The sequence below is a fragment of the Falco punctatus genome (genome assembly GCF_963210335.1).
Source record: "Falco punctatus genome assembly, chromosome: Z".
Lineage (NCBI taxonomy): Eukaryota > Metazoa > Chordata > Aves > Falconiformes > Falconidae > Falco > Falco punctatus.
In genome coordinates this window covers 50,512,044-50,583,859 of record NC_137586.1, presented here as the reverse complement: position 1 = coordinate 50,583,859, position 71,816 = coordinate 50,512,044, and the positions used below count along the sequence as shown (strand labels likewise).

Sequence of the window (71,816 nt, the reverse complement as noted above, 5' to 3'; positions counted from 1 at the left end):
TCAGAGGAACAGAAATCAAAACACTGGCAAAATTCTTTGCTGTACTCACATTCAACTTGTTTACAAGTTTAACTGTCCAGCCATTTAATATTTTCCTAGCTATATTTATTTGCAAAAAGGTATTTAGAATTCCCTGTTAGAGAGACACTGTAAGTAAACCATCTCTTAGAGAACTTAACCTTTTCACCGTGTTTTCTCTTGATGATCTTTTGATATACTGTCATGTAGGACTATAAATAAAAACTCACTGATTTATTTAATAAAGTGAGTCAGGAGAATAAATCCTACCCTACATATCAATCCTACGTACATTTGCAGCTCCAATTCCAGGAAAAAAATGTTCCCATGAATGAAAATACAGAAGCCCTTAACAGAATAACACAAGACTCAATTTGTCAGTAGCTAGTATTTGGAAGGGATGTATTAATATATGAATCAAGACTACCCAGAAAATTCTCTTCATTGTGAGATAGGTGATAAAGGCATAATGATAAGACAAAAGAAAGTAAGTGTAAAATTGTGTTTCAAAATAATAATCTGTTGAAATCCACTGTAATATGATCTGAACATGAATATATGTATTCTAAAAGATTGAAGGAAGAAAAAGTCTTACTAGTATTTATTGCAAACTTTATTTTCAGAGCCTGCATGCTAAGATGAGGGGAAGCGCTAATGTTTTCCCATGGAACTAAGAAGTAACAAAATGCTATCCTGCATGAGAAAGGCTGTGAGCTTTCAAAGTTTTCCATTTAAAATGGAAAGCAATATTTCTGTAATGAAAATAGTCAGGTCTGGCAAAAATTACTGCCTCTTGCTTTCATATCCCAAATGAAAAAGAAGAAAGTCAAAGCTCTTTCAAAATAGGCTAGACTTGAGGTTTTCTTCCTATGAAAGAAGATGCTACATTAGGGCAGGAAGGACTGTTTTCAGTCCTTCCTCTCACAGAACTGGACAACTTAGCAGAATCTGGAGACAGGGGGGCTGGCTTGGGTATGTGGTGGCTGGTGTTACCAGAGTGTAACCAGATCAGCCTGAGGCTGAGAAGAGACCATTTAGAAAGAAAATGTTCTTGAACCTGCTGTATTCCTGTAAAAAGAGTTGCTTTATATGAATCAATACTTTTTACCAAAAAGTTTCTAAAAATCCCAGTCAGTTTTAACCTCTATTCAGCTTAAATAGTCACGTTTGTGAACTGCAGTGTCCTGCAATAAGTAGCCATCAAGAGTGCAGTACTGAAGGAGAATGTAAAGCAGGGCTGCTAAAGAAACAATGGAGAGAACCCCCCAGAGGCTCTCTCAACACTTTTTAGAGACTGTTCATTTGCACAGTAGGGGTCAGTTTTCATGGGTTCTCTATCTGGTCATTATTTTCACAATATGTCTGTCACTCAGCTGATGGGATACTTCCATAATGAATGTTTGTTTTGGCTTGCCTGTTGTGGATGATTCTGCAACAGAAGTGTACCATATTACTAGAACAACATGGGGACTGAAACCTCAGCTTTAAATAATCTGCTTTATAACAAATGGATAGTAAGAAGCTGAAACTGAAATGTTGTGACTAATGGACATATCTTCAGGGTCTGCCCTGCTTTGATCAGGGAGCTGGACTGGATAAATGACCTAAAGCCTAAAGTATTTTATGATTCTGTGATAAAGTTCCAACTATGAAAAATTACATTGTCCTGTTAGCATATAACTGCAGGTTTTCAGGTGTGCAGTAGAAGCCTTAAAAACTAGTTTTCCTCAGTAGGATGCCTAAGCATTTGCTAAAGAGCCAGTAAAATCAAAAGAGAAATATTTGCTGAGAATGATGATAAGGGGATTTTTTACATGGCATAAAGCAGAAGCCTAGGGCTTGGGCCCAAAGCTACCACATTCCTTTTGTTAAAACTGAACCCTGGGTACGAACATCCACTGAATCCCACACAGAAGTCTTAAATCTGAGCACAGAAAGCTCATCTCAATCCCAAACAAGGCATGCAATAGTCCAAACTAGGTCAGGTTTACACAATTTAAACCAACCTAGATTTAAACTGCTGCTGATAGAGGTGGATGTATTTGTCTCCTTCTGCCTTCCCCACACCAATATTTGCACAGATGATCCTGCTGATCTGCTAGGACCAGGTAATAATTTCTTTTTTAGCTTTTCAATGTTTTTCTTTTTATAAAATGAGGTTAATTTTCTGCCTGATGACTTATCTGACCTAACTCAGCACATGATATCACAAACATCTACCTCCAGGAAAAATGGAAGCAGCAAAAATGAGTTCCCAAGCCAAAGAGGAAACAAGACTCTTACTGAGAGTTCAGATTTATGCACTGCCCATGTAGTCACAGCTCCAGACTGTCTTCCATGCACCCTCCCTCTACCGTTTTGTGCTAGTCTTTCAGGAACATCTGCAACACAACAGTAACTCCTCTACCTCACCCTATTCACCTTCTCCTTCACAGGCTGCCAAAAATCTGTTTAGGAACAAAATAATGATAAAAGGCCACAACACCCCAGAGTTTTAGTTTCTGTGTTAGCAAGTAACTGAAAATTAGCAATAACAGGGCTTCTAAGTGAGAGTGAAAATTGGTGAGGGCTAACAAAACCTGGATTAAATTTATTCCCTTTCCTCTCTCCTCCAGACAAGGCTGGCTTCATAACCTGCCAGTCCTGTCAACCTTGTGCCCAATCTGCTGAGGTAGCAACTAGCTAAAGAGCAGGTGGATGGAAGAGTGACAAATACACTGCCAGTAAATAGTTTGGCTAGCACACCTACAATCTCCATGCAAAGCCTTTCTTTTGTCCTGATGTAATGAAAATCACAGGCAGAGGTAGAAAATATTGCTTCTTCATAAAAATCAGTTTCCAAAACTGCCTAGCCTGTTTTGACTTCTACACCCCTCACCTCACCCTTCCTTCTCTTCCAAAAGACTGGCAAGTGGGACTCCCTCACCTGCACAGGAGCAGCCAGCAGCCCTCAAAAGGAAAAGGAGAGAAATAGGACAACAGCCTAGGTGCAGTGTTTAGCAATGCCTGGGAAGTGCTCGTTGGGAGACATGGAGGCTGCTGCATGGGCAGCATCCACCTCTGCAGCTACCACAGCCTCAGAGGTGTCAAGAGTTGCAGCATTTCCTCTGCAGGCTGGATATGAATAGCAGTGTCAGGTCAGGCAGAGCAGGGGGATAGGGGCCTGTTTAGTCTTCTACATTTTTAAACCATCACTCTCTACTCCCTTTCTTTATTTCCCCTCAACTTTGGTGGTGAGATAGGGGCAGGTGAGTAGCTTCTTTCCCCTTCTCTGCTCAAGAACTAGGCATTTCTTTCATCCCAGGTTGCAGTAACTGCTCACAAGTCCCTACAAAGGCCACTGCACTATGGGGTGGCCTTACTTTTGCCTCAAACCGTCATCTTCGTCAAAAAAATAAACTCACCAAAGACTGTTCTCCAGAAGCCATGTGCAGAAGATCTCCCAGTATCTACAACAGCCTAAAACATTGATCACACATTTTCATAATCTGCCCTAACAAGGTTGTACTGCATCAGACTACATACCCACAAGTGCTGTTACTGAATTTACAGTAGTGGTGATTAAACGGTCTGCTGGGTAAACCCAGGCTGTTGTACATGTCTTACCAAGCACATGAAAAAGTGGCGCAGAAAGAGCATACATTTACTGACTATCACACAATTTCTGAGAAGGCTATAGAAAACACTTAAAAAATAAAACTGCACATTTCAATAGCCCATGCACAACTTTACTTTCATAATGAAAATACTAGTAGATCGCTAATGATCATAGTTACAGTCTCATTCATAAAAGCCTGATGAGAGACCATGGAAGTCAAAGGGCATTTGACCTTGAAGTCCTTCATACAAAACCCTGCCTCTTTGCCTGATGATTTTATTCTGAGCGCTTGTTTGCTGCTGAACCAGAAGACGCAGCCACATGATTAAACCATATGATAACACTTATCTTCCTCTACTACTGCAGAAGTGGATTGAAGTATTTGTTCGTTTTCTTCCATCAGACAAAAAAAAAAGAGTCACTGCACTGAGACTGCAGACCACAGCCTTAAAAACAATCATCCTTTTGTTTGGTCATTAGGACCTGACTGAGGCTCAGTATTATTTTTGAATGGTATTAAGAGGATTTACTAGCACTATAAGCTTAAGGCATAGCATTAGAGTAGATGAGAAACATCCAAGCCCTTTTTAAAATGAAAACATGATTTTTTGTTGGGAACAAGAAGTCATTTTATAACCAATGACCCTGCTGTTTACCCTATGTAGTTCATCAGTACAACTTAATGCTAATTTTTTCTCTTACTAGTAAGAGGGCTGTTTGAACACAAAATAAGTCAATTATTTATGATAAGTCCTCTGTTTCAATAGTGTTGAAGGAATATGAAGTTATATTTCTCAGATTTGCACAAAAAGCTGGAAACTAGGAATATGCTTTTGAAATAATTAATTGCAGCCATTTGACTTTAAAGCATTAGACCTCTGTAAGAGACTGCGTCAGTGATAACCATCAGCGGACACTGCCACCACAGCAACAAAGTTTGTCACAACATTGCTGGCACCACCAACACAGCTGATGTTCGTCTCAACATTGCTATGGCAGGAAAATCACCAACAGACATCACAGAACAACAGGAGGAGCTAATTCTGAGAAACTTAATCAAACATCTGTGCATGTGCACAGAACTGAGGTTGGAGAGATTGAGGTGCCTGGAGACCCCTGAGGGCCACATAGAACTCCTGGAGACCCCCGAGGGATGGTATTGGGCACGTGTACCGCCACTGGGTGGACTGCGTGGTTATGCAGAACAGCCCGTGACAACGCTATAAAAGAAAAGAACCAATCAACATTGGACAGAATGTTCTCCCACCAGACCTGGAAACAAATCGAACTGTTGGGATGGTACAGCTCCAGGGTGGTAACTATTGCTGTAAACTCCATCATTCTTTCCTCTCTTTCCTTCCTTTCTCTCTTTATCTCTCACTTAGTCCTGTGCATTTCCAAAATCTATTATTGGGCAAATAAAGTTCCTTGGCAATTGACTCCATTTTGAGTCTTAATTCCGTTCCCAAGGATACAAGCAAAACCTTGCTCCAGTCTTTGACAGAGTGTGACAACCTCTATGATCAAATAAACCAGATTTAGGAGAAACAACAATCTTAACTGAGCACAAAATATTTCCCCTCTCCCCCAAAAGCTTACACCTCTTTATCATCCTGATAGTGACAATAAAGGTAGCAGGGACAAAAAACATTTCTTTTTTTCCCTATACATACTACACATAAAATATTGTTAGTGCTCTGAAGACTGATTTGGAGTATTCTCCCTTTAAGTATCACTAGATGGTACTGTTTTGCAGACTTCTTCACACTGAATGAAAATGTGACACTAAACAGTGATTTAAAGACATGATATTTATTATAATATTTCTGTTCAGTTGTGTTTATGATGGCTGCATTTATACCTGTGTTTAAAAGGTGTGTCACTTTAAAAAACTATGTGAGACAGTAAGAACTTTTTGAGATTGAAATAAAGAAGGAGAAAAGCTGGATGACTAAGAGAGTGGGTCTATGCCTTTGTTTTGACTTGAGGAAGCCATGCTTTGTGGTTTAGGTAGAACAGGGAAATATAAATATGTACCAATAATATGAGATCTGGAAACCATCTAGGTGGAAGAAAACCAAACCAGCTGTAGCATCTCTAAGCAAACACAAAAGTATACAACCTGGGAAAGCACATGAAAGCAGACTTCAATGACATTTTTCATCATAGTCATACACAACGTTACAAATAATTTTATTATTCATTGTGGAGGCAACCCCAAAACTGTATTCAACCTGAACAAAGATGAAAATGTTTTAGCCTTCCTGATAGAAATGCAAAATTCTGTTCAGAAGTTGTTTGTTGCTGATTACTGACCCAACACACACTCTGTGTGCCAGAAGACATCTGCAGTCTGTGGTAAACACAGAACAGTATGAATCCCTCTTGCAGGATTCCAGTTGAAGCCTCGTTAAGTAGAAGAGTTCAAAGCTGGCTTTTCTAAAGCTGAGGTACCTGTCAAACCAGTGACTGAGTGACAGTTCAAAGATGGGATACTCTCAGTTTCTGTTTTATTACTGTTTCATTTTGCACACTATGAATAGGGAGCCCAGAACTCTGCAGTCTCAGCTACTAGCCATCAGACCTTGGTCACTCCTCTGGGAGAATGCAAATCAGGTACCTGAACACCCTCAATGCAAAAGAGATCCAGATTTGGTGATTCCCTGATCCTGTTTGCAAACACTGACTCCAGCTTACAAATGGGGGTGGTGCTGGTTTTAGAAGATTCTTTCTAGTGAGTCAAACAGAGATTCCCTGACTATTAATGAGACTGTAAACTATGCTAATTGTTAGAAAAGCTGTAAGACTAAAGATAGTTTATCCCATCTTTCTCAATATTTTATTTACAAAGTTTGACCAATGCTTAACCCCTGCCCCCACACCTGAAGACCAGAAATACATCAGCCCTCAGACCTTACCAGAGAACTGTGTCAATTCTACCAGTGTCTTCTCTTTCTGTGTATCACAGACTCTGTGTGTGCTTGGGGCAGGACTATGTTCTTCAGTATTTTCAGTACCTGTAACTATATCAGCAGGAGACAGAATACTCAATACAAAGTTTTCCTTCCCTCAGTCTTGTTAATCAGTATTTTAATGACAAAATAGAAAATCCTTGTAGAGAAAAATGCTTCCAAGTGATTTGCTAAGTGCCAGAAAGCTTTCCTGGATACCCTCTCATTCAAAGATTCTTATTATCCTCTTAATATTTGTGATACTGCTTCTCTAGCTGCCTACTTCTCTCCTGGCAGGATCTATTTTACTACTTTTGGGATACTCAGAGGAGTGCGCCTCTGGGAGGTAGTGTCCCAGTGCCCAGGTTTATAGGTTTTCTGTGATGCTGAGTCAACACCTTGCTAACCAGTTTACTGTGAAATCATTCTTAAAACAAACCAAGGTAATCTAAAAATTTAAATAAAATTATTCACAACATCCAGAATATCAAACATTGTTACAGAGACTTAAGTGAAGAAATGAAGGAAAAAACACTTTTAATCCCATTGCAGTTTAATTAAATCAGAATGGCCACCCCCTCCTGCCAGCAAACTAGCCAGTATTTTTTCCTGACACCTGGTTTGTCAGGAAATCTCTGACTCATTAGGAAGACTTTTCTCCTTATGGAGTATTTTGGCTTTTATAGCCAGTCTTGCCTTTTGAACACTTTTAGAGGCTGAGGCAAGTTGAGACAAAGTCCTTCTTCCCAAATCTACCTCTATGCCATTTTCCCCAGACATGATGATAGAACTGTGTTCCATCTAGGTGCATACCCTACCTCAGGGAAAAGCCCACTCTCTCTTGAGATGGGGAGAGCAGGGCAGGTAGCAGGAAGGTGTGAATAGAAGCTCTGTTTCTCCAGCATGATCCTTATGATGAGAAGTGACAAACACTACAAATCTGCTCTGTAGTTTTTACAGGGAAAATCTGTTTTGTCCCCAGCCTCTTCAATTTTCATCACCTGAGACAGATGATACGTATGAATGGCTTGTTCTCATAGAGGGCTTTGTCACTCTCTGAAGAAAGAGCCCTCTGCAAAGACAACACATCATCTTCCCTTCTCTTTGGTAGCAACAGAGCCTGTTCAGGGCAAGCACCACTCTTCAAAATGTGTCAATCAAATGAGAGAGAAAGCTGCAGCTTTGCAGCTCTGGAAACCTGCGGGTCATGTCCCACTGTCAAAAGGAACCAGGGAGGTATTATCCAGGACACAGAGATGAAGAAAAAATGAACTCTCTTGGACCAGAGTGAGCTGATCAAGGTTCACTACAGCTCCATGATCTGACTCCAAACGTACAAGCAAGTGACTTTCCTAAAGACATGGTGGGCATGGAAAAGCAAGCTGGAAAGAGCTTTCATTTCTGTTCTGACTTAATCACTGGAGGTTTTTTTACTGACAAAGTGAACTGTAAGTCACACTTTGTCTGCATTTAAAGGGCATTTGGTCTTTTGGGCAAGCTCACTATGGGAGAAGATTTAAACATATTCACCTCAAAGCTGTAGACAACCTGAGCCCCCCCCCCTATTTTTTTTATAGCTGAATCCGTTTCCTCCAGGTACCCAGAGCAGAGAAGCAACTGACAGCAAGTTACTTACAACTTCATTAGGTCTGCTCTTGGCTTCATTAGGGAAATGATGATGCAAACATTGGGTTTTTGGGCTTTTCTAAAACTTGGTTTCCTTATCTAAATGAAAACAATGCTATTTACTACTTACACAGAATACAAAACACTCTAGAATGAAGGAAAAATGAGATTTCCTGTTTCCTCTATAATTATGTTGCCAGGCGTGGCTAAAGAGATTTAAAAACTATTATCTTCAAATGCAAATTTCAGTTACTACCCTGCTAGCTGAACTTATACTCATAGATTTTCAAGTCTTTTTTGTCTTATAGCCTTAAACTCCAGCTCACAGCCACAAGCTCGAGCTACAGTGAATTCAGCAGTGCCAAACAAAGAGAATCAGCTGGGAATCACAGAGCTACATAGAATCAACTGCCAATGGGAAAAGAGAGGAAAGAGGAGGGGAGAGGGGATGGAAGGGGAGGGGAGCAGAGGAGAGTAGAGGAAAAAGAGAAACTGTGTTCTATAGAAAGGTTTTAATGCCATTAGGCCTTTCTAGAATTCCTGGGTTTTACTAAATTTCAAGCATTTCTGAACTGCTTCTATCACTGAATGGAAGAACATTAATTGTCCTCCAAATCACACATTTACAACTTCAGTTTTAAGAGGTTTATTTACTGAGTTCTGAACTTTAAGCATTCTCAACAGGATCTACTAAACATTTGATCTAAAATAAAAGTATATTATATACTTGAAGTATGGACATTGTTCTGTTAAAATTACAGTTTGCTTCAATGCATTGTGAATGAGATTTTTTTCCTTGTTCTGCTATTTGTTGGTCTTTCATGGCTATATCTCATTAAAATTTAAAACATTTATAAATACTGCTTGCATTCTATTTCTTGAACCTTTATTTCAAATACATTTCACATGAGTTTACATCTAGCCTGGAAAAGAAAGGAATGTATGAGCTTCAGAGTTATTGGCTAGTGTTTTCCATACTGTAAAATTTTCTATTATCACTTATTTATTAACTACTTTTTAAAACAAGAATTTGGTGCTTCTCCACTGTTTATTTTCTCAGTTGCAATAATTACAAAAATATGGTTTATTGGGCTTTGGAAGAGCATCTTTCTATTTTATGAGCTCTGTGCTAAACCATTCCTTTAGTCCAGAAGAAAAGCACAGATTATATTAATACCAAGCTGACAATGTGCAGATACTTCTCTGCTCTACTTAATCCAACAACCAGCATCTGAGTGCCACTAAAAGCCACATAGGAACCAGCTAAGTCAAAACTTCTTGAAGGTCAAAATATTCCAAATAGCCTAAATCAAAGCTGAGGTTTTCAGTACAAGCTAGCATGGACTGATTCCTAGCAGCCTAATATATGTAGACATCCCTCCCAGCTGCTGGGGCAGCCAGAGAACGAGTGGCATGCATCTGCTCCTCAGGGAAGAGCCTTCTGCTCATAAAGTCACAGGGATGTTCAACCAGCATGACTTCATTTTAAGCTGCTTTGTGTGTAGTGGCAGCTCCTGCTCCAGTTCTAAAAGCCACCCCCAGGTGCAGTATGTGGCACAGATCCCTCTCTTCACAGTAGTTGTTGAGCTTATACCAGGACATCTGAAGTGGGCGGACAGTTTTGGAAAATGCTGAGGGCCTTTATCACACTCGTATCCCAAGATTCCTCTACCAAACTCAGTGGGGGAAGTGTTGATGGATGGAAGAAACTGAAGCTGAAGGAACTGAAGATTTTGATAGTTCAACACACCAAGTGCATTCTTATCACTGGTGGTACTGTTTATATATATATATATAATATTTTACTATAAGGTCCAAAACCTCCGCCCGTTTCCAAGAAACTTCACGCGGATGCCCGGAGGCCGGGATGCTATGCCAGGCTAGGTGTGGTGTGCTGCTGCGCAGGCTCCCTGGAGCCCGGGTGGTCACAGGGCCACTGTTGCGGGGGTCACGTCAGACGAGACCCTCCGCGAGGTCCACGACCTAGTACCCTGCACATGCACAGCTAGCTGTTGACAGGCACCGAAACCACAGCGGGTATTGCCGCTGGAAAAACACCGTCTCAGTCCTTCCTCTGCAGGGCCAGGAACGGGTGTCTTGTTCTTTCTTGTGCTTGGAACACCTGCTACGTGCCCGAGTCAGCAAAGCTGGCGGCTCATGCACCAAGAAATGTTTAAGGGAAATGTCCACTCACCTGTCCGTCACACATAGACACCACGCAGAGCACGCTGCTTGCCCTTCACCTTTTGGCTAGCATACACGGGCAAAGTTTTCCCTCTGTGAACAGCCAAAAAGTGTGATTATACTTCTTGCTCTCTACAATAGTAGAGATAGGAGAGAACAGTTCCACTTGGCACGCACTTGCAACCATCCTTTTAGTCCAACTGCCTGATCGCTCCAGGCCTGACCAAAAGTTACAGCCCATTATGAGGGGCATTGTGCAAATGACTCTGCTTAAGGCTCTGAGAGGCACGGCACATCGAGCACCTCTCTTGGGCGCCTGTCACAGCGTCTGACCACCCTCGCAGTAAAGGAAGGTTTCCTCTGCCACGGCTTTGGACTGTTCCACACTTCCTGTTGCTGGAGTTCCAGCGAGATCAGCACCGCCCTCTCCACTTCCCCTGCTCAGGAAGCTGTGGAGAGCAGTGTCGTCGCCCCTCAGCCCCCTTTTTGCCAGACTAGATGAACCCAGTGTCCTCAGCCGCTTGGCATCCTTCTGCTGAGCGTCTGCCAAAGAGGGGTCCTTTGCGAGCAGAGGAGAAGCAGCTCCAGCACCAAGGCTTGATCTGGCCGAGCGGCAAGAAATCCTGTGCTGGAGGGCAGCAGCATGGTCACCTCTCCAGGGCTGCGCTCCAGTGGGGCAGCTCGCCACATGTGCCAGTGCCTGGCGTTGTCCCTCCCCAGGTGCAGGACTTGGTGCTTCCCCTTGCTGAGGTTCTTGGGAGCCCGGGCTGACCAGAAGGCAGCACCAAGTGGTGACTCCGTGCAGGAGGAGGGATCTGGGCACCGCCGTGGCCAGGCTGCAGCCAGCAGTGCAGGCTGGTAGGGGAGCAGAGCCGCGGGACGTGGGGGCAGAGTCTGCGGTGAGGAGGAGGATGGGCCTGGGGTGATGAGCGATGATGGGGCACAGGGTGGCCCTGGAGAGCCCCCGGCTGGAAACATCTGCCCCGGCACCAGCTGCAGAGATGCCTCTCGGTTGACTTGTGGGCCAGCACGTGCCCCAGCTGCTGGCCCGGCCCGGCTTTTGGCAGCTCCTGGGACCGGGCTCTAGCGCTGCCGCTGGTGTGGCCTCTTGCGGGGCTGGGAAGAGTCCTGGCAGCTGCCGGCCCTCCTCTTTGGGGCTCGCCGTGGCCCCCCAGAGGAGCGGACTCTGTCCCGGCTGGGAGCAGAGGGTCCTGCCACAGCCTGCCCCGGCTCCTCGTGCGGCTCTTCCAGCTCCCCATGGGTGGTAACGGGGGCATTGCGGGGGCTGCCGGGACCCCCGCGAAGAGCCGCACCTGAGGTGCTGGGGCGCTCCTCTTGGTCAGAACCCAGAGGGCTGCTGGAGGGGGCTGGGCCAGGGGCAGGAGACCCCCCTCCAGAGGCAGCAGGCTCAGCAGCATGGCTGTCCTCAAGGTTCAGCAGCCGGTGGGCCTCTTCGCTGCACCTTTGAACAGCGATGTCAAGAAGCTGCTGTATGAACACCTCCGTGTGGTTTTGGAGGCTGCCCCGCAGCATTTGGGCCAGGAGATCTTCAAACAGCCCAAAGAGGCCCAGGGCAAACACAACAAAGTGCTCCACTACGGGTACCCATGAAGGCTGGTTCCTAAATATCGCTCTCAACTCCTGCCGAATCCAGGGCAGTAGAGGCTGGAGGAGAGCTGGGTGTTCCCTGAAAAGGAAAGCCCATGTGAATGGCTGGAGGCCACCGGGAGGGGCCCTAGGAAGCTCCTGCTCCACCGGCTGTTGCTCCATTGCTGCAGGTCTGTGGGCAGCTGGATGGCCAGGAGCTCCTCCTGCCTGGCGGCTGACAACTGATGGCACCATAGGTGGTGTGATGGCACGCTCCTCAAAGTTGTCGTCCGCCCGCACCGAGTGCACGATGGAATGGACCCTCCTCTTGCAGAGGGGGCACTCGGGCTTGCTCTCAGCCCACCGCAGGATGCACGGGTAGCAGAAGCGGTGGAGGCATGTCATCACGAAGCTGGGTTCCTTGCAGCTGTCCAGGCAGATGGGACAGCGCTCCTCCAGCTCCGCGGCCATGCTCTCCACGTGCTGCGGTGGGCTGGGGGGAGCTGGGGATGGTGAGCAGCTCCCTCTCACTGGCGCTGCAGCAGCGGGTGTCACGCTAGAAAGAGAAGAGAGGCCACGGTCACTGGCTGGCCCGGGGAGGGGTGGAAGACATGCCCAGGCCCCCCCAGAAGGAAAGCCTCCCCGCTCCCCAGGGCGAGGTGTCCCCCGCCAGCTCACCTCTGCTGCTGCGAGCGCCCCTCCTGGGTGCCCCGGCTGCCTGAACCTGGCAGGGCCGGGGGAAACCCTCCGACGGCTCTGGGTCGGGCACCGAGAGCTGCACGGAACAGCTCCCTGAGCACGACACCAGCACCAAAGCCTCGCTCAGCACTCCACACCTCGCCAACTCGCTCAGCTGGAGTCTGGGCACGCACTGGCTGGGTGAGGCTCAGCACCTTCTTACAGGCTGCCAGGGACGCGTGGTCACAATGCATCGCTAGGTGACATTGCAGCCCGTCCCTGGTGATGATGGAACCCATGTCTCCGGGGTGTCACCTCCATTGCTTGAGGATGTCACAATGGCCCATCCTCACCTGCAGCGCTCACCCCATCAGCACTGCAGTCCCAGCACACGCTCGGGGGTTACCACAGCGCTAGGGGCCACCCTGTGACCCATCGCTGCTCTTGTGCTCAGCATCGGTGTTTCACACCAGTGCCCAGGCGTGTCTGCCCCGGGCCCCTGCCATGGGTAGGGACACCTTCCACTAGACGGGGCTGCTCAAAGCCCCATCCAACCTGCCCTTGAACACTTCTAGGGAGGGGGAAGCCACAGCTGCTCTGGGCCACCTGTTCCGGTGTCTCACTACTCTCACGGTAAAGAACTTCTTCCCATCTTATCTAAATCGACCCTTTTTTAGGTGAAAACCATTACGCCTCATCTTATTGCTACAAGCCATAGTGAAAGGTTTGTCCCTGTCTTTCTCATGACAGCATGCAATTTCACGAGTGAAATGAATCTTTTTTTGAAATGAAAATCTCCCTCCCCTCCTTGCTTTGAATTTTGCAATGTCATTGAGTTTTGTGGATACAGTCTGCAAGTGACGTTTCTGGCTGGAATGCCCAGTATTCCCCAGGGGACCCTCAAAAACTCGGCCTAGAGACCAGTGGTGCAACGTGATCTAAAGAACTAAAGGGTTAAGATTACTTATCATATTGCACGGCCCTTCTCCCTGTCCATGTAGGATTTGGGGGGGCGGGGGGGCAGGTTGTTACACAGAGTGCTAGCCAGGGATTGAAGTCATTCTGTTTATAAAGGGGACAGTGTGCGGGAGGGAGTCTGAAAGACGAGCATGAGCTCTCGTTGTTTGTATGTCCCCGATTTTCACCAGACATTTCAAGGTAACTCGCCTCGTGCCATCTATAGGCATACAGAAGGAAGACTCGAATGCATTGCATTATCCCAAGCCGTCCTCCGATTTCATCGTCCATTTGCAACTTGTAGGGCAACACGGCCACAGAGCAACCAACCAAGTTGACAAGTGACCGAGCAAGCAAGCAAAGGAGAGGGCAACGAAGTACCACATAATTTCAGTGACCGCTCTTACTTCACCCCCCTGTACCCAGTAGTCTAAGGAGAAAATGCCCAAGATTTAATGCGTTCTTGCCAAAATCAAAGGAATGCCTTAGACTGCATGAAAGAGTAAGAGCAGCTCAGGAAAGGTGATACACAGAAGGGAAGATGTGAGGTCACGGTGGCTTTGGTGGCCCAGTGAGCTGAGAGGAAGAGGTACTCGAGCCTCCTTTCCTTTTTTCTCCTTCATTCCCCTAAACTCCCCTGAAGTAGTGGGGCAATGGGCTTACAGTTTGTTTCTAGAGGAGCTGGGAACTCCTTTCCCATTCCTTCTGAACCCTTCAGTTGCTTAGAGGCACAGGTTTCCCTGCAAGGTGTGGGCTTCCACCTTAAATCATGGCTGCTTGGGCATGCCTCGTGGCAGCTCCCCTGAAACCAGACGGGAACAGCATTAAAAAACAATACCTGGTCTCCTGGCATTTGATCGGACGCCACGCAGACCACGGGTTGGCAAAAAACCCTTCAGCACCCTCCTCCCAAGTGCCTTTCAGTCGGCTAGTAGGTGCTCACGCTGTAAAGTCTATGCCACCTTCCACCAGGGGTAAGGAAAGCCCTTTTCTGTCACGGTTGAAGATTTTGGGGGTGGGAGGAAGGAGAGAGGGAGCTCAGCCCTCTGCTGAGGCAGAGCTCTGTTGGCCTCTGTCAGAAACAGGTTTCTGGAAAAGGCCTCTCGTGGGTCTGATCCGGCGGGACAGCTTTCCCCATACAAGCTCGCAGCGCAGCCATCTCCCAGACACTCTGGAGGCAGATTCCACCAGTGGACACCGTGGCGTTACGTATTTCCTCACAGGTGGAAAGGCCTTTGCCTGTGTTCTCCCTATTTTCCATCTTCACATTTACGAGCTCTTCTTCACATACTTTGACACAGTCCTATTTCAAGTGATGCCGCAGCTTCTGTGGAATTTCACAAGACAGCTGGGCTGGCTGGACCAAGAAAGCTTGAGCATGGCTGCCTCATGTTCGTGGAATTGTTCCCTGCATCAATCCTGTAGATTGTTATTTTTTCCTACAAAGCGCAGCTTAGTTTTAGAATTATGCTTCTCGTTGTAGCATCATTATTTTAGTACAACAAGCTTAGCAGAGAAACAAGCAAAGAGCTGGGATTCAGCAGAGTGCTTTGAAAGTGCTGTTTTTCCCGCGAGAACTTGAATTATCACACAGCTAGTACTAACAACATACAAGTAAGGTCTTGCTTATGGTTTAGCGGCTGCCTTCGTGGCACTAGTCTGGTGACAGAGAGAGCGAGCCACATCTCCATTAGACCAACGCCAGAATGTCTGCACAGGAAAGCCAACACGCTCCCCTCCTCTGTGCGGATGAGCTCGTAGCGGAGCGCACGGGTGCGCCTTTGGAAGGGCGCTTTTCAGAGGGACTGTGAATCTGACAGCTATGAAGGCATCCTGCTTGCGACAAAAAGTCTAAACCTTTATGGAAAGTTGAGTATCTACGTGGGAGGCAGCAGGGACTGGCAAGTGACAATGTGGCAACGTGCTACGTCCACGGTTTCTCCTGTGTGAGCCTGGGGAGCTGGTGAGAGGCACTTCCTGAGGGCACACAGGAGTGAATCTCTCCCCGTGGTTTCTGTCCTTCACGTTGGAAAGCTTGAATGCCGTCTCCTTGGATTGCTCCCAACCCAGGAAAACCTACACAGCTCATCCTTGGTGTGCTCATTCCTGAGAGAAAAGAAAAGAAAAGTAAAATGTCCATCACTTTTCTGGAAGCTTTGATTAAAACCTCCCCCCGATAGAATTCCCTGCATTACCACATTACTTCTCCTGATTTTCAAACCACAGCGCCACAAGAATGCTATTTTCCAAGCTTCCTATCAGATTGTTAGTCACCCAAAAAGAAGGAACTGAAAGATGCTTCCTCCCCAGCCAGCTGTTCACTTAGGCGTCCTGCGCCTTCAAACAGCCCCGTACCGATCGGTGGCAGTCAGGCAGGAAAAGAGGGTCTTGCCAGTTGCTTCCTGGAGATTTGGTTTTGAATTGGAAACACAGAGAGGCCAAGAGTGTAGCTGTGAAGAGAGGAGGTCGGGGAAAATACGTTCCTCCCTGGTTCCTCTCTTCTCTGCCCGGAAGGGCGCAGAGCCACGAAGTCCCTGCAACCCAGACGTGCCTGGCCCAGCGCGGGGCATGCTCTTTACGGGGCAGGGGGCCCCTCCAAAACGCAGTGGGACTCAGGGTTATCCCAGGCCCATCTGTGGCTGCAGTGACACCTGGCTCCCAAGCTGCAGCTGTTGTGGGGATAGGGGGACTGTGTTGGGGAGACGACCACGCAGGCGGAGGTGTTGCTTCCTAACTTTGAAGGGGGACCTGTGGAGAAACAGGAGAGCTCAGAGGACGGCGCTGTGTCGTTTGTTGTGGGAAACTTGCAGGTGAGGGGCCTTTAATGGGGTCCCTCATTCCGGCCACTTCCATGGAGCAATTTTGTTTTCACCAATTCTGGTTTTAAAGAAAAGCCTTGGTTTGCTTTACTTGTCTGCAGTTACAAATCTGTTCGTACCCAGCTCCAAATCAGTATCTCCATAATGAAGAAAACTGGAAGGGAGAAGGAAAATACCGTAGGAATTAGAACGTAGGTGGAAAACCTCTCAGAAACTGACAAAAAATAGGGGGGAAAAGTAGCTTCACCTACCCCGTCTTCCCCAGAAATTCACCTTTTCTAGAAGTTTAGATTAGAAACTCATTTTTTTGCAATTAAAGGATGAATACAACACTCTAATTCTAATCCCTTCTCTATTCATCCTGAGACAGGCTTACACCCGAGAAGGAAGTTCTGCTTTTTCTGCGCTCTCGAGTGCGGGTGTTAGAAGGCCATGGTGGGTTTTGCCAGCTGGCACGATGGCCCTGTCGTATGTACCTGGAGTACTCCCTCTAAGGCAGCTTTGTAAACAGTCTCATTCTAGGAGGTCAGACCACGTGGATGGGCCCTGTGGTCTAATCTCAATGTTTTGAGATTCCTGGGGGTGGCTATTTCTCTGCCTTCGTGTATTATATATTCTAATCACAAGGTTGACTCAGTGCTAGAAGCATCCATTCCTGGGGGTGGCTATTTCTCTGCCTTCGTGTATTATATATTCTAATCACAAGGTTGACTCAGTGCTAGAAGCATTTGACCTCAATTCATATGCAGCAGATCTATAGTCTAGCAACGTTTGTTAGCGTTCTGCTCCCCATTTGTCAGACTTGATTCGTGATGTGACTTTCAGGAACGGGTGACTACACATTTTCATATGGATTACTTTCATTAACTGCCTGGCATGCATGCGGTCCAACTCACCTTCAGAGGTGTGTGCAAACAGAGGCACGTGAAAATATACCATATAACACATATATTTTGTTAGCACCAGTTATCCACCCCAGTGTTAATTGTGATACCTCTATCACTTTGGAATACTCATTCTTTTAACTTGCATTCGCCAAACTCTGTGAATATTTTCACTTCAAATGGCACGGCATTTCTCTCCACTGGACCTACCAGAAAGAGAAGAGATTACAAAAAGAAACAATGATTAATACGTTACTTCTCATGCCAGCCCTTTGCAAAGGCTCTGCAACTTTAAAAAAGAAGTACCATTCAGAATATGGAGACAGGTACCACAGAAATTCCTTACTTCATGCACTTTAAGAAATATCCTGCGTGATTTTTCTTCATCCGTGACCATCAGAATGACTGTCAGGGAGCACTTCCCTTCTGCAGATTGGCACCGCCATCAAGTGCTTTCTGCAGTCATCTTACTTCTCTGCATCAGTGTCCAAACAAACTTTGACCCTGGGACTGCAGCTCCACTGTGGGGGCGTGTCTCTCCAGTTTATAGCCAAAAATGACACTAACAAAGCGTCAAAGCTTAGCAAAAATACCCGTCTGAGCAAGTACATTTCTTGTAGTGACAAGAAAATTCCAGGTATGCATTTTGGTACAAAAATAACAATGACAATGACAAAAAAAAGAATGAACAAAATCTTACTGTTGGCATTCCAGCCAAAAATGTCTCTTGCAAACTGTATCCACAAAGCTCAATGACATTGCAAAGTTCAAAGCAAGGCGGGGAGGGAGACTTTTATTTCAAAATAAGGTTTATTTCACTCATGCAAATGCATGCTGTCACAAGAAAGATGGGGACAGACCTGTTAGTAAGACCTGTAGTGATAGGATAAGGGGTAATGGTTTTCACCTTAAGAAGGGTAGATTTTGATAAGAAGAATTCTTTACTTGGGAAGAAATTCTTTGCTGTGAGGTTAGTGAGACACCAGGACACCACAGCAGCTGTGGCTTCCCCATCCCTAGAGGATTCAAGGGCAGGTTGGATGGGGCTTTGAGCAGCCTGGTCTAGTGGCCGGTTGTTACTAGGTGGCCTGTAAGGTCCCTTCCGACTCAAACCATTCTGACTCTGTGGTTCTTTGTGCAACTCTCTGCAGGCAGCTAAACGCGTATTTCCACCTGGTCTGGGCAGATTTATGTGAGGTGAGACAAAGGACAAGACGCACACAGGCTTTGGAGGCCTTTTCACCTCTGCTGGATTGTCCCTGTCTGGGTGTCCTGGGAAGCTGCGTGTAGATGTGATCTTGATGAGGTGCTCGTGTGAGCGCCACTCTCCTGTGTGCTTTCTAGTGAGGCAGCCAGAACGCTCTCATTTGTAACAGTGATGCTGGGCTCGGACCATGATAATTAGAAAAACAGCCAGGGGAGGCTGACTTGTTGTAATGATTCACCTTCACTGATCCACCTACAGGGAACAGATCAAACTATGGCAGGTTGCCTTTAGAAAGAAAGAAAAATAATGCCGGGATCCATTTGATTGTGTGCAAGCACTAAGAGTCAGTTACAAAACATTCATGTGGAGGTAGCCCAGATTTCACCCGGGCCAAGGGTGGCTCTTTCGTTCACTCGGTGGGGAAATAGAAGGGGAGCGTGATGAGGAACGCTCCGTGAAAGGAAGGCAGAAAGTCCTTGCGATAGGTAAAAGCTGGAGGGGTTCCATCAGAGATCACATACGCTGAAGTCAAGAAACATTGCTGAAGTCAAGACATAAAGTTGTAGTCACAGAAATAGCTCAGGAGCGCTGAGATCTGACAGAAGACATTGGGCGGGAACACCAAGTCAGGGAAAGCTTGAGAAAGGCTATCTAATGAAAAGCAAGAAAACCTGAGAAGAGGATTGCAAAGCACGAACCAGAGCCATTTGCTTGGTTATTTGCTGCAGCCGGAGGCAGAGGTCAGGCGGCGCTGGCGCGTGGGGACCGGCGACAGCAGAGCGCGGCTCCGTCGCCCCGTCGCCCCGCCGGACGCTGCTCGGCCCGCCCGCCCCCTCCTGCCGCTGGGCCACGGGGCGGAGCCCTCGGCGCGCCCGGCCGCACCCCTGCCGGCCCCCTCGCCGCCGCCCGCCGCCGCCGGGAGCAGCCCCGCGCACAGCCCACGGCCCGGCCGGACGGAGCCGGGGCCGCGGACGGAGCCGGGGCCGGGGCCGGGGCCGGGCGCGGCGGCAGCAGGGGGCGAGCAGGGGCCCGGCCGCGCGCCCAGGGCTGACAGCGCGCTGGGGCCCGCTTCAAGCTGCCGCGCGGCCGGGCGCAGGCTCCGCCCGCCGCTGGCTCGGCCAATCGGCGGGGCGCGCCGCGCGGCTCGGGCCCGCCCCCTGCGCGGGCTGCGGCTCCGTGGCGCGGGGCGGGCCTGGCGCGCCCCTGCCCCGGCGTCCGGCCCGCGCTGCGCGTGGCCGCGGGGAGGCCGCGGGCGGCCGCGCTGAGCCTGAGGCGCCCGCGGGCACCGGGGCAGCCCCTGCCGCGTCGTGCCGGCACCCGGCTGCCGAGCCGACGCGGCCCTGCTGCGCGCAGGGCGCTGCCCCGCGCTGCGGCAGCCGTGCCCGCCACGGGCGGACTCGCCCTGGCCCTCGCGCAGGTGCCGGCCTGGCGGGCCGGGCCGTTACCGGCCGGTGCCTCACCGGTGCCTTGTTCCTCACCGGAACGGAAGGGCTTGGGCCCGGCGCCCCAGGAGGCGTGGCAGAGCCCTGCGGAGCACCCTTGGGCCCTCACCCGGTGCCACAGCGTGTCCCCTGTGAGCTGCTGCCCTTCAATGGCACCAGCTGCCTGGCCGGAGGGGACAGCAGAAACGGGCTGCCCAGGAACCGGGGCCTACGGTTATTTCCTCGAAGGGAAGCGGCGAGGCACCCGTTGCCGCACCGGAGGGTGTAAGCACGCTTGCCAGCGAGAAACCCGTGCAGGCAAAGGCAGCGAAATCCCACAGCGGCAGCCCCGAGGCCGGGAGCCGGGTCTCGGGCGGGCGCCGGCAGAGAGAGAAGGCTCTGACCGCGCGCACGGTTGCGGTCACCTCCTCCCAGTTTCCCCTCCGCTGGCAGGGCAAAGCTGAGCCTGCAGCCCGAGTCGGGCGTAAAGCTCCTGCTTTGTGCGCGAGTCGTCTCGTCATTGTGCTGTCATGAGAAAGGGGGGAAAGCATCAACCCCTGTGCTGATTTCAAAGAGCAGCAACGTCTTTATAAAAGGAGAAAGGGAGGGAAAGGGGCAGGGCTCTGGTGGTGGGAAGACAGAGGAACAGAAAGCAGCCCCATCTCCACCACTGGCTTTTCTGGAACGGTCTGAGGACATGAGCGGAGTAGGTGCCTAGTGTCGCAACCTGAAAGGAGCCGTTTTGGACCACCTCCCTCCCCTTGGAACTAACAACCAAGTTATTAGTTACTATTCCCTTGGCCTCCATCAAGGTGAAATGACGCCAGCCAACCAGGGTGATGATTTATTAATACAAAGTACAAGGCATGTGCTTCCGCCCGTTTCCAAGAAACTTCACGCGGATGCCCGGAGGCCGGGATGCTATGCCAGGCTAGGTGTGGTGTGCTGCTGCGCAGGCTCCCTGGAGCCCGGGTGGTCACAGGGCCGCTGTTGCGGGGGTCACGTCAGACGAGACCCTCCGCGAGGTCCACGACCTAGTACCCTGCACATGCACAGCTAGCTGTTGACAGGCACCGAAACCACAGCGGGTATTGCCGCTGGAAAAACACCGTCTCAGTCCTTCCTCTGCAGGGCCAGGAACGGGTGTCTTGTTCTTTCTTGTGCTTGGAACACCTGCTACGTGCCCGAGTCAGCAAAGCTGGCGGCTCATGCACCAAGAAATGTTTAAGGGAAATGTCCACTCACCTGTCCGTCACACATAGACACCACGCAGAGCACGCTGCTTGCCCTTCACCTTTTGGCTAGCATACACGGGCAAAGTTTTCCCTCTGTGAACAGCCAAAAAGTGTGATTATACTTCTTGCTCTCTACAATAGTAGAGATAGGAGAGAACAGTTCCACTTGGCACGCACTTGCAACCATCCTTTTAGTCCAACTGCCTGATCGCTCCAGGCCTGACCAAAAGTTACAGCCCATTATGAGGGGCATTGTGCAAATGACTCTGCTTAAGGCTCTGAGAGGCACGGCACATCGAGCACCTCTCTTGGGCGCCTGTCACAGCGTCTGACCACCCTCGCAGTAAAGGAAGGTTTCCTCTGCCACGGCTTTGGACTGTTCCACACTTCCTGTTGCTGGAGTTCCAGCGAGATCAGCACCGCCCTCTCCACTTCCCCTGCTCAGGAAGCTGTGGAGAGCAGTGTCGTCGCCCCTCAGCCCCCTTTTTGCCAGACTAGATGAACCCAGTGTCCTCAGCCGCTTGGCATCCTTCTGCTGAGCGTCTGCCAAAGAGGGGTCCTTTGCGAGCAGAGGAGAAGCAGCTCCAGCACCAAGGCTTGATCTGGCCGAGCGGCAAGAAATCCTGTGCTGGAGGGCAGCAGCATGGTCACCTCTCCAGGGCTGCGCTCCAGTGGGGCAGCTCGCCACATGTGCCAGTGCCTGGCGTTGTCCCTCCCCAGGTGCAGGACTTGGTGCTTCCCCTTGCTGAGGTTCTTGGGAGCCCGGGCTGACGCAGAAGGCAGCACCAAGTGGTGACTCCGTGCAGGAGGAGGGATCTGGGCACCGCCGTGGCCAGGCTGCAGCCAGCAGTGCAGGCTGGTAGGGGAGCAGAGCCGCGGGACGTGGGGGCAGAGTCTGCGGTGAGGAGGAGGATGGGCCTGGGGTGATGAGCGATGATGGGGCACAGGGTGGCCCTGGAGAGCCCCCGGCTGGAAACATCTGCCCCGGCACCAGCTGCAGAGATGCCTCTCGGTTGACTTGTGGGCCAGCACGTGCCCCAGCTGCTGGCCCGGCCCGGCTTTTGGCAGCTCCTGGGACCGGGCTCTAGCGCTGCCGCTGGTGTGGCCTCTTGCGGGGCTGGGAAGAGTCCTGGCAGCTGCCGGCCCTCCTCTTTGGGGCTCGCCGTGGCCCCCCAGAGGAGCGGACTCTGTCCCGGCTGGGAGCAGAGGGTCCTGCCACAGCCTGCCCCGGCTCCTCGTGCGGCTCTTCCAGCTCCCCATGGGTGGTAACGGGGGCATTGCGGGGGCTGCCGGGACCCCCGCGAAGAGCCGCACCTGAGGTGCTGGGGAGCTCCTCTTGGTCAGAACCCGCAGGAGCCTGGCCAGGGGCAGGAGACCCCCCTCGGGAGGCAGCAGGCTGGGGGGCAGCCGCAGGGCTGCCCTCTAGACCCAGCAGCCGGTGGGCCTCCCTGCTGCAGCGCCGCACAACAACGTTGATGAGCCGCTGCACAAACGTCGCTGCATGGTGCTGCAGGCTAACTTCCAGCAGCCGGACCAGGACCTCTTCGTCCAGCCCAAAGAGGCCCAGGACGGCCAGGATGAGGTCCTCCATCAGAGCTGCTGTTGCAGGCTCCTCGGCAAAGATGACCCGCAGCTGCAGTTGGAGCCAGGGCAGAAAGTAGCGGACGAGTTGTGGGTGGTCATCGAATAGGGTGGCCCAGGTGTCGGGCTGGAGGCCACCCACCGGAGCCCGGGGCACCGATTCTCCCGCCTGCGGCTCTGGTGTTACTGGGCGAGGAGGGCTGGGAGCTCCTCCTGCCTGGTGGGTGCCAGCCGAGGCCAATGCCAACCCAGATGGTGTGATGGCACGCTCCTCAAAGTCATCGTCCGCCCGCACCGAGTGCACGATGGAATGGACCCTCCTCTTGCAGAGGGGGCACTCGGGCTTGCTCTCAGCCCACCGCAGGATGCACGGGTAGCAGAAGCGGTGGAGGCATGTCATCACGAAGCTGGGTTCCTTGCAGCTGTCCAGGCAGATGGGACAGCGCTCCTCCAGCTCCACGGCCATGCTCTCCACGTGCTGCGGTGGGCTGGGGGGAGCCGGGGATGGTGAGCAGCTCCCTCTCACTGGCGCTGCAGCAGCGGGTGTCACGCTAGAAAGAGAAGAGAGGCCACGGTCACTGGCTGGCCCGGGGAGGGGTGGAAGACATGCCCAGGCCCCCCCAGAAGGAAAGCCTCCCCGCTCCCCAGGGCGAGGTGTCCCCCGCCAGCTCACCTCTGCTGCTGCGAGCGCCCCTCCTGGGTGCCCCGGCTGCCTGAACCTGGCAGGGCCGGGGGAAACCCTCCGACGGCTCTGGGTCGGGCACCGAGAGCTGCACGGAACAGCTCCCTGAGCACGACACCAGCACCAAAGCCTCGCTCAGCACTCCACACCTCGCCAACTCGCTCAGCTGGAGTCTGGGCACGCACTGGCTGGGTGAGGCTCAGCACCTTCTTACAGGCTGCCAGGGACGCGTGGTCACAATGCATCGCTAGGTGACATTGCAGCCCGTCCCTGGTGATGATGGAACCCATGTCTCCGGGGTGTCACCTCCATTGCTTGAGGATGTCACAATGGCCCATCCTCACCTGCAGCCCTCACCCCATCAGCACTGCAGTCCCAGCACACGCTCGGGGGTTACCACAGCGCTAGGGGCCACCCTGTGACCCATCGCTGCTCTTGTGCTCAGCATCGGTGTTTCACACCAGTCACCGAGTGCCCAGGCGTGTCTGCCCCGGGCCCCTGCCATGGGTAGGGACACCTTCCACTAGACGGGGCTGCTCAAAGCCCCATCCAACCTGCCCTTGAACACTTCTAGGGAGGGGGAAGCCACAGCTGCTCTGGGCCACCTGTTCCGGTGTCTCACTACTCTCACGGTAAAGAACTTCTTCCCATCTTATCTAAATCGACCCTTTTTTAGGTGAAAACCATTACGCCTCATCTTATTGCTACAAGCCATAGTGAAAGGTTTGTCCCTGTCTTTCTCATGACAGCATGCAATTTCACGAGTGAAATGAATCTTTTTTTGAAATGAAAATCTCCCTCCCCTCCTTGCTTTGAATTTTGCAATGTCATTGAGTTTTGTGGATACAGTCTGCAAGTGACGTTTCTGGCTGGAATGCCCAGTATTCCCCAGGGGACCCTCAAAAACTCGGCCTAGAGACCAGTGGTGCAACGTGATCTAAAGAACTAAAGGGTTAAGATTACTTATCATATTGCACGGCCCTTCTCCCTGTCCACGTAGGATTTGGGGGGGCGGGGGGGCAGGTTGTTACACAGAGTGCTAGCCAGGGATTGAAGTCATTCTGTTTATAAAGGGGACAGTGTGCGGGAGGGAGTCTGAAAGACGAGCATGAGCTCTCATCACCTCACCAGCGTAACTGCTCTTCCAAAGGGACACAAACACCTGCTCGTAACAAATCAGCATTTACAGTAGCACAGGCAACCCGAGCTGTGCTGAGTTGGCCTCGTCCTTTCAAAACCTTTGCATAAACGCAGGGTATATTTTAAAACTAAGTGATAGAAATATGCCAATAGCAACAACCACCTGTGCCTCTTTAGCTCTTGCCAGTGGCTACTGTGTTCTGGCTTTCAGAACCTGGCAAGACAGTGCCTTAATACTGTGTTTAATGGCTGAACACTCTGCTTGTGTTTTTTGTGAACTCAGGGAGTGGCAGTGAAGTGGAGGGCTATGTGACAAGGGGCTGGCAGGCTCGTGTGCTCTGCATTTCAAAACACAGAGCATAACCAGCCAAAATACAAAATGCATAACTATTATGCAAGGAGAATAACATGCTGTCTTCTGATGCAAAGTTCTGTCCTAGTGTCTCCCCAGCGCAATCCCCACATGCTTGTTTTTCCCTTTGTCCGTTAAAAATCAGTAATTCCGATTGCATGCCTCTCGGATGCCCTCTGGTTTCAAGCTTTGATGAGCTTGTTTGGAACCTAGTTTCACTTAGGCTGCCTTGCACTTGAAGTGGGATGCTGCTGCTGGGGGCTTTTGTGGAGCTTGTTCCTTATTTCCTATGGAAAATCTGGCAAGGGAAAAAAGCGTCAGAGGAGACAGTAAGAACTGCAGCTTGGTGCCAGTGGGGCCTGGCTGCAGGACTGTGCTTCGGTTTATGCCTATGGCATCTTGTCCTTTCGCTGGGCACCACCGAGAAGAGTCTGGCTCTGTCATCGTCACCGGCCTCAGCACCAGGTACTTCCTGGCAAGATGCCCCAAGGTGCCCCTTCTGCAGGCCACAGGGGCCGAGCTCTGCCATGTTGTCCTCAGGCAGGGGCTGTTCCTGCCCTCAGTCACCTTCCTTGCCCCTGGCTGAGCTCCCCGCACTGTGCCCACAAGTTTTCTAAGGTGACGAGCCCTGGCACTGGGTTACGGCAGGGACAGGGCACAGGGCTGGGTGTGAAGGACCCCCCGGCCACCAGCAGGGCAACAGCTGCGGCAGCCGGGCCTGCGCAAGGCCTGGGCCTCCACTTGCTGGAGCTCCGGCTTCAGGGCTGTGTCCCGCCACAGCCGTACTGCTGGTCCCAGCACCGGGAGGTCTCCGCAGTGGCCCCACCGGAGCAAGGGAAGGTGTGAGGGACGGGGCGGCTGAGAGAAGCTGGCGAGTGCTGCCCAGCGCCCACCGCTGCGGCGCCCGGAGGGGCTGCAGGGCTCTGGGGGGAAGGGGGGTGCTGGGCCTGCTGGGCCTGCTGGCCATGCAGGGAAGGTGCTGCTGGCGTGCCGGCCTGGGTTTCTCACCACCCAAAGCCATCTTACTCAGCAGCAAATGGGGGTGGCTTTTCCCGGGTGCACTCTGTCCTGCCCACCACAGCGGCGGGTAAGCAACCTGCCTGGTACTGCCTGGAGCTTTCTCCTCCGGTGTCCTCCCCCTGAGCTGCTGGCGGGGGCCCGGCTGAGAGTTTGTCCCTTCACTGTGGGTCACCCTCCACAACCTTAACTTGGCTGTCAGCAATCCATCAAACGTATCTTGTGGAGGATATTCTGTGAGACCAAGGCACCGCTCCTGATTTACAGGAACTGGAGCTGGTGGCCCAGATGAGTCCCTTTCATTCCTGTCCTCCCTCTGGTTTGGGACGTGGCAAGGTTTGAGTACCTTGCAGGAGGAGATGGCCCCGTGCTGGTCCATGACGCTGCTGCTCACTGTTTCCCTAGTTCACCTTGGCACTGCAGCAGCTCAGGTCCCATTCATGAGAGGGTGTACCAAATACCTAGCGTGAGAATGTAGCCCTAACTTGCCACCAGGAGAAGAGATAACACACTGGAAACCCTACAGCTGAGACCTGCAGAGAGGGGCCAACGGCAGTGGCACCTGTGACAGAAGAGTTGTCTTTGCCAGCTCAGTAGGCAGCTAGAATTTATATGGACCTACCAAAGGAAAGCATTTCCACTGAGTGAGTGTAGTTATTTCGCAAATCCTTCAGACAGAAACTGAGGGCACCTTCTGATGTCCCTAAACCCAAATATTATACTTCACAGCACTAAAATCCCTGTTTATCACCGTGGCAATAGATCAGCGAAACTCTCCTGAATCAGGTGATTGATTTCAGCATCACACATCAGATCCCTTTGGGAAGATGCTTGCTCTGAGTCCTTTAATGATGTGCACAGTCACCAGACTAAGAGCTTCCCGCAGCTTGGACAAGAAGCAGCACATGTGTTTCCTCTCCCTTGCTTGTAGGCAGTGTGCACAGGACAGGGTTTTATGTGCAGAGCTCTCACAGTGCCATCCAGACAGGAGGAATGAAATCATGCTTTACTGTTCCATGAGTTTGTGTCAGAGCGCTTACAAAGAACAGGTCTGATTAGCTTGAGCCGTCCTCAAATGAGGAAAGTCTTTTACTGCTAGCAGCCATGAGTTTAAGCAAAAAGAAGGTTGTAACAAAATTACTTTGTGCCATCCAGAGGCTTGCATATTTTGCTTTACACCTTGGGAATACTTGTGAGAATTATTTACATTTAACTATACTCTGATTTGCCGTTCAAAACCAGTTGAATTCAGGCAACTGGAAGTCTCCTTTGAAGCAGGTTCCTTTCACAGATGCTGCCTGGGCCTGAGTAACATTAAAGACAAAAATGAAGTACCTTCTGGAGCAATACATGTCCAAATGCTGCTTTGGTAGTGCTTTGTATTCAGCAGACACAGGTTAAAAACTGCCCTGCAGTTGCATGGTATTCTATTGCAGGAGTTCCTGAATTTGTGTTACTTGATTTTACTGCAGGAGAAAAGATTTAGTCACATGCCACACTTGTGCACTGTGCTTTCCTCAAAAAGAGCAACCTGGGTCTTGGGGAGCACCAGTGTCAAAGAAGAGAGAGGCGGGCGTGGGGGGGAGGGTTTGGGGGGGTGGGCACTCAGGGTGTCTTCCTTGCCATGCTAAATGTGTCAAATAGGGCGTCTTCCTTGCTATGTTAGGTTTGTTGTAGTGTGTAGCTCTGAGTTCAGGAATTAACACCTGCGCGTGGGAACGGTTGCCAAATGCAGAGAGATGTATTACACTGCTGCAGAGGAGAAGGCATTGAACTCTGTCAATATGTAGTCCTGGGGTTTGTCACGACTGACAAACACTTTGCTGTTTGTAATAAAAACTCACAATGCTGTTATTTTTGTCCCCGAACCTGAATTGACGGGGGCAGAATATACTGGACTGGCCCCACAGTTGTTACCCAGGCAGAATGCCCTTTAAAAGCAACCAACTACTTCAGGGCAACACTGGTAACTTCATCCCAGTGCTTGCACATTAGGTTCCTTCAGCCTCTAGCCTGCTTTTTTCTCCCGAGTGGTACTTTAATCCTTTACTAGTCCTAGTGACATACCCATGGTGAACCTGGCTGATAGCAGAACTATTGAGAACAAAAGACAAGTGTGAAGATACAGCCAGTCCAGCCTTGGAGCCTGGAGTAACATTTCCAAAATGTCAACGATGCTTGTTGCAAAGCTGTGGTGCATGCTTTTGACACTTGTCTCCTGAAGGTGTCAAGAAAGCAGAAGGCTGGCATAAGCTCTCCGTTTTGTTGTGTGTTGTGTGACTAGACTAAAGGAAATCAGGTTGTGTGCTCACATCTGGTGTGGAATGAATTTCTTTGGCTATGTAATGCAGCAGCACACCGGCACAGTACCAGTAGCAGCCGGTGATGTCAAGCTGTGGCAAGGGTGAAGGTGTTGGTGGGGATAATCTATGAGGACAGAAAATTAGGGAGAGCTTTGCTCTATAAACTCATGCTTTTTCTTCCACTGCTGAATGTCTGAGTTGCATGCCTCACCTTTGTCATTCCGACTGCTGTTTGGTACCTCTCACCTGCAGGTCTTGATCTACCCATGGCCAAGGACAGGGACATTGCGAAACCTGAGAAAAAAGAAGCACCTGTCAAACTCAGCCCTGTGGTAAGGAAAGGCTGGCTATGAGGACATCAGCTTACAGTAATGCTATAGGGCGATGCAAAAGCAAAAAAGCTCTGCAAATCAGGATTTAGCCTCCCCTCAGACATTTTTCCTTTCATTAAAGGATTTGGCCCAAAGAAGGGAAGCGCGTGAAACTTCCCCTCTCTTCATTCGTGCTCAAGTGCAGCCCTATTCATAATGGAGTGGAGGAGAAAACGCCCTCAAGTGTGGTGCCCCACCTCCTCCACACACCATACTGTGATGTGCTGAAGGACCTTTGCAGGAGTTTGCCCCACCTTCACATCATGTGCTCTTCTGATGCTTCTGACACCAAATCTCAGGAGAAAAATAATATACGGTTTTCTTTCCCAAGGGTATCTTCTGCTTAAACAATTCTTGCCCCTTTTCTCAGGCTCCATCCTCTTTCTAACATTTCCACTTGTGCATTTTAGAAATGCATATACTATTTTCTGAGCCAACCCTTGCAAACACTATGATTGGACTGACTTGCCTCTGCAGTGACCTGAGCAGCAGTGTTTGTTGCCTGCTGTGTGCTGAATAGCTTACAGTGATTGTTGTGGCTAATGAGGAGCAGCCACAAAATGAGAGGATCATCTCTTTTCTATTCACTAACATTAGAAGCTGGATGATATTCCATCAGCTTGGTAGATGCATAGGTTTTAAGGTCAAAAGGAGACATTAAGATCAGCATGCCTGGCTGACCGTGGAACAGAGATCTCAGAAATTCACCAAGTAACTCCTGTGTCAAGTCCAAGAACACACACTGGAACAAGAGCATAAATTACCAAAAGAAAGCCACCAACCCCCACACACATCCCACCCCCACCCCCACCCCCCCACCCCATACCCACCCCTGCAAAACAATACTTCAGTCTGCTCTTGGTTTTCAGACTGTTGGGGGATGGAATGTTCTCCATGCTCATTCCACCTACTTAGTTGTTCTAGCAGTTAATGTACTTCTCTCTGAAAATACGCACGCGATAGGCAATTGATATTTTTTTTCCCACTTGAAGCGACTGCTTCCCTTATGCTTTTGCCAGGCAGGTGGCTATCAGAAGTCTTCCTAATTAGATGGAAAGGCCAGGGTCTAGTAATCCTGGGAATGTGTACACATTTCATTATCAGCTGAAGAAGCTGACCCATTCTCTTGTGCCTTGACTTCAAAAAAGGCTTAAGTACACACACCACAAGAAGTGAAACCTCCATCTCTTGGGAAGGCAAGCCCCCAAACACACACATTTAACTCTGTAGATGGAAATGAGACTCTGATGGACATAGCACGCATTGAACCTCTTCTCACAAGGGTGAATTTGCCTGAGAGGCTCAGGAGCTCGCACTTAGCAGCATATGTACCCTTGTATTGATCCACGGCAGAGATACGTCTCAGTGAAAGAAGGCAATTCCTCCATAGCTGATTTGAATGGCAAGTCAGGCTCCCTTTGGTCTTATTTCAAACTGTCTTAATTCTGAAAGGCTGAAATGACTCAAATGGCTGTTGAATGACATGCCTTCTGTGTCTGCCTTGTCTGCAAGAAAGCCTCAGACTGAAAATATTTGGATTCAGGACTGGAGCGTGGAGCCTATAGTTAGAAGATAGGCAGTGCCAAAGGGGACAAGGCAGGAGGGAGCTATGTTCCCTGTGCAGTTTTAGAAGGGGCAGAAGTACCTTCTGGAGGAAAACAGAGCCTTGGGGACTGGAGTGCTTGATAAAAGCTGGAGGAGAGTGAGATTGGGAAGAAAACCAGGGTTTCCCCAGGCAGCGAGATGGTGGAACAGGGTTCCCAAGGCAGAAGTAGCTTCTTGTGTGGGATGCTAGAGGGTACCAAATCCCAGAAGCCAAAAGAATGGAGCATGGGAGGCTAGAAACTAAGATGAACGCAGAGATGGGAGAGTTCAGACAATGTGGCTGGGATTATGGCAGCTTTTCATTTAAACAGACTTTCACAGTGATTTGGTCTGCATCCACAGGCAGGGATGCTGCAGTTGCATTACCGCAGGTTGAGTTTAGCTGCAGCCCAAATAGTTTAAGTAAATTAACCATGTCCTCTTGATTACTGGCTGCTGCTTAAGCTTTCATCATCATGGCATTTTGTCTTACATCTGTGGGAAGTCTAAGGTAGATGTAGACAGATTCTACTCCAGCTGTACCTCAGTAAATCAGGAGTAAAGTTAGTGATTCAAATGGAGTTGGTGAGGACTCAGCAAACCAAACTGAAGCCATAATCAGCTGTTTTAAAGAACACAAACTGTGGAAACAGTAGAGAAACCATGCTGGGCTGTGCACTTACAGGAGACTTTCAGTGTCTTGGGGCTTCTGCCACAGCTTCCCCTTTTTTCTTGCCTATCTTCTGGACACATTTCATGAGCACTGCCCAGTGCTTACACTGGGAGCAGAGGGGTTTGTCATGGTGCTGGGCCTCCTGGCCACTGGGGGAACTGCTTGTCCTTGGAGGGAAAGCGTCCTTTGGTGGGTATGGCTGTTGCTGGAGGTTTGCTACCCACCTTTGCCAGCTGTGCTTTTCCTATGCACTCTTTCCTTAAACACCTCAGCTAAGAGCACTGCCACAAACTCTCCTCCATGTTCCACTTGTCATTTCCCTCATTTCCCAGCCTTTCAAGAAACTCTCTGCTCATTTGTGCATTTCTCATTTCTTTAGACCTCAGTCATCCTCTCCATTTTCATACCACTCTTTATGCTTTAATTTTTGGATAAGCAAAATATCAATATGCATTTGGTCTTAGCAGTAGGAATAAAAGCCTATGGAAAGATCATGAACCTATTGCTAGCTCCAATACTGTCCCTGTAGGGTAGAGCAGCAATTTTGCTTCTTTTCTGGCTCTTTGAATCAGTAGCTGGTTTTCTTTCTGTACAGTAGCTTGAAAGCTCTGGTATGAAAGAATCAAATCAAATCACTGGACATGTCAGAAAAGCATGACTTTGAAGTACATTTGTTAATTAAGTGGTGGTTTTCCATACAAAATGTTCATTAGTTAGTTTATTAGTTATGATATACAGTAGGGGGTTGCCCTTCCTATAATCAGAATCCTGATTTTTCTGTAAGTCCATAGAGACTTTGTTCTTTTCACGGGAGACCCTTCAGCTGCTCTAAAACGCTTGTTCCTATGTGTACTGTTGCAGCAGACAATATGGGTATGTATCTATGCCTATGCCTATGCCTACACCTGTGACTACAGCTATATGTAGTGCTCTACTTCTGTCACCTGTATGTAGCTCTGAGAATGAGAGATGGGTCTGATGGCTGTGTTTAGGAGACTGCCAGATCTGGCTAGTTTTAAACCACATTGAATTCATTCATCAACACCATACTTGGGCACTCCTTAACACCACATTTCTCCATACCTGTACTTAGACAAAAGTCTGGTACAATCATGCTCGATGTGCATTAGTCTTACACAGTCATATTCTAAATCAGCTGTGAATCTATAGTAGCATGGAACTGATACCATACAGTGAGTCCTTACAGCCAGAGTTCCTGGTGGTTCCCTGTCCTGAGGTCATGGTGAGCAGGCTGGAGCAATTCTTGGTGAGAAAAATCGGAACCAATTGTTTGCATGTGTTGTTGGGTTTTTTTTCTTCTCAGGTACTCCTTGTTCATGCCAGTCTTTACAGTAGTGCCTTCTCTTTCCAAAAGCAGTGGGGTGTATCCTTTCTGCTTGCTGTGTCGCTTCTTTGGATTGCTCTTGTCTTGACACTCATCCTTCTTCTGTATTTGGTAGGATGCCCTGCCTCTTTGCATGCCCTTGCACTTATCTTGCCCTGTTTTCACCACTTCTGTTACTCGCGTGCCTCCTGCGTGCAACCTCACCCACCTTTGCCTTCTGGATGATCACAGTGCTTGCATCCGTATTTAAAACTGCTTGGCTGAGAGTGCCACAAAAAACTCACGTGCTATTGGCTACATCATTTCAGCACATCTACATTCATGTTCAAGGCAAGCTAGTATTAATTTCATCCTGGTTGGCACAGTTATAAATTGCAGGTAGCACAGGCCTCTGCTTTGCTTACAATGCTGACACACCTACAGAGGTCCACCAATTCCCCACAGGGTTAGAGGGCCGCAGCTTGCAGCAGCAGGATTCCTTCAAAATTCAGAGGAGGATGTTTGATTTGCTTTCCTGGGTCCCTCAAAGAGTCAGAGCGCTTGGGTAGTGAACTCTACAGCCTGGGGAAGCCAGAATGTCGCTAGAGGCATCCTTGTTAGAGTTGTGCGACTCCAGCTGGATGGCTGCCTTAGGACAAAATGAAAAATCTGAGTTTATTGACTTTAACAAAAGTAGCGTTGCCATTTTATGTACATAGGATTAATCCACTTCATTGAGAAAAACATACGTCCATTTTAAATTGGTATTTCAGCATTGCAGTTCGAAGCTGTTTTCCCCTTCCTTCAATTAAAACTTTTCCAAAATGTGTTAATAAGAAACTTTGTTACAGCCCTCAAAATTTTGTGCTTGGTTTTCATGTCTTACCCATGAACTGAACACTGTTTGCACGGCTTGACTTGTGGGGACTGCAACTTCTGAGCAAATAGGTGCTGACTGCCCTGATCCCTTAGCAAACACGGTTCTCCTGTATCAAATACAACCAAGAGTGTGTTTAATGAAGCACCTCCAGCCACTGGTACAGTATCAGCTCATCTTTTCTTTAATAGAGGACTAAACAGTGCACTAAATGAGCATCAGCTTTCTAGGATGGCGATTTTTTAAGAAAAGAAAAAGCTACCCAACGCAACCAGAGTACAGCCCAGCATATATGCAGCACACTGAGTTCTGAAGTTAGGGATGAGGCTTTGTGCACTCTACCATTTCCAAAAGATGTGACATTCTGAATGGGAGAAAAAAGCCCATAAGTGTATTAGTTTGCAAATTGTTTCTGTTCTCTAACCAAAATTATTCAGAATGTCTGAAGAATGAGATGAAAGTTGCACAACACAGATTGACAGGATTTCTCTGTGTGTGTTTGTGTGCTTGTTTGCATGCTCGCACTGTAAATAGCTACCATCCACAAACAGTGACCTTCCTTAGAATATTTACAGCCTGCATGCCAAGGTCCCATAAAGATTAAGGTTTTTAAGGTGTGAGGGAAAATCCATAGGAAATACTGCGTTTACTCACAACTTGGTTACTTGTAGCTTTGATAATGCCTTGGAAGTATATGAGAGGCAATGTCACTGATTGTAGCTTTGACTCTTAAATTGTGACACCCAGTTCTTTACCAAGGCTGTGCTTTTGCCCCCATAGATGAAGGGCTGCTCCTCCACAAGCCCTCTGAAAGCCTGCCCTCATTCCTCAGCCTGCCTCTTTTCTCTGTTTTCTCACTGTGTTGCACTGTGAAGCTGGCCGTAGGTGCCGGTACCTATGCACTACACTGTGTGTTGCTATGTGTTTCCTGCTGGGAATGCATGTTTAGCCTTGCTACTGGTTGGACCTCTGGCATGAAGCCGCGACAGCGTTACCTTCACCAGGCTGCCAAAATCAATTACTCCAAACACGAACCTTTTGCACTTTTGTTTCTGGATTTTCCTTCTTTTAGCTCTTTTATCCGTTCATCAACTTTTCAGGCGTGTTCCCCTTTGGAAGAGAAAACGATTTCAGGGCCTGACCTCCAGCCTTGTACACAAATGGCTTGAAATGACATTGCTGCCTTACCTCCCATGCTGCAAGCCTCAAATTCATTCCTTTTGTTTCCCCTGTGCATCTTACTGTGTGCAAGTTTTTGCTCAAGTTTTGTTCCTCAGCATCATTTTCTCCTCAAAGATCACACTACTGCTTAATTAATGGCCTTGTGCAGCCCCTTGTGCACTGAATGTGAATTACTGGCAGGCCAGGCTGCATCGGAGCTTAGCAGTAGCTGACTGTGAACAAAGGAAAGATTCTTTGGCTCACAGAGCAGAAGTCCCTGTTGTGATGCTTCTGGGTCTTGCTGCTGGATTTGGTAAGGACAGTCAGAGTTTAGCTGTTCATATGACCTGTGGGGTGCACAGGTCCAGGCTTTCTTAAGGCAGTCCCAGAAGGTCATTCCAAAGCAAATGGCTCTGGTTAGTGGTTTGCAATCCTCTCCTCATGTTTTCTTGCTTTTAATTAGACAGGTGTGGTCTGCGTGGCGTCAGATCAAATGCCAGGAGACCAGGTACTGGTTTTTAATGCTGTTCCCGTCTGGTTTCAGGGGAGCTGCCACGAGGCATGCCCAAGCAGCCATGATTTAAGGTGGAAGCCCACACCTTGCAGGGAAACCTGTGCCTCTAAGCAACTGAAGGGTTCAGAAGGAATGGGAAAGGAGTTCCCAGCTCCTCTAGAAACAAACTGTAAGCCCATTGCCCCACTACTTCAGGGGAGTTTAGGGGAATGAAGGAGAAAAAAGGAAAGGAGGCTCGAGTACCTCTTCCTCTCAGCTCACTGGGCCACCAAAGCCACCGTGACCTCACATCTTCCCTTCTGTGTATCACCTTTCCTGAGCTGCTCTTACTCTTTCATGCAGTCTAAGGCATTCCTTTGATTTTGGCAAGAACGCATTAAATCTTGGGCATTTTCTCCTTAGACTACTGGGTACAGGGGGGTGAAGTAAGAGCGGTCACTGAAATTATGTGGTACTTCGTTGCCCTCTCCTTTGCTTGCTTGCTCGGTCACTTGTCAACTTGGTTGGTTGCTCTGTGGCCGTGTTGCCCTACAAGTTGCAAATGGACGATGAAATCGGAGGACGGCTTGGGATAATGCAATGCATTCGAGTCTTCCTTCTGTATGCTTATAGATGGCACGAGGCGAGTTACCTTGAAATGTCTGGTGAAAATCGGGGACATACAAACAACGAGAGCTCATGCTCGTCTTTCAGACTCCCTCCCGCACGCTGTCCCCTTTATAAACAGAATGACTTCAATCCCTGGCTAGCACTCTGTGTAACAACCTGCCCCCCCCCGCCCCCCCAAATCCTACGTGGACAGGGAGAAGGGCCGTGCAATATGATAAGTAATCTTAACCCTTTAGTTCTTTAGATCACGTTGCACCACTGGTCTCTAGGCCGAGTTTTTGAGGGTCCCCTGGGGAATACTGGGCATTCCAGCCAGAAACGTCACTTGCAGACTGTATCCACAAAACTCAATGACATTGCAAAATTCAAAGCAAGGAGGGGAGGGAGATTTTCATTTCAAAAAAAGATTTATTTCACTCGTGAAATTGCATGCTGTCATGAGAAAGACAGGGACAGACCTTTCACTATGGCTTGTAGCAATAAGATGAGGCGTAATGGTTTTCACCTAAAAAAGGGTAGATTTAGATAAGATGGGAAGTTCTTTACCGTGAGAGTAGTGAGACACCGGAACAGGTGGCCCAGAGCAGCTGTGGCTTCCCCCTCCCTAGAAGTGTTCAAGGGCAGGTTGGATGGGGCTTTGAGCAGCCCCGTCTAGTGGAAGGTGTCCCTACCCATGGCAGGGGCCCGGGGCAGACACGCCTGGGCACTCGGTGACTGGTGTGAAACACCGATGCTGAGCACAAGAGCAGCGATGGGTCACAGGGTGGCCCCTAGCGCTGTGGTAACCCCCGAGCGTGTGCTGGGACTGCAGTGCTGATGGGGTGAGGGCTGCAGGTGAGGATGGGCCATTGTGACATCCTCAAGCAATGGAGGTGACACCCCGGAGACATGGGTTCCATCATCACCAGGGACGGGCTGCAATGTCACCTAGCGATGCATTGTGACCACGCGTCCCTGGCAGCCTGTAAGAAGGTGCTGAGCCTCACCCAGCCAGTGCGTGCCCAGACTCCAGCTGAGCGAGTTGGCGAGGTGTGGAGTGCTGAGCGAGGCTTTGGTGCTGGTGTCGTGCTCAGGGAGCTGTTCCGTGCAGCTCTCGGTGCCCGACCCAGAGCCGTCGGAGGGTTTCCCCCGGCCCTGCCAGGTTCAGGCAGCCGGGGCACCCAGGAGGGGCGCTCGCAGCAGCAGAGGTGAGCTGGCGGGGGACACCTTGCCCTGGGGAGCGGGGAGGCTTTCCTTCTGGGGGGGCCTGGGCATGTCTTCCACCCCTCCCCGGGCCAGCCAGTGACCGCCAGTGGCCTCTCTTCCCTTTCTAGCGTGACACCCGCTGCTGCAGCGCCAGTGAGAGGGAGCTGCTCACCATCCCCGGCTCCCCCCAGCCCACCGCAGCACGTGGAGAGCATGGCCGTGGAGCTGGAGGAGCGCTGTCCCATCTGCCTGGACAGCTGCAAGGAACCCAGCTTCGTGATGACATGCCTCCACCGCTTCTGCTACCCGTGCATCCTGCGGTGGGCTGAGAGCAAGCCCGAGTGCCCCCTCTGCAAGAGGAGGGTCCATTCCATCGTGCACTCGGTGCGGGCGGACGATGACTTTGAGGAGCGTGCCATCACACCATCTGGGTTGGCATTGGCCTCGGCTGGCACCCACCAGGCAGGAGGAGCTCCCAGCCCTCCTCGCCCAGTAACACCAGAGCCGCAGGCGGGAGAATCGGTGCCCCGGGCTCCGGTGGGTGGCCTCCAGCCCGACACCTGGGCCACCCTATTCGATGACCACCCACAACTCGTCCGCTACTTTCTGCCCTGGCTCCAACTGCAGCTGCGGGTCATCTTTGCCGAGGAGCCTGCAACAGCAGCTCTGATGGAGGACCTCATCCTGGCCGTCCTGGGCCTCTTTGGGCTGGACGAAGAGGTCCTGGTCCGGCTGCTGGAAGTTAGCCTGCAGCACCATGCAGCGACGTTTGTGCAGCGGCTCATCAACGTTGTTGTGCGGCGCTGCAGCAGGGAGGCCCACCGGCTGCTGGGTCTAGAGGGCAGCCCTGCGGCTGCCCCCCAGCCTGCTGCCTCCCGAGGGGGGTCTCCTGCCCCTGGCCAGGCTCCTGCGGGTTCTGACCAAGAGGAGCTCCCCAGCACCTCAGGTGCGGCTCTTCGCGGGGGTCCCGGCAGCCCCCGCAATGCCCCCGTTACCACCCATGGGGAGCTGGAAGAGCCGCACGAGGAGCCGGGGCAGGCTGTGGCAGGACCCTCTGCTCCCAGCCGGGACAGAGTCCGCTCCTCTGGGGGGCCACGGCGAGCCCCAAAGAGGAGGGCCGGCAGCTGCCAGGACTCTTCCCAGCCCCGCAAGAGGCCACACCAGCGGCAGCGCTAGAGCCCGGTCCCAGGAGCTGCCAAAAGCCGGGCCGGGCCAGCAGCTGGGGCACGTGCTGGCCCACAAGTCAACCGAGAGGCATCTCTGCAGCTGGTGCCGGGGCAGATGTTTCCAGCCGGGGGCTCTCCAGGGCCACCCTGTGCCCCATCATCGCTCATCACCCCAGGCCCATCCTCCTCCTCACCGCAGACTCTGCCCCCACGTCCCGCGGCTCTGCTCCCCTACCAGCCTGCACTGCTGGCTGCAGCCTGGCCACGGCGGTGCCCAGATCCCTCCTCCTGCACGGAGTCACCACTTGGTGCTGCCTTCTGCGTCAGCCCGGGCTCCCAAGAACCTCAGCAAGGGGAAGCACCAAGTCCTGCACCTGGGGAGGGACAACGCCAGGCACTGGCACATGTGGCGAGCTGCCCCACTGGAGCGCAGCCCTGGAGAGGTGACCATGCTGCTGCCCTCCAGCACAGGATTTCTTGCCGCTCGGCCAGATCAAGCCTTGGTGCTGGAGCTGCTTCTCCTCTGCTCGCAAAGGACCCCTCTTTGGCAGACGCTCAGCAGAAGGATGCCAAGCGGCTGAGGACACTGGGTTCATCTAGTCTGGCAAAAAGGGGGCTGAGGGGCGACGACACTGCTCTCCACAGCTTCCTGAGCAGGGGAAGTGGAGAGGGCGGTGCTGATCTCGCTGGAACTCCAGCAACAGGAAGTGTGGAACAGTCCAAAGCCGTGGCAGAGGAAACCTTCCTTTACTGCGAGGGTGGTCAGACGCTGTGACAGGCGCCCAAGAGAGGTGCTCGATGTGCCGTGCCTCTCAGAGCCTTAAGCAGAGTCATTTGCACAATGCCCCTCATAATGGGCTGTAACTTTTGGTCAGGCCTGGAGCGATCAGGCAGTTGGACTAAAAGGATGGTTGCAAGTGCGTGCCAAGTGGAACTGTTCTCTCCTATCTCTACTATTGTAGAGAGCAAGAAGTATAATCACACTTTTTGGCTGTTCACAGAGGGAAAACTTTGCCCGTGTATGCTAGCCAAAAGGTGAAGGGCAAGCAGCGTGCTCTGCGTGGTGTCTATGTGTGACGGACAGGTGAGTGGACATTTCCCTTAAACATTTCTTGGTGCATGAGCCGCCAGCTTTGCTGACTCGGGCACGTAGCAGGTGTTCCAAGCACAAGAAAGAACAAGACACCCGTTCCTGGCCCTGCAGAGGAAGGACTGAGACGGTGTTTTTCCAGCGGCAATACCCGCTGTGGTTTCGGTGCCTGTCAACAGCTAGCTGTGCATGTGCAGGGTACTAGGTCGTGGACCTCGCGGAGGGTCTCGTCTGACGTGACCCCCGCAACAGTGGCCCTGTGACCACCCGGGCTCCAGGGAGCCTGCGCAGCAGCACACCACACCTAGCCTGGCATAGCATCCCGGCCTCCGGGCATCCGCGTGAAGTTTCTTGGAAACGGGCGGAAGCACATGCCTTGTATTTTGTATTAATAAATCATCACCCTGGTTGGCTGGCGTCATTTCACCTTGATGGAGGCCAAGGGAATAGTAACTAATAACTTGGTTGTTAGTTCCAAGGGGAGGGAGGTGGTCCAAAACGGCTCCTTTCAGGTTGCGACACTAGGCACCTACTCCGCTCATGTCCTCAGACCGTTCCAGAAAAGCCAGTGGTGGAGATGGGGCTGCTTTCTGTTCCTCTGTCTTCCCACCACCAGAGCCCTGCCCCTTTCCCTCCCTTTCTCCTTTTATAAAGACGTTGCTGCTCTTTGAAATCAGCACAGGGGTTGATGCTTTCCCCCCTTTCTCATGACAGCACAATGACGAGACGACTCGCGCACAAAGCAGGAGCTTTACGCCCGACTCGGGCTGCAGGCTCAGCTTTGCCCTGCCAGCGGAGGGGAAACTGGGAGGAGGTGACCGCAACCGTGCGCGCGGTCAGAGCCTTCTCTCTCTGCCGGCGCCCGCCCGAGACCCGGCTCCCGGCCTCGGGGCTGCCGCTGTGGGATTTCGCTGCCTTTGCCTGCACGGGTTTCTCGCTGGCAAGCGTGCTTACACCCTCCGGTGCGGCAACGGGTGCCTCGCCGCTTCCCTTCGAGGAAATAACCGTAGGCCCCGGTTCCTGGGCAGCCCGTTTCTGCTGTCCCCTCCGGCCAGGCAGCTGGTGCCATTGAAGGGCAGCAGCTCACAGGGGACACGCTGTGGCACCGGGTGAGGGCCCAAGGGTGCTCCGCAGGGCTCTGCCACGCCTCCTGGGGCGCCGGGCCCAAGCCCTTCCGTTCCGGTGAGGAACAAGGCACCGGTGAGGCACCGGCCGGTAACGGCCCGGCCCGCCAGGCCGGCACCTGCGCGAGGGCCAGGGCGAGTCCGCCCGTGGCGGGCACGGCTGCCGCAGCGCGGGGCAGCGCCCTGCGCGCAGCAGGGCCGCGTCGGCTCGGCAGCCGGGTGCCGGCACGACGCGGCAGGGGCTGCCCCGGTGCCCGCGGGCGCCTCAGGCTCAGCGCGGCCGCCCGCGGCCTCCCCGCGGCCACGCGCAGCGCGGGCCGGACGCCGGGGCAGGGGCGCGCCAGGCCCGCCCCGCGCCACGGAGCCGCAGCCCGCGCAGGGGGCGGGCCCGAGCCGCGCGGCGCGCCCCGCCGATTGGCCGAGCCAGCGGCGGGCGGAGCCTGCGCCCGGCCGCGCGGCAGCTTGAAGCGGGCCCCAGCGCGCTGTCAGCCCTGGGCGCGCGGCCGGGCCCCTGCTCGCCCCCTGCTGCCGCCGCGCCCGGCCCCGGCCCCGGCCCCGGCTCCGTCCGCGGCCCCGGCTCCGTCCGGCCGGGCCGTGGGCTGTGCGCGGGGCTGCTCCCGGCGGCGGCGGGCGGCGGCGAGGGGGCCGGCAGGGGTGCGGCCGGGCGCGCCGAGGGCTCCGCCCCGTGGCCCAGCGGCAGGAGGGGGCGGGCGGGCCGAGCAGCGTCCGGCGGGGCGACGGGGCGACGGAGCCGCGCTCTGCTGTCGCCGGTCCCCACGCGCCAGCGCCGCCTGACCTCTGCCTCCGGCTGCAGCAAATAACCAAGCAAATGGCTCTGGTTCGTGCTTTGCAATCCTCTTCTCAGGTTTTCTTGCTTTTCATTAGATAGCCTTTCTCAAGCTTTCCCTGACTTGGTGTTCCCGCCCAATGTCTTCTGTCAGATCTCAGCGCTCCTGAGCTATTTCTGTGACTACAACTTTATGTCTTGACTTCAGCAATGTTTCTTGACTTCAGCGTATGTGATCTCTGATGGAACCCCTCCAGCTTTTACCTATCGCAAGGACTTTCTGCCTTCCTTTCACGGAGCGTTCCTCATCACGCTCCCCTTCTATTTCCCCACCGAGTGAACGAAAGAGCCACCCTTGGCCCGGGTGAAATCTGGGCTACCTCCACATGAATGTTTTGTAACTGACTCTTAGTGCTTGCACACAATCAAATGGATCCCGGCATTATTTTTCTTTCTTTCTAAAGGCAACCTGCCGTAGTTTGATCTGTTCCCTGTAGGTGGATCAGTGAAGGTGAATCATTACAACAAGTCAGCCTCCCCTGGCTGTTTTTCTAATTATCATGGTCCGAGCCCAGCATCACTGTTACAAATGAGAGCGTTCTGGCTGCCTCACTAGAAAGCACACAGGAGAGTGGCGCTCACACGAGCACCTCATCAAGATCACATCTACACGCAGCTTCCCAGGACACCCAGACAGGGACAATCCAGCAGAGGTGAAAAGGCCTCCAAAGCCTGTGTGCGTCTTGTCCTTTGTCTCACCTCACATAAATCTGCCCAGACCAGGTGGAAATACGCGTTTAGCTGCCTGCAGAGAGTTGCACAAAGAACCACAGAGTCAGAATGGTTTGAGTCGGAAGGGACCTTACAGGCCACCTAGTAACAACCGGCCACTAGACCAGGCTGCTCAAAGCCCCATCCAACCTGCCCTTGAATCCTCTAGGGATGGGGAAGCCACAGCTGCTGTGGTGTCCTGGTGTCTCACTAACCTCACAGCAAAGAATTTCTTCCCAAGTAAAGAATTCTTCTTATCAAAATCTACCCTTCTTAAGGTGAAAACCATTACCCCTTATCCTATCACTACAGGTCTTACTAACAGGTCTGTCCCCATCTTTCTTGTGACAGCATGCATTTGCATGAGTGAAATAAACCTTATTTTGAAATAAAAGTCTCCCTCCCCGCCTTGCTTTGAACTTTGCAATGTCATTGAGCTTTGTGGATACAGTTTGCAAGAGACATTTTTGGCTGGAATGCCAACAGTAAGATTTTGTTCATTCTTTTTTTTGTCATTGTCATTGTTATTTTTGTACCAAAATGCATACCTGGAATTTTCTTGTCACTACAAGAAATGTACTTGCTCAGACGGGTATTTTTGCTAAGCTTTGACGCTTTGTTAGTGTCATTTTTGGCTATAAACTGGAGAGACACGCCCCCACAGTGGAGCTGCAGTCCCAGGGTCAAAGTTTGTTTGGACACTGATGCAGAGAAGTAAGATGACTGCAGAAAGCACTTGATGGCGGTGCCAATCTGCAGAAGGGAAGTGCTCCCTGACAGTCATTCTGATGGTCACGGATGAAGAAAAATCACGCAGGATATTTCTTAAAGTGCATGAAGTAAGGAATTTCTGTGGTACCTGTCTCCATATTCTGAATGGTACTTCTTTTTTAAAGTTGCAGAGCCTTTGCAAAGGGCTGGCATGAGAAGTAACGTATTAATCATTGTTTCTTTTTGTAATCTCTTCTCTTTCTGGTAGGTCCAGTGGAGAGAAATGCCGTGCCATTTGAAGTGAAAATATTCACAGAGTTTGGCGAATGCAAGTTAAAAGAATGAGTATTCCAAAGTGATAGAGGTATCACAATTAACACTGGGGTGGATAACTGGTGCTAACAAAATATATGTGTTATATGGTATATTTTCACGTGCCTCTGTTTGCACACACCTCTGAAGGTGAGTTGGACCGCATGCATGCCAGGCAGTTAATGAAAGTAATCCATATGAAAATGTGTAGTCACCCGTTCCTGAAAGTCACATCACGAATCAAGTCTGACAAATGGGGAGCAGAACGCTAACAAACGTTGCTAGACTATAGATCTGCTGCATATGAATTGAGGTCAAATGCTTCTAGCACTGAGTCAACCTTGTGATTAGAATATATAATACACGAAGGCAGAGAAATAGCCACCCCCAGGAATGGATGCTTCTAGCACTGAGTCAACCTTGTGATTAGAATATATAATACACGAAGGCAGAGAAATAGCCACCCCCAGGAATCTCAAAACATTGAGATTAGACCACAGGGCCCATCCACGTGGTCTGACCTCCTAGAATGAGACTGTTTACAAAGCTGCCTTAGAGGGAGTACTCCAGGTACATACGACAGGGCCATCGTGCCAGCTGGCAAAACCCACCATGGCCTTCTAACACCCGCACTCGAGAGCGCAGAAAAAGCAGAACTTCCTTCTCGGGTGTAAGCCTGTCTCAGGATGAATAGAGAAGGGATTAGAATTAGAGTGTTGTATTCATCCTTTAATTGCAAAAAAATGAGTTTCTAATCTAAACTTCTAGAAAAGGTGAATTTCTGGGGAAGACGGGGTAGGTGAAGCTACTTTTCCCCCCTATTTTTTGTCAGTTTCTGAGAGGTTTTCCACCTACGTTCTAATTCCTACGGTATTTTCCTTCTCCCTTCCAGTTTTCTTCATTATGGAGATACTGATTTGGAGCTGGGTACGAACAGATTTGTAACTGCAGACAAGTAAAGCAAACCAAGGCTTTTCTTTAAAACCAGAATTGGTGAAAACAAAATTGCTCCATGGAAGTGGCCGGAATGAGGGACCCCATTAAAGGCCCCTCACCTGCAAGTTTCCCACAACAAACGACACAGCGCCGTCCTCTGAGCTCTCCTGTTTCTCCACAGGTCCCCCTTCAAAGTTAGGAAGCAACACCTCCGCCTGCGTGGTCGTCTCCCCAACACAGTCCCCCTATCCCCACAACAGCTGCAGCTTGGGAGCCAGGTGTCACTGCAGCCACAGATGGGCCTGGGATAACCCTGAGTCCCACTGCGTTTTGGAGGGGCCCCCTGCCCCGTAAAGAGCATGCCCCGCGCTGGGCCAGGCACGTCTGGGTTGCAGGGACTTCGTGGCTCTGCGCCCTTCCGGGCAGAGAAGAGAGGAACCAGGGAGGAACGTATTTTCCCCGACCTCCTCTCTTCACAGCTACACTCTTGGCCTCTCTGTGTTTCCAATTCAAAACCAAATCTCCAGGAAGCAACTGGCAAGACCCTCTTTTCCTGCCTGACTGCCACCGATCGGTACGGGGCTGTTTGAAGGCGCAGGACGCCTAAGTGAACAGCTGGCTGGGGAGGAAGCATCTTTCAGTTCCTTCTTTTTGGGTGACTAACAATCTGATAGGAAGCTTGGAAAATAGCATTCTTGTGGCGCTGTGGTTTGAAAATCAGGAGAAGTAATGTGGTAATGCAGGGAATTCTATCGGGGGGAGGTTTTAATCAAAGCTTCCAGAAAAGTGATGGACATTTTACTTTTCTTTTCTTTTCTCTCAGGAATGAGCACACCAAGGATGAGCTGTGTAGGTTTTCCTGGGTTGGGAGCAATCCAAGGAGACGGCATTCAAGCTTTCCAACGTGAAGGACAGAAACCACGGGGAGAGATTCACTCCTGTGTGCCCTCAGGAAGTGCCTCTCACCAGCTCCCCAGGCTCACACAGGAGAAACCGTGGACGTAGCACGTTGCCACATTGTCACTTGCCAGTCCCTGCTGCCTCCCACGTAGATACTCAACTTTCCATAAAGGTTTAGACTTTTTGTCGCAAGCAGGATGCCTTCATAGCTGTCAGATTCACAGTCCCTCTGAAAAGCGCCCTTCCAAAGGCGCACCCGTGCGCTCCGCTACGAGCTCATCCGCACAGAGGAGGGGAGCGTGTTGGCTTTCCTGTGCAGACATTCTGGCGTTGGTCTAATGGAGATGTGGCTCGCTCTCTCTGTCACCAGACTAGTGCCACGAAGGCAGCCGCTAAACCATAAGCAAGACCTTACTTGTATGTTGTTAGTACTAGCTGTGTGATAATTCAAGTTCTCGCGGGAAAAACAGCACTTTCAAAGCACTCTGCTGAATCCCAGCTCTTTGCTTGTTTCTCTGCTAAGCTTGTTGTACTAAAATAATGATGCTACAACGAGAAGCATAATTCTAAAACTAAGCTGCGCTTTGTAGGAAAAAATAACAATCTACAGGATTGATGCAGGGAACAATTCCACGAACATGAGGCAGCCATGCTCAAGCTTTCTTGGTCCAGCCAGCCCAGCTGTCTTGTGAAATTCCACAGAAGCTGCGGCATCACTTGAAATAGGACTGTGTCAAAGTATGTGAAGAAGAGCTCGTAAATGTGAAGATGGAAAATAGGGAGAACACAGGCAAAGGCCTTTCCACCTGTGAGGAAATACGTAACGCCACGGTGTCCACTGGTGGAATCTGCCTCCAGAGTGTCTGGGAGATGGCTGCGCTGCGAGCTTGTATGGGGAAAGCTGTCCCGCCGGATCAGACCCACGAGAGGCCTTTTCCAGAAACCTGTTTCTGACAGAGGCCAACAGAGCTCTGCCTCAGCAGAGGGCTGAGCTCCCTCTCTCCTTCCTCCCACCCCCAAAATCTTCAACCGTGACAGAAAAGGGCTTTCCTTACCCCTGGTGGAAGGTGGCATAGACTTTACAGCGTGAGCACCTACTAGCCGACTGAAAGGCACTTGGGAGGAGGGTGCTGAAGGGTTTTTTGCCAACCCGTGGTCTGCGTGGCGTCCGATCAAATGCCAGGAGACCAGGTATTGTTTTTTAATGCTGTTCCCGTCTGGTTTCAGGGGAGCTGCCACGAGGCATGCCCAAGCAGCCATGATTTAAGGTGGAAGCCCACACCTTGCAGGGAAACCTGTGCCTCTAAGCAACTGAAGGGTTCAGAAGGAATGGGAAAGGAGTTCCCAGCTCCTCTAGAAACAAACTGTAAGCCCATTGCCCCACTACTTCAGGGGAGTTTAGGGGAATGAAGGAGAAAAAAGGAAAGGAGGCTCGAGTACCTCTTCCTCTCAGCTCACTGGGCCACCAAAGCCACCGTGACCTCACATCTTCCCTTCTGTGTATCACCTTTCCTGAGCTGCTCTTACTCTTTCATGCAGTCTAAGGCATTCCTTTGATTTTGGCAAGAACGCATTAAATCTTGGGCATTTTCTCCTTAGACTACTGGGTACAGGGGGGTGAAGTAAGAGCGGTCACTGAAATTATGTGGTACTTCGTTGCCCTCTCCTTTGCTTGCTTGCTCGGTCACTTGTCAACTTGGTTGGTTGCTCTGTGGCCGTGTTGCCCTACAAGTTGCAAATGGACGATGAAATCGGAGGACGGCTTGGGATAATGCAATGCATTCGAGTCTTCCTTCTGTATGCCTATAGATGGCACGAGGCGAGTTACCTTGAAATGTCTGGTGAAAATCGGGGACATACAAACAACGAGAGCTCATGCTCGTCTTTCAGACTCCCTCCCGCACACTGTCCCCTTTATAAACAGAATGACTTCAATCCCTGGCTAGCACTCTGTGTAACAACCTGCCCCCCCGCCCCCCCAAATCCTACATGGACAGGGAGAAGGGCCGTGCAATATGATAAGTAATCTTAACCCTTTAGTTCTTTAGATCACGTTGCACCACTGGTCTCTAGGCCGAGTTTTTGAGGGTCCCCTGGGGAATACTGGGCATTCCAGCCAGAAACGTCACTTGCAGACTGTATCCACAAAACTCAATGACATTGCAAAATTCAAAGCAAGGAGGGGAGGGAGATTTTCATTTCAAAAAAAGATTCATTTCACTCGTGAAATTGCATGCTGTCATGAGAAAGACAGGGACAAACCTTTCACTATGGCTTGTAGCAATAAGATGAGGCGTAATGGTTTTCACCTAAAAAAGGGTCGATTTAGATAAGATGGGAAGAAGTTCTTTACCGTGAGAGTAGTGAGACACCGGAACAGGTGGCCCAGAGCAGCTGTGGCTTCCCCCTCCCTAGAAGTGTTCAAGGGCAGGTTGGATGGGGCTTTGAGCAGCCCCGTCTAGTGGAAGGTGTCCCTACCCATGGCAGGGGCCCGGGGCAGACACGCCTGGGCACTCGGTGACTGGTGTGAAACACCGATGCTGAGCACAAGAGCAGCGATGGGTCACAGGGTGGCCCCTAGCGCTGTGGTAACCCCCGAGCGTGTGCTGGGACTGCAGTGCTGATGGGGTGAGCGCTGCAGGTGAGGATGGGCCATTGTGACATCCTCAAGCAATGGAGGTGACACCCCGGAGACATGGGTTCCATCATCACCAGGGACGGGCTGCAATGTCACCTAGCGATGCATTGTGACCACGCGTCCCTGGCAGCCTGTAAGAAGGTGCTGAGCCTCACCCAGCCAGTGCGTGCCCAGACTCCAGCTGAGCGAGTTGGCGAGGTGTGGAGTGCTGAGCGAGGCTTTGGTGCTGGTGTCGTGCTCAGGGAGCTGTTCCGTGCAGCTCTCGGTGCCCGACCCAGAGCCGTCGGAGGGTTTCCCCCGGCCCTGCCAGGTTCAGGCATCCGGGGCACCCAGGAGGGGCGCTCGCAGCAGCAGAGGTGAGCTGGCGGGGGACACCTCGCCCTGGGGAGCGGGGAGGCTTTCCTTCTGGGGGGGCCTGGGCATGTCTTCCACCCCTCCCCGGGCCAGCCAGTGACCGTGGCCTCTCTTCTCTTTCTAGCGTGACACCCGCTGCTGCAGCGCCAGTGAGAGGGAGCTGCTCACCATCCCCGGCTCCCCCCAGCCCACCGCAGCACGTGGAGAGCATGGCCGCGGAGCTGGAGGAGCGCTGTCCCATCTGCCTGGACAGCTGCAAGGAACCCAGCTTCGTGATGACATGCCTCCACCACTTCTGCTACCCGTGCATCCTGCGGTGGGCTGAGAGCAAGCCCGAGTGCCCCCTCTGCAAGAGGAGGGTCCATTCCATCGTGCACTCGGTGCGGGCGGACGATGACTTTGAGGAGCGTGCCATCACACCATCTGGGTTGGCATTGGCCTCGGCTGGCACCCACCAGGCAGGAGGAGCTCCCAGCCCTCCTCGCCCAGTAACACCAGAGCCGCAGGCGGGAGAATCGGTGCCCCGGGCTCCGGTGGGTGGCCTCCAGCCCAACACCTGGGCCACCCTATTCGATGACCACCCACAACTCGTCCGCTACTTTCTGCCCTGGCTCCAACTGCAGCTGCGGGTCATCTTTGCCGAGGAGCCTGCAACAGCAGCTCTGATGGAGGACCTCATCCTGGCCGTCCTGGGCCTCTTTGGGCTGGACGAAGAGGTCCTGGTCCGGCTGCTGGAAGTTAGCCTGCAGCACCATGCAGCGACGTTTGTGCAGCGGCTCATCAACGTTGTTGTGCGGCGCTGCAGCAGGGAGGCCCACCGGCTGCTGGGTCTAGAGGGCAGCCCTGCGGCTGCCCCCCAGCCTGCTGCCTCCCGAGGGGGGTCTCCTGCCCCTGGCCAGGCTCCTGCGGGTTCTGACCAAGAGGAGCTCCCCAGCACCTCAGGTGCGGCTCTTCGCGGGGGTCCCGGCAGCCCCCGCAATGCCCCCGTTACCACCCATGGGGAGCTGGAAGAGCCGCACGAGGAGCCGGGGCAGGCTGTGGCAGGACCCTCTGCTCCCAGCCGGGACAGAGTCCGCTCCTCTGGGGGGCCACGGCGAGCCCCAAAGAGGAGGGCCGGCAGCTGCCAGGACTCTTCCCAGCCCCGCAAGAGGCCACACCAGCGGCAGCGCTAGAGCCCGGTCCCAGGAGCTGCCAAAAGCCGGGCCGGGCCAGCAGCTGGGGCACGTGCTGGCCCACAAGTCAACCGAGAGGCATCTCTGCAGCTGGTGCCGGGGCAGATGTTTCCAGCCGGGGGCTCTCCAGGGCCACCCTGTACCCCATCATCGCTCATCACCCCAGGCCCATCCTCCTCCTCACCGCAGACTCTGCCCCCACGTCCCGCGGCTCTGCTCCCCTACCAGCCTGCACTGCTGGCTGCAGCCTGGCCACGGCGGTGCCCAGATCCCTCCTCCTGCACGGAGTCACCACTTGGTGCTGCCTTCTGGTCAGCCCGGGCTCCCAAGAACCTCAGCAAGGGGAAGCGCCAAGTCCTGCACCTGGGGAGGGACAACGCCAGGCACTGGCACATGTGCAGGCAGTCCCACTAGAGAGCTTCTTTGCAGAAAATGCCCTGGAGGTCCTGTTAGGCACCAAGTTGTCATGAGCGAACGACGTGCCCTTGCCACCGGCAACAGTAATGGTGCCCTGGGCTGCATGAGGGGGAGTTTTCCCAGCAGATTGAAGAATGTGATTTTTCCTCTTTACTTGGCATTGGTGGTGCCACACCTGGATGGCTGTGTCTGCTTCTGGGCTCCCTAGTACAAGACAGAGGTGCACACTGGAGAGAGTCCAGCAGAGGGCCATGAAGATGAGTAAGGCTCTGGAGCACCATTCCTCTGAGTGAGCTGGGACTGTTTAGCCTCCTGAAGACAATGCTCTCAGGGGATTTGATCAGCGAAAGGTATAAAAAGACCTGAAGAGAGGCTGCACAGAAGGTGGAGCCATGCTCTTTCCTGTGGTGCCCAATGACAGGAGGAGTGATATTGAAGAGGAGTCCGGGCATGATCCTGGCTCAGCAGCTCTGTCTCTGCCAGAGCAGGTGGCCTTGACAATCTGACACCCAGAGGTCCATTCCAACCTCAGCCTTTCTGCAGTTCTGCAACAGTATTTGAGTGGTGTCAAGAATCTATTCCAAGTACTTGACGCTGAATCTACAAAATAAGTAAATAAAGGACAGTAGTACAATTTTACTCTGGTTGTACTTACTAGCCACCCTCAGGACATAGACCATGACATGTATGGCACATGTGCAGTTCCTGCTGCTAAGAAAATGGACTGAAACCTAGGGCTGCTAGGAAAGACCCATAGCCATTAAGCTATCAGAAGCTATTTTCTCTCTCTCTTCTGCTGATCTTGTCATTTTGGTTCCAGCTGGAAGTACTCAGGTTTCTTAACCTTACTTCCCAGTGTTGTCCTTGCCTTCAAGGATAAAAAATACCAAGCCTACTTTTTAAAATAAATATTCACCAGGGAAGAAGAACAATAGCTATGAACTCACATATCTCTAATTCCTTTAATACAAATAAACCAAACTTTTCCTCTGCTTACCCTTACTTGTAGCCATGTGCTTCATTTTCTTCTTGCTGTCTTGCAGATCATTCATGTTTTCAGAGAATCTACTCCATAGTCATGTTTTCTTTTTTAGTCAGATGACAGTCTAATTTTTCCATGAAGTGCCAGTGTACCATGCAAACCTGCCCAGCATATGTCCTCCAAATGGAGTATATAAAATAAAAAATTATTGTGAAACTAGCAAAGTCTGTAAGCTTAAAAATGTATTCTAAGTTAATTAAAAATTGAAACCATTAATTATTCAATAAAATAATTTGTATGAAAAAATAGTAAAGCCCTACAGTATTTCTATATCTTGAATACCGTAATTATGCCTCAGAAAACTTTCACACAAATATAGAAGACATTTCTTACAAAAAATTTAAAAGCGCACAAACAAGAATGCAGTCAGCCAATGTGTATTTAACAACCTTTTTCAAAAGCTACTCAGATTGTAATTTTGAGTTTCAAAAATTAAAGTTTTGTTCCATATGTTTTACATTGTTAGTTAAGTTGTTAGAAATGCCTTCCTGTGTTCATGTAATCTTATCTACTTTACCAATTAGGCAGGCACTGATTTATTACAGTGCTCTTTTTCAGCCGTCAAATTCTCTATCAAAATGACCTCTGAGGTTTGTATGACTAAGGTTAAAAAATGTCTTCATCAGATAATACTGTTCAACCTATTGTACCTATTGGAAAGAATGTATGACAATGTGTGATAAATGCTATTGAAATGTTTGCTGTATACTGAATGTATTTTATACAGGAATATACAGAAACATCACTAAGCTGCTTCTGTTACACTGAAACAGTCATGTCAACAGATTAGTTCTTTCCTTTGGTATAACTCTGTCTTGCTCCTGATGACCCTTTTAAGCACATAAACTAACAGTTTGTAATTGCCTTCTTTCTCTTTTTAACAATTAACTTTCAATTTGATCAGCAAGCACACTGTGTTCCAAGATACAATGTCCAATTCCCTTTCACTCAGACACTTGAAGATAGCTGTAAAGCTGAGGAACTACAGAAAGGATGCCTAGGACATCCAGTAGACAGAAAAGAGTCTTTAGTTGTCTGTCTTGGCATGCAGTCACCACTGAAGCACAACAGGTATGGAGCTTCAAAAAACCGTCTGCTTGGACTAAATTAACATATTCAGATTTCACATGCAACCTTCCTGTGCGTGATACACAGAGGAAAGGATCTAACTGAATACAGGACACTAATCAAAATACAAAATCAGAAGCTGGTAAGAAAATACTCGTTTACTTATTCAGATTCTGGAAAAAGCACTGGTTATAAACTCAGCTAAATTTTAGTGTTTGCATTTCTTGTACAGATAATTTTTTATTATTCACACAAAAAAATGTCCACTGTATGTATCTGAAGTCAGATTAGACTTGCTATTTTATTAACTGGCATTAGATTTTTCTCAAGTTGACCTCTCTGTCTCTCTGCCTCAGTTAGATAAACATCTTCATCTGTTCCTATTAATTAAACAGTACAGTGTTCAGTTCAAAACTGAACTTTACAGTTCAAAACTGAACTTTAGCTCCCTATTGGTTAGTTTGCTTTTAGCAAAGGTAGCATGCCATTTTACTGAAAAAGCTGACAGATTACTTGGAAAACAGAATATTCACTTGAATTCTTAATGAAGGTTTTGGGCTCACTGTATTTGGAAACCTTTCCTGTTCGTAATTTTTCATGTGATTGCCTAAATACTGAAAAATAATTAATTGTGCACTTCTATACCACTGGCTGCTTTCTTATTCTTTTGTATTTTACTTCAGGCTCAAGTTCTAAATATCCAGACATAGTTAAGAAACTCAGTTTTTATTAAAAGGAAGTTTTGAATGCTTGTGATTGTGGAGGAAAAGCTGAAAAGAAACAAAGAGGAAAAAAGCAGAGAAAATATGTAAACAAAAATCCAAATTTCCCCATTTTCTGTCTCTATAGCACAAAACCAAAACCCTAACAAACCAAAACCAGTGAGTTTGGTGGCCAATTTTCTTGAATTCAATTGCAATTTTGTATTTCCAAATCTACAAGAAGAGTCTATGTAGCAACTTTTCAAAACAGTAAGGCTATTAAAAGTCTATTAAAAGGCTATTTCTACCTTGGAAATAATTTTTTCCACAGGAGAAATTTGGGCAACTAGATGGATCAGTCTTTAAAGTCTGTATGAGAAATACTTGGTCTTGCATGCACTTCTAGTGTCATTGTAATACTAACTATAAGGGCGATTACATAATGGCTATGTATCTCAGGTATTTCAGAGATATCTCAGAAAACTAGGACATGAATGAGGCCAAGCTGGACAGTCTTACCTGCTTCTTAACTGTCTGAATGCTTCCTGTGTTCTTTCTATCTTCACTATGCTCCCTTCCTTCCAGAGCTACTCTCCACGTCCCTGTGAAACTGTGGACACACAGTAGCCCTGTCTGACATGGTAGCTCTGTTGCTTTTTTTTTCTCTAAGAGGATAACCCCAGACCAGAGCCAGACAAAGAGAAAGGGAGTTCAGATTGAGAAGAGCTAGCAGTCAGTTTTCATCAGAGTTATACTTTTTGGCACAGAACTACTCTCATCAGATAAACAAATGAAGACTAAGGACTGGCAAACCAGATTACCCGTTAATTAAAACAAGGCTGAAGGAATTACTCAGTTATTTCAAGCTAATTGCTTAAATACCCTTTCCAGGACTTCAGGGAAAATATCCCAGAGCATACTGACTCATTGGAACAAGTACCTTTACTTCTGACCATGCAGAAACACAAATCTGGACACACATGCAGCAACATTCCACTGTGTGAAAGGAATGCAAAGGAGAAATAACATAGGCAGATTTCAGGCTCTTAGCTCTTACTTTGACAGAGGGCCTTCACAAAACACTCCAAACCAGACCATGCTAAAACTCAACAGTATATAATGTAAGAAGAATACAAAGGTTTGTAATATATCTATCTATCTATCTATCTACACACATATATATGTAGACTGCAAATTAATCATGCATTTGGTAAGATCAGGAACGACTGAATTATTTGCATTTACAGCTCAATTGTAAGTTATTAATCACAGTGTATGCATAATTATTTTTTTGAAGTGCTGTGAGTTTGTCTAAATTTAAGAAAATATTTCACTGGCCTGAGTAGCTCCTTCATTTGGAGCGTGGATTAAATTCCTGTGCAGGAGCCTTTTGTGAACGTTTTGGAGAATCCTATAGTACAGCTATATACCACAAACAAGCTAGGTGTCACTGCCAGGATACTGCAGGCAAAACCAGCCATCACGCTTACCATTCCAGGAATAGGGCAGGCCATGGCAGTATGGCTTCTGTACTGCCGCTGACTGTATGACTGTGGTTTCACTCAGACAAGTTCATACTTGTAATAGTCACTCTTTCCTAGTATTCATTCCTTTTATTCTCCATCTATATATTCTACATTTTCCCTTTCATTGCCTTTGTTTAACTTATATTTATTTTTTTCCCCTATAAACAGTATTTTGCTTGAACAATTCTAAAGCAAGGGTCTGGTGGGCCTTGCCATGCACATTCAAGTGTGAAAAAGAAGAACCTAAAATAATCCTGAAACAGCTTTGAAGATCAAAATTGCTTCATTTAGCCTGAGTTAGTCTTTTGTCTTATTATTATATGAATTGTCACTTACAATGACTGTATTTGGCAATAGAAGTAATCAAAGAATGCTATAGCCAGGCTATTATTTATTGAGCCTATTATTTATTCTGATCTTGTCTAAAAGAAAACTAGGGCTGAGCCTAGTCTTATGTCATCATATCTTTTTATTTATTTTCTCTTAAGATTATGTCTATTGGTTCAGTTTATAAATTCTGCCATTTAGATTTTCCCCAGAGCAAAATCTACTGTCTGGAACTACAGTGAATCTTGCATGCTTGTACATGTGGTAAAGAAAAATGAGCAAATATTTCCAAGCCATAGTCAAGGAGAACTTAATAGCCATGAAAGTTATGAAGTCTTCCACGAGCGTTCTTGGCCAGTAAATTGCAACATTCTGAGAATCCAGAAAGTCAATGATGGAGCCATATGAAGTGATACACAAGGTGTTTTAATAGCGCATCTATTGCAAAAGTAAACTTGTAGCTATTTTTATTTTTATACTATATAAAAGGAAAAATAAATTGCCTGATATGTGACACGACAAAATAAAGAATAATAATTGTCAGACCAGGATAATTAAGAATGTCATTTTACAAATTAGAGTTCAGAAAAAAGATGGATTTAAAATTTTTGTTTACAACTTTAAAACATTATGCATTACATACTTCAACTTGGTTTGTATGTTTGTATGCAATCAATTCCACAATGCTTTCATTTTTAAGCTGCTTTTTTACCCATACATTACATATGCTTTATGGTACATACAAGATCCTGCTTGCTGCAAAAAGTCCACAAGTGCATATATTCACTGAATATTGTTTAAAATGTAAACAAGCTTGATGAACATACCAAAAGTACAGCTTGTCAGTAAAATATTTCTAAACTATGGAGTGGAGGCCACATAATTTAGAAAAACCTGCCATACTCTGAAGTGTTCCTGAATCCTAGACTGTCACATAAGATGTTTCAAATATTTGTAGTAGTCATGGCTGAAACTTTAAGGAGACTGGTCAATGTTGCACATATCAAGTTATAGGGATCTTGCACGATCTTCACAAGTCCTCCTCTGTGACCATGTGAAAAGATGGCAACTAATGGTTTCCTGAAATACATTTAAGAAGCTGAGAACTGTTAGGCTCTAAAAGTTTATTCCAAATCTTAGTATGTGTTCGTGTATGACTTTTTCTTTGAGACTTAGGGGTACTATTGTAAATAATGAAAATAATACAAATAATGCAAAGATATTAATCACCATTTATTGAAAATGCTAGAGAATCCTAAGGTGAGAACTGGCTATTTCAGAAGATGCAGAAGGTTCATTCCGTATATTGCCTGAAATTTCTGTATGTTCATCAGACTGTTCAAACCTGTGGAGGATTAGATGGTGGTCTCAAATTCTATTGGACCAAAAAGTAACTCAGGCAGCAAAGAATAACATATTTGGTGCATTTTAAGGGTGCATGTTACTTAACATACTTCAATAATATACATATGATACTATCTGATTTAACTGCTTCCAATTTTTTTAGGATTTGCCATTGTACAATAAACAATCTAAACAAAATTTTGACTCCAAGTTAAAAAAAAAAAGTGTTATATTGTTTCCTGAGTTTATATCTTCTTTTGTTTGATCTTCAGATACTTTTTGAATTTTTAAGTTTCCATCTTGTATTTGTCAATGTCTTTTTCATTCTACTGTCAGCTTGGCTATATTCTTTACTCTGAATGAACTCCTCTGTCCTTATAAACTGCACAATCTTTCTTTATTTTTTCTTTTTTATATTTTTCTGGGTCTATAAAACTCAAATATAGCATTTTAAAAAGTTCTTACATTATCTGGTGGAATTGTAATTAGCTTACTAGCTTCCAGCCTCTTCCTAAAACTCATAATTAACTATATTAATGTATTGTATTTTGTAACTCTGAAGTAGCTAATCTATTATTCCTCCCTGCCTCCAGCATGCTATGCACATGGCTTTTGACAGTTGCTGGAGGAACAGTGGTGCTGTGTATCCTCTGAAGATCTTTTCGCCATATTTCTAGGCAGATCTGATTTACTTCTTGAGGTGGAAGAGGTTAAAAGCAATGGTAAAAAAAAGGGGAAGCAACGGAATTCTCTCCATTCTGTCATGCAGACAGTGGGAAAGATTCCCTACAAGCCATTCCTCATCTACAGAGGGAAGGTGCACACCTATCAGAATGTGAACAGGAGGAGTAACACAGTAGCACAGGTCTTCCTACACTATGGGAATCTGAAAAAAGGCAACACTGTGGCCCTGCTGATGGATAATGGACCTGACTTCATCCACGTGTGGTTTGGGCTGGCCAAGCTGAGCTGCGTGGTGGCTTTTCTCACTTTCAACATCCCCTCTAGATCTCTCCTGCACTGCATTAATACATACTCAGCAAAAGCACTGGTGATAGGAGAAGGTAAGTTACATATTGTTTTTGACTTACTAATGACTTTCTACTGCTTTATGCTTTTTATCAAGAATAGAAAATCAGAGCCATTCAAAGCTGCAAGCACTTCATATATGCTAGCTAAAGAAGAGGGGGAAGAGATAGTCTTGCTTACATTTTAAGTGTATAAGCACCAAAAATATGTGGAATTAATTAGTATAATGAAAGGCCTAAATCTGAGTCTCTCCACGCATGGAACAATGTACTAGCAGAAACAATCATGCATCAGGAAGCAAGCAGCCTGGGGAGATACTTTACCATCACCTTACTTCTATTTCTACTTATGGCTTATGCAGATACAAACAACTCCACTGACTACAGGAAGAATCAGATTCCCTTTGCTAGTGGTGATTTCCTTCAGCTCAAAATTTTCACTTACAGATTTATGGTTACTTTAGAACTACTTTAAAGTGGTGGTTCCAAGGCAGCATTGCGTGGAGAAGAATATAGCATGTCGAGCTGTAATTTTGGCCCTCTTACTGGCATATTATGTAATACTGGGCAATTTATTTAACCTTTCTACTCCTCTTTTCCTATCTTTAATACAAGTTGGCAATACTTCCATAATTCCATATGCACCCATAAGGGCTCATTAGTTGGTATGTGTCCCAAGCTTTAAAACATATGTTATAGCATACCAAGTAAATGAAATCTTATATATTAGCATCACCAAGATCAGGGAGTTTTACTTATTACAGTTAAACCCATGGGAGAAGTATAGGGAAATTAAACATCATGATTTTATTTCACTGTCCAGTAGGTGGGTTAGTCCTGCTGAGGACTGTGGCAGGTTCATTGTACACAGTGGTACAGTATATAATTCCAATGCAAGTAATCAGGTCTATAGATTTAATTATTTTAATAATAAGCATGTAATTTTCTTTAACTTGGCGGATTGTTTGGGAACAATAGAGAAAGGATCTGTTTTTCATCTCCTGGAAAATAATGCTGCTGTCTGGCTGATGAGCACCAGTTCTCCTTTCCAGCATGTTCACATCATACAAGACAAACTAGACAAGGTGCTGGATCTATCTGTTCTATCTCATAGATGTCACTAACACAAGAAACACAGCTATGTATATCTTCCCATCGGGAAGTGCAGGTGAAGATGTGTACTAAAAAGTACAACTGCATCTCTGTGAAAATAAAGGTGGTATAAATTTAGTAACAAGACAGGCACACAAAAAGACAGAACTTGAATTTTAAAGTCAAGATAGGGAGGAATCCATTTAGTTACAAGCATAGTACACTTTAAACCATTTTGCCTTGGTGTAACAAAGGGCATAATTCTAGTTAGTGAGCTTTCATATAGATATTCCATGGCTGAACTTTATTTCTTAAATATCAGGCCAAGTCCTCTCTAACAGCTTTTCAGATTCCATAGTGACAGAATTTCACAAGTGTATCCTAAAAAGAAATATGGCCAGCACAAGTGGTTGGGCCTTGGGAGAAATGTTTTCCTCTGAGACTGGCCTGAATAATGAAGCTTCACTTTATTTCACTGGGAAGGAAAGAGGGATCCTTCCTCTAGTCAAGACAAACAACTTTGTAAAAGTTATTCCTATTACAAATACCAGCTGTGTGGCACAGTGGCTCTTCAGAAGCTTTCTCATTCTCGCTTCATGGCGAGGGAACACTGTGCACAGTCAGTCTGCACTTGCCTGTGAAGGATAAGGACTTTCTCCTCCAGAAAAAGCAAATGAGAAGATTAAACAGCCTTACAGGCAAAAAGACTGAAGATGCTGAGACTAAAGAGTTATATTAATGAGGTAAAGACTGAAAGACAGGACAGGACAGAAACTCAGAAGACAATTCTCCCTGTACATTCCAAACATAACTCTGTTCACAACAAAATTATTAATGCAAGCAGTACATTCGTAATTATTTGCTCTTCTCCCTTTGACAGGTTTCCCAGAAGCTGCTATCATCACTCATTCTAAGAGCTCTATCTGCCTGCCTAGCATTCACTCAGTGTGGTGCAGTTTCTCAGGATATTATGTATCTCACTTTTCCCTTGTATCACATCAGTGCTTCTCGGCATCAGTGGATGCACTGAATTAGGCAATATTTACCTTTTAATAGAGTTTCATTAACTTCAGAAAGCTGTAACAGTTTATTATTGGTGAGTAACTCTGTTTGGTAACTTAAATATTATGTCTACCAACAGACTTTTGTAATTTTCACATTTATATCACTTTCTGCAGTCTGCAAACAGTATCTAAGATACATTCATATTTTTTGAAGCTTAGAACAGACACAAATTGTTGCATAGATCCAACACAACATGACTTGAGGTCTAAGTATTGCTGATACCACTGCGTATGTTCTGTAGGTTTAACCTGAAATTGCATTTGCATCCTACACCAGAAGTCTAAGGGCGTTCACATAGGCATCTGAGAAGTCAGGCTTGACTTTTAGTTTTAGAAGGTGCAAATGCATTGTGGAAGCTTTAACTAATTTTCAAAATAGGTCAACTAAATGTGTTTTGGAGCTTTTTGAGTCACATATTTGAGTAGCACCTACAGAATTAGATTCATTGTACTAAAGAGAAGGGAAGGATTTTGATTGTGATAATGGGAGATATTTGTAAAGGGGTAGCAATCAGATATTTTTTCAGATATCTCCTCCTTTCCTGTCTTTAGAGTCTTGCCCAGAGGCTGGTTTTGCTATGGTAACTATATATCTGGACTGTTTTAAAAGCTGTTTCAGTGCTTTGTTTCTTCAGGAAGGGCATGGGCAGGCATGCTGGGCTACAGCAACTGATAACAAGACTGCTGCTGCCTAACAGAAACACAAAAGTGATGGGGAAAATGGTGTATAAAAAAGTTTGAAGCTATGATTTGTCTTGGAAGACAAAAAGCAAGGTAACAGCTTTCTCAGGTGGGCCATTCAGATGGGGACTCTGAGGGGCCTGGGATTCAAATGACAAGGCTTTGAGGTAAGTGAGGCTGAAAAGGGCTTCAGGTTTTGCATGAGATGATACCAGGGTCAGCGAGAAACTGGCAAGCTAGAAGCAAGTAGACTAGAAGGGAATCAGAACTTAGAAGGCACTGGGAAGCTTTATGTGGGACAAACAGGACTCAGCCAAAAAGGAATTTTGGAAAGGATAGAAATAGGGAAATTTGTAAATTCTTGTATGACAACACATTAAAAAACTGTGGAAAAGGGATGGGGTGGCAGACATGAGAGGTCTAGAATAAGGTGGCTTTTGAAATGGATAGTTCTGAAGGAACTTCAGGGCCACAGAAACAAAAAACCTGAGGATGATGAGTTGACAAGAAACAGGAGAAGGGGAGTGAGACAGAAATAACAGAGGCTTTGAGATGGTTTCCCTTCCAACACTTCTCACACAAAGAGAGAAGCTGGGAGCTTCCCATCTCAAGCTCTATTTTTTCAGACTTACACCAGTCATCATCTTGACAGAAAAAAAATGCTTAGGCTTTGACCTATTCCTAACAACTGGAGAAGACTAAAAGGTTTGCTTCTACTGCTTCTGATACTCTATGGTTTTAGTTACTACTCAGAAAAAGAAGCAAGGCTTCATTATACTAGTCACATTTAACAGAAAGATCTTGCCAGAAATAGTTTACAATTTATTTAATTATCTGAATTTATTATTAGTTGAATTAAGAAAATGACAACTTTTTTAAACAAAAGTGATAGAAGATCAACATTAAAGGGTATTTTGAATTTTCTTGTCTGCTTTCATCAGCTAGAAGCAACTTGTGTTTTGAAGAAGAAATTTTCTGCAAGCCAGTTTTGGAATGACTGTAGAAAATACAACGTTGCCGTGTTTTTGTACATGGGAGAACTCCGTCACTACCTTTGCAACCAGCCCACTGCAAGTGCTGCCTTAAATTATAGCAAATCTGTATTTTATAAGTCATATAGATTTAGCCATTTCTCAATGGTATAATATTTTTTATGATTGATAAAGCTTTTTTTTCCAGTGTATACAAAACTTGGGTCTTGCGTTCCTTGTAGTTCTATGATAGAATGAAATTTATATCAGCAAATGTAATGGTTACACAGAAACAAACCTGGCAGGATGGGACAGTTATACCCAGATGATAAAATAAATTCCTCTGTAAAGCCAAGCTTGCTAGCTTTTTTCTTCTGAGTGATAGGCAAGTAGCAGGTCCGTAAGGAAAAGATAAAAGCAGTAAAAGCTTTATTGTACTCAATGATCAAACAAGAGCATGAACCAGATTAAATGATTTACCACCTGCGATGCACTGATTCAAAGCAGTTACTTATTAAGAGGAGGCTACTCTTCAGTATTTAATGGCTGATAATTTTTGTATGGCTTTGAAACAGCTGAATGAGTTTTTGTTTGTTTAGATTTTTTTCTGAAGAGGTGTTCCAAAGGCACATTTTGTTCCATGGCTGTGTATATGGTGACAAACTTTCCTGTATAAAGCCATAGGAGTAATAGTGTAGTGCAAAATCTTCATCACCCCTGAGATAACAGTCCTGAAGAGCATGGGTGATGAAATAATGAAATGATGATAATGAAACTCTGTTAGAAGGTAAATAATGGTCAGATTTAGGACAAAAGTAAGACATCACCAAACAGAGAAGCAGCAGAAAAACAAGTCTGAAAATATTTATTATATTTCAATGCTTATTTCTTGATGATGGTGGAAAAGATTGGCTAATTTTCTTAATTTTATACTTGGGAGTTAGGAAGTTACTGAAGGGAGGTGACAAGAAACATTTCTACCTACCACAGAAAACATCATGTACAAGTACAAGGTTCAAATGACCTCCAGCTGCATTGGTCAGAGATTGGCACAAGAATAAGCAATAAGCGAACATCTGAGAGCATCCACCAGCTGATTTGAACAAAGACTTATTATTGTGTGGTCTGCATGTAGAAGAGGGGTCAAAGACAAAAATGTATTAGAGGGAACAAGCCAGGAAAGATGCTGGCCAGAACTCAAGTCTGTACAAACATTATGTCAGTAGTCCATGCACCAAAAACACAAAGGAATGATTAACTAGACCAAACTAGCTGTGTGAAGTTCTCTCCTGCAGGAAAAGGCAGGGAGAAATTTCTTTACTTGGCTCAATAACAAGAATTTGACAGAGAAGTTATTGATATTTAACTAACAATTGATAAGAAGGGAAAGCCAGAAAGATGGTCTAGCTGAGCTAAGGAAGATGAGGAGGGATGAGGGTAAATGCAGAGTCCTGTCAAGATCAGGCATCTTACTGAAGTTTAATACATACAACCTCTAGTGCACCACACAGGCTCTTCTACAGTGAAGGAAACCTGTGCAGGCTTATAAGCCAGCCAGCTACATTTCACCTGGACTCCCTGTGCTGTGGCATGCCAAAGCACAGCAGTCATGGTGTTGCCCAGGGCTAGGGCTACATAGATGAGGGACCTGTTGGAGTATGGTCTATGTCATATCTTGGATATGACATACCTTATGTGATATGACATGTCCGTACCTCCTTTCACAGAGCATGCCTAGGTCTCACACTGAAATTGAGAAAGAACATCGATTTAGGAGCTAGGAAGCACTCCTGGATTCCTTGATGTAGACAGAGACTCTAGACACTACTCTCTGACTAAATATGTCTACAGGAAGCTTACCCGGCATCCATGTGCCTATCAGAATTGAATCTTAAACATGGTACCCCACAGAAGGTAACAAACCAAACAGAAAGTATGTCAAGGAATGTTCTAAAAGAGAACCATACAACTTTAAAAATATAAATATTTCAAATTTCAAGGTAATGCAGGGCAGTCCTGCAGATTGTTATACGAGGGATAAAACAAGGTAAGCATAACAGGTTCTCCTATGTTTATAACTTCCGAGGTTCCTGAGATTTACTCTTAAGTCCTAGACTCTAAGCAGATATTAAAAATAAAAATTAAAAAAAAATTCCATTATTTCATCCTGAAGACCAAGTGCTTAAAAAGATACAATATTAGGCATGAAGTAACTCTCCCAATCAGCCTGCCAATTGGTTGGTAATGGGGTTTTATCACACACATGTGATCAAACCGTGCAAACCATGTTATTCCTTCAGGTTTAGCATTAAAACTGCAAAAGAAAACAGAGCTTGCTCAGCAGAAGCAGGGAAGACTCCATTCCTTGTTTTAACAAGTGGAATTTACTCTGCATTACAGCTAATCCTATTGTGGCAAATAATCTATCTGCCATAAAATGCAGTTCTGAATCAAACAAAATTGTCCGTTAATCCAGAGTTCACAAAGTATTTTTAACATGAGTATTTTTAAATGTGACAAACTTGAAACACTGATTCTGCTAAAATATTTCAGTATAATTCTTAGGCAATGTTCCCTTTTCAATTCGCCTTATTATTATTTAGAAATCAAATACAATTTTACAATTTTTAAAGTTTAAAACAATACTGAAATGGAAACAAAATGCATTTATTTGGTTTTGGTTTGAAGAAACTGTTCCTGTGGACCGGAAATAATTTTATTTTCTGCTATCATTCAGTGATGGCAGTAATTTAATCATTCAATCCCAACTACACCTCCAAAGTGGCAGCTTTTCCATAGGCAGTCTTGACTATACTCCTATATATAGGGTGCTGAGCAGTCTGGCCCAAGCATTTGAGTAGTTTGCCACAATAATAACGTAACTGAAAGGTCACAATCACACGTTAACAACTACATTTTGACTGCAGATTTGACTTCCATCTTTTCTGAATTTGGGTATAAGATCAAAAATTGCACCTAAACCTATTTGATATGGTAAGGAGCTCTAAGTCATTCTGTTACTTTTTCAGGTCCTTTAGGCAACATGCCAGGTGTGTAAAATTTACTACCAAATATGTAGAACTGACCATAGTGTGTCACAAGTGTTTTCTAATACATAATTTTATTTATGCAGAAAAATTCCTTTCTTTGGTTCAGAAAGGATTTTCCATCCTATGGGTAACGGCCCTTACTTAAAACCTATTTATTTACATTTCCAAGATACAGTAATGCATTTAAACTTTGTAATATACATCTGAATTACAAAGCAAAAATACAAAGAACTACAGAAATAAAGTTTTCACCTTAACGCAAATCCTTCAACCTCAGACCAACAAGAATTCTGATGATAATCTCTTTGATTCTTACACAATCAATACCCTTCTGTGAAGTATTTTAGTCAAAGTAGCAGTTTCTAAAGGAGAAATGTTCTATTAGAAAATTTTAGATCAGCTCTGGTATTTAGACCCACTTTTCTCAGCTGCAGAATGTTTCTTCCTCATTGTTAACAGAAAGAAGAGGACAGAGTTCACAAAGTGCACATCGCTCTAGGAAGCAGTTTCAGACCTGCTGTCTCAAAAGAATTTCTGATGAGGTTTGGCCCAATTAAAATATTTGAATTCTATGGGTCCACAGAAGGAAATCTTAGTTTCTTGAACTATCCTAATAAAATAGGAGCTGTGGGCCATGCTGGCATCTTTTCAAAGGTAACTGTAATCAAATCAACCAATCAACCAACCAACTAAAGAGCCAATGAATAAAAATAGCACATGAAAGGCAGAAATTATGAAGAGCGGGAAAGTGTGCAAGGAAGAACCTGGTTACTACGGTCCAGATACAGCAAAATTTGGTTCATGGAAACAGAAACCTTATTCTTAGCCCCTTGTTTGAGTCTATTCTCTTTACATATATTGTGAAGCTACAATAAATATGCAGCAAAGTCCACAGAAGCTGAAACTACTTCTTTGTGTATCTGAATTTTTCCCCAGAATATTAAAAAAACCCACCCTAATTGTATAGAAGTGACTATGCATAGGACTGATTAAAGATGGGGGTTTAAAAGTGTAACTATCATCCTAAAAACCAACAGATGTTAAGTGATGAGGAAGCAATTAATTTTGATTTTACTTTGGATATGAATCAGGAGATAAATGTTCTAGAGCAAACTTCAACAAATTTACTCTCTGACTGCATATTCACTCATTAAAATCAGCACCACACTTTCTTCTCTGAAATAAGATAAGCAAAACAAAAAAAAATCAAATTTCTCAGGAAATGCAGGAGAAAAATACACATCTTGATATGTGAAATATTAACTTTATATATATGACTACTGTTGAAACTCGCATTGGAGATCTCCCACCCATAAAAAAGACTTGACAGTCTCAAATGCTTTTCCTATTTGTACAGACTCTTGGGGGAAAGCATCAACATTATACTACAATGAAATACTGTTCTAATAATACTAAGGATTCCGCTCAGTTAACATCAAAACTAGATTAACCAGATTAATGACTTCCAAATGACTTCTGCTTTTAATCTGAGGTGCTGAAAATGCCTTTCCATGGCCATAATAACAACTCCACAGTGCTTTTGATCTTTTAGAAATCTTAGCTTTGTGGACAGGGGATGAAGTCTAGAAAGCCTAAATCAAACTACTGAGCTGTAAGTTTCCACTTGGATCTGGCTGGAGTAATTTTTGAGAGTTATGTAAATTTATTTTGGATTTTTTGTCAGAGAATTGTCTTGATTTGCATTCCAGTAATGTTGTGTCTTTAGAACATTAGGAATGGATGGTAGTTTTAAAGTAAAATAGACAGTTTGATCAAAAGCATTGTTCCACTTTACTTTAAAAAAATGTTTTTAATATGACCATGCTCTAAAACAATGGGTTTCTTTTTATTGATAAAGGAGATGAACATTTTATCTGTGTATGTATAGTTAGGTTCTCAGAATACTCGGTATATTTCAGGCTGTTCCAAGTGTTCCAAAGTCAATAAAGTACTATCTATTAACTCTGAGCAAATTTTATCAGAACAACTGGAAAGTAAGACAGTGAGGTTTTTAAGTACACCTATACACTTTTGTTAGGTAGCTCCTACGTTCTTTTGGGTTGTTGAAATACAACGTCAGGAAACAAGAACTTAAGAAGGATGAAAATGGTGGATGTAAGAAAGTGCCCATAGGTAAGGAAAAATATTACTTATCTATTAACTAAGAGATACCCCATTTTACATGGTGATATTTTGGGGCAGGGATTAATATCTCTGTTCTGTGAGCAACAGGTTCTTGACGTAGACTTAGAACTTGAAAATTACACAGGAAAAATATATTATCAGCAGGTCCAAATAGGGATGTATTTGCTAATATACCAAATAACTTATCAACATTTTTATAATTTACCCAAATACCTAAAAATACAATAGTGTAAGAACATAATCAATATTCTGGGCTCAGAATATTTTTATTCCTACTTGAAAGAACTTGTTCATATTCCTGAACAAATCGGATTTCTTAGTGCTGGTATTTTTCCAAATAAAATGGACAAAGTAATTCCTAGATATGTTGTGTTCCAAGACCAGGTGCTTACAGATGCTGTCTGTTTTCCAAATTTAAAATTCTGAGGAAGAAGAGTACCTCAATTACCTGAATAATATTTTTCATATTTTTACATGTACTAACCAAAACAATTTTAACCATTTAGTGTCTAGAGTTGCATAGAATGTCTAAACTCCTACTTGGAACAGAATACTCCTGCTCAAAGAGCTGAAGCTCCCAGGCTGAAAATAGGATTGCATCACAGCTGATAATATCTTTGAGAAAAAATCCTGAAAACTGACTCTCAGAAAACACAGCACTTAATTTTGCTGAAATTACACTAAATATCTGTGTGTCTGTGGATACACACATGAATCCATGTGTGTTAACTGTTCCAGGAAAGAGCTCATCACTAGTTTTAGTATGTAAATTTAACTATCATCCTTGATGTTTGGAGGCCAAACCCAGGCACGTTATGTCTTAAAATGTGCACTCCCACACCAGCACAGTGCTGAGAGCAGTTGCAGGCCTGTTCTTCAGGAAAACATAAAGCATAAAGAGGTCAGGTGCTGTTTTGTCCCCATATGTACTGTTTGACTACCAGCATCTGTTTCAAATGACAAAATAGCCATGCTTTCAGTGGGCAAATGCTTTTTCAGGGTGATGTTCACCATAGCCCAAAAAGCAATTCCCTAATCCACCTTTTCAGAAGAGAAGGAGGCAAAATTATGTTCCCTCTTCTACTCACATATTTCTGCTGTTCAGGAGGTAGTTATGGAAACGTAGCAATAATATGAGTAGAACAGAAAAGGCTTTCCGAAAGTTTTTTAATACAATACCTTATGTTCTAAATACCTCACTGTAAATATGGGGTGTTGCATCTCCTTTTCATGCCCTGCAGGTAAATCTGGTCTTCTAGCTGTGCAAGTTACTCAGGATGCCCCATTTTCTGGATACATGGGAAATAAAGCCTCAGAAAAGAAATTCCTTCATAATGTTTGTGAAAGAAGATGTGTATTTTAACACAGGTGACCTCCTAGTGATGGATGAGGATGTCTTCCTCTACTTCAGTGACCATGTGGCAGACACTTTTGGGTATTGTACAGAGTTACCAGTAAATCCAGTGAGCTTGAAAGAAATCACATATATGCAGGACTGGATTACACACGTTAGACTTGAAACTGGTGAGTATCAATTTTGCTTTTAAAAGAAACATTAAGGACTGCAATTAAAGTCAACCAAAGTACACATCAACACAGTAGCATTTTTCAAATTTGAGTCAGACGTCACTTTAGTTTAAGTCTGGGGTCTCAAATGACATGGCACTAAATCAGAAAAGGATTTATTTGTGTACACGCTTCAGTTAAGAATGACAGCAGTCCAAATTAAAAGTAAGGCTCCACACAGAGACCTGTATAGAATAAAAATTTGTTGCTAATATCTACCTTATTTTTTAAAATATTTTCAACAGGTGGAAAGGAAAAAAAATTGCCACTATAGAAGTTGCAGACATCATTGGTATGATGGATTTTGTCCAAGAAGTTAATGTTTACAGCATAAAAAGTAAGACATTCCCTATTCTTTGAGAATATAAAAATAAAATAGTAATTTCCTACTCTGTCCTTCCTGGTTTTGCAACAGAATGCATACTTTTACATAAGCAAATAAATGGTGTCAACATGGCAATATAGGCTTACCTGCAGTGCTTTGAAATTTCTGTTTCCATAAAATGCTGTATTTAATAAACATGACACACTGAAACTTTGTAATGAATGGCAGAAACACTGAGCTGAATTAAAACTTGTAACACTGATGTAAGAAGTACAAAGTTATAAACTACAGAGGACTTCTCTTAAGCTACAGGCTTGCATTTGAAAAATGGCAGAACAGGGGCCATATTAAAAAATGACATGTCTGAAACCACCTGTGACCATCCTGTAAGTACAGTCCTAGAAGATACATATTTTTTCATAATTAGAATATTGCCATTCACATTAAAGTATACAATAATTGCTTTATAACATTATAAAATACCATGCTGAAAACCTGTAGGCAACTAAATTACAAGATGAGGTGGAAAATTGCTGAGAAGATGCATCAACTAAATGAACAGGTTGAAGATGGTAAACCTTGTCGTGCTGAATAGCTGTTCTATGTTTCCTTTGGATTAAGACAAACACAGTCTAGTATTAAAAAAAAGTACTCACATGAAGAAGCAGCTATCAAGAGACAAGCTCCCACTTAGCACTGAGAGATGGGAAACACAATGGATTCAAAGGAAGAGGATGTATGAAAATAAAATGAACAAACAGCCAGAATCTGAATGGTTGATCAGCAGGTGGCTGTCAGATGCCAGTATGTTCATTTGAGAGACATGGCATCCTTAGGAGCATGCAAATAAACCTGCAACCTAACTTGGAAAGCTTATCTCATTTTCACCTACAAGCTGACAAGAACTCCTCAAAGGGCTATTGCTACCAACTGCTAGGGCAGTTAATCAAAATAAATGGCAGTACATCAAAATAAAACCTCAAGAGCTTAGGAATCACATTCATTCCTGGTTGTAGAGTAAATAAAATCTATATAGCACAGTCTTTCAAATTTCCAAATGAACTTCACTCTCAAATATTGCCAAAACAAACTTTATTGTATATTACCAATTAAACAACTCTAAGTTAATTTTCATTGAAAAGGAACACGCATATCTTATCTCTCCAATGCCTTGACCACACCTCAAAGCTGCTCTTTCATTCTGGGCAGATTTAACTGTGGCAGTTCATTTCTTCTAATTTAGATGTTTTCTCCATTTGGAATTTTTGTGTTTGAATAAAGAGAAAGCAAGGACTATGTTTTTTATATCTTTTCTGAAAGGGTTTTGTTTCTATCTTCACATCAAACATAATTTGCTGCTTGTCATTTACTAAGAGGCACTTCCCCTATTTGCCACTAATCTGCTTGTGGAATAGAGCAGAAAATACTCAGCGCTGCTCATACAATGTACAATAGCCACTAGATGATGTAAAGTGCAGTCTCGTACATGACTATGTCCATCCTTTGCACTAGTTTTGTGGAAGCGCATTCAGCTTTTTGTTGAACTAATGGTCACATTGATTTCATTAGGCCACTATGTTACCGATGTTAACACTGGGCAAGGCAGGAAGAAAACCTAGCAGCCAACTGCCAGCCATACAGAATTACTAATAAAAAGAGGTTTGTGACATTTTTTTTAATTGAATAGAACCAAAGACAGTGACTTTCATGTATCTCACACTTGATGTCTGACAGGATGAAACATATATTTCACAACATCAAAATATTTACTCTGACCAATACTATATCCTTCCAAATGTCGTAGAAGACTCACATATGCTCCACTTGTCAGTATTTTTCAACTGTTTTTAGACTATGAAGGAAGAACAGGCATGGCAGCTGTTGTGGTTAAACCTGACCGACCCTTTAATGGAGAAAGACTTTATAAGTATGTTGTGGACTTCCTTCCAACTTATGCCCAACGATGCTTTGTGAGAATCATGGTAAGATAATCAGTTGTCTATTACTTGTATTTATCTTATGTCTGACTTGAAAATTGGTCTTTAAAATCATGGAATGCGGGAATCAATTTACAAACAGTTTCAATAATTGAAACACAAAAGGTAATACTAGTCTGAATTATTGTTGCTCTTATTATTATTAATTTAAGCAAATATTTGATGAATTAAACTTATATTTTGCTTTAAGGATCCATTCATAACTAAAAATCTTAGATGTGATTAATAACTTGGATTTTATTTGAATGCTCTTAATCTTTAACTAGTGTATTCTTCTTGCCAATGGGAGACTAGGCAGACACACATGGGTAGTATTACACATAACAGTGTCCTCTTACAAAAGGATGACATCATCCATTTAAAACCTTTTCCTAATATGATTGAAGTGACTGTTATTCACTATTACTGACAAAGCATCAAGGGAATATCTAGTTCTTTGCAACAGACAGTAAGATACGTTACAGTGAAGATGTCATAATCCGAGAACTGAAACGTATCCTCATGCTTGAGAGTATAAAAGCAGAACTGGGACACAATTCTTTTTAAACTTGCGCCTTAAAAGTGCAACAATTACACCCCTTGTGTACTCCCCACAGGATGACCTTCTGCAGCAGGACATGAGAGCATGAACTGCAAAGAGCAGGAAAGAGCCCCACATTAGATCTTCTGAAAGTTTTTAATTGACAGTTTTCTGCTGTTGGGGGGTGCTGAGAGGCATTTAGCAGCTTTGCCTCTCCCTAAATATTGACAAGCTGTCTGAAAGGCACAAATTTGGTTGAGAACAAGATGAGAACATAACAGAGTGAGTGAGCTTGAATAAGAAGAGGAGAAAAAGAACGTATACATTTAAAGAGAATGCAATTTTTAAGAGAGTTTTAAGAATTGAGGAAAATGTTTTTTCACTAATACATTCCTGTACTAAGTAAATGTACCTTCATATGCAGTTAACATCGGTTATACTGTCTGTGATGCCTTAGGACAGCAGTGCCCTCTTCTGGGAAAAAAACTTTGGAACAGACATTTTTTATGGCTCCACTAGATGGAGAAAATCTATATGGACCTCTAGGATCTGTATATGTGGAACTGATTAAATTTGTTTGCTTTTATGTGTTCTCTGACTAAAGCTTTTTTTAACTTATTGAAGGGAGCTTACTACCAAAGATACTATCAGTACTAATAAATGAATATATACACATGTGTAAATTCTCATTAAAGGAGATAACACCAATTTTATAAAAAAATCAAATTATAAAAAACATGTTGTTACTTTAAAAAACATTTTAGGGCAGGACAAAAGGTTGAATGCTGAACTCACTATTTTCTAAGTAAGTTGTCAGAAAATTAAGTCCCTTCTGAAAAAAAAAAAAAAGATGTGTCCTGAGAAAGAGTTCTTCCTAATCAAGAGTGACAAAACCACAAAATTCTCATACAAAATTGGATTTAAGATAAAATCAGTCTTGAAAAATTTTCAGCAGTCCATATGCAGGCTCTTTCTAATATCACTTTCAACTATGGCTGACTGGTTCTGTGAAAACCAGACAGACTGAGAGATGTTCTTCTCAACCTCCCTGACTACACTCTAGGAGACCAGAGGTCCAGGAACAATGATACAAAGAACTAGGGTACCCCGAGGCTTTGAGATAGTAGTTTTTTCACTTGACTTTTGCTAACTTCATTTATTTCTTGCACAAAGACATCAGGAAAAGTTTTCTAAGAGCATCCAGGGAGTGAATTCTGTTTTGCAATACCTGTGCTCTGTTTTCTTTGTTTTTTCTTGGTTTGGTTTTTGGTTGGTTTGTTGTTGGGAATTTGGGAGATTTTTTTCCAAAACTTTTATTTCCATGTAGAAAAATCTGACTTTATTAAAATAACATCAGGGGATCACTTAAACAGAAAATCTACATTCATAATACACATTTTAAATATTTATTTTAATATTTTAATAAATACACTGTCTTTATTAAGCTTTTAATCTTACCATTGCAAGTTTTTAAATAATTGCCAATGACACAATCCCACTTGGTAGTGATTGAACATTATTACCATCTGGCAGCTATTCAGTGTTTGTATGAAATGACTTGGTGGTCTAAGCGTGGTTCCTATCATAACTGCTGCTAAAAGAGAGCATGAACCAGCAAACTTACTAGCAGTCTCAGCTCAGAAGCCATAGACTAAATGATGTGGGGGTTGTAGAAATGGAATAGCAGCATGAGGAAGAAATCATGCATGTTACAGATCAATAGAGGAAAATAAGAACTAAAAAGTGGCCTGTTTCAGCCTGAGAACTAAAAGAAAATGTTGGCTACATTGAAAACACCATACAAGAAATAACAATGCTTGAGAACAGTGTGTTTTAAACTTTTCTCTTAATGTGAGCCACAATTTAAATGACATTATTTTATGGACACCACTTTTGCTCTCATGTACTGACTATTACGTGCAGACCAACTTATTCATGAATTGTATTTGAATAACCACTATACAGCAACTACTTACACAGGAAAGCATCTAACATTTTTGGTTTTAATGTCTTAAATGAAGTTTTGCTGTTGGAAACCAGAGGGGAGCCAGCGCCATAAATAAGCCAGCTCTCTGCAGAGCATTACCAAGTGTCCTATAATCTACAGATTTTGTGATCAGCTGCAATAATGAATGTTAAAGAAAATTCTTATTTTGAAACAGAAACTTGCAAGCTTGCATATGGCTTTGATAGAGAAATGAATAAGAAATAAAAGCTGCATGTAGATTTAGGTTTCACTGCACCTGTGAATCAGATCATTCAGTCTAATGGAAGACATTCTATAGTAAAATTGTATGATCAATATTCTTCAGTAATCACATCATATTTTCACTGATATCGACTGAAACGGGAAATTGCATTTTACTTGAATTCTTTCTTTTTTAGGATCTTATGCAAATTAATGCAACTTTCAAGCATCAGAAAATGCAACTGTTGAATGAAGAATTTAATCC

The 71,816-nt window shown here is 46.6% G+C and overlaps 1 protein-coding gene across 1 annotated transcript; it reads left to right on the top strand.

Moving 5' to 3' along the window:
* The first annotated feature begins 48,829 nt into the window (after positions 1 to 48,829).
* Positions 48,830 to 66,892, top strand: LOC308056802 (long-chain fatty acid transport protein 6-like). Its single transcript, XM_080372642.1, has 3 exons — positions 48,830 to 56,131; positions 59,650 to 59,928; positions 63,270 to 66,892. The coding sequence occupies exons 1-3, from the start codon at positions 55,688 to 55,690 to the stop codon at positions 63,501 to 63,503; spliced, it is 957 nt and encodes a 318-aa protein (XP_080228768.1). The 5' UTR covers positions 48,830 to 55,687; the 3' UTR covers positions 63,504 to 66,892.
* The last annotated feature ends 4,924 nt before the right edge of the window (positions 66,893 to 71,816 follow it).

Bases quoted from the DNA above. Each gene is read 5' to 3' on its own strand.
- LOC308056802 (XM_080372642.1), top strand. From the start codon at position 55,688: ATGCAGACAGTGGGAAAGATTCCCTACAAGCCATTCCTCATCTACAGA. The intron at 56,132-59,649 runs ACATTTTAAGTG...AGTTGAATTAAG, and splicing joins GGGAAGAGATAGTCTTGCTT to AAAATGACAACTTTTTTAAA. The intron at 59,929-63,269 runs GTATAATATTTT...CATTGTTAACAG, and splicing joins GATTTAGCCATTTCTCAATG to AAAGAAGAGGACAGAGTTCA.